The sequence below is a fragment of the Chinchilla lanigera genome, unplaced genomic scaffold (genome assembly GCF_000276665.1).
Source record: "Chinchilla lanigera isolate Chin_1 unplaced genomic scaffold, ChiLan1.0 scaffold00012, whole genome shotgun sequence".
NCBI classification, from domain to species: domain Eukaryota; kingdom Metazoa; phylum Chordata; class Mammalia; order Rodentia; family Chinchillidae; genus Chinchilla; species Chinchilla lanigera.
Genome location: NW_004955413.1, coordinates 10,034,038 through 10,106,126, shown reverse-complemented (window position 1 = coordinate 10,106,126; position 72,089 = coordinate 10,034,038). Strand labels below are relative to the sequence as shown.

Below are 72,089 nucleotides of genomic sequence, written 5' to 3'. Positions count from 1 at the left end.
GGATTTACTATCTTTCTTTTCCATGTGAGTGGGCAGTCCTCAGGGTCATAGCCTTACCTTATTTCATTTCTGTACCATGGCTTCTAGCATAATATCTGTGATACTGCAAGCAGTTAGTCAGTGTGTTGGCTGAGTGGATGGAGAGGTAGATGGTTATAGAAATAATTCTCTTCAGGCCTCAATTTTCTGAGCTGTAAAATAAGGTCTGCCACATAAAGGGTTGAGTCAATGAAATGAAATACTATATGGAAAATTCATTCTGCTCTAGCATCAGAGGAGACCAGGTAGTCTGAGAAAAGCCATCTTTGATAATGGACCAGGGTTGTTAATGGACTCTGTGTTGAGATCCCAGATCATAACAGAGGACTATTTGGTCAAAATGAGTAAAGTTGGACCCTACACTCTTGGATTAAAGGAAATACTGCATGTAAGGACAGATGTCCTTCTAATGACACCACTACTCTGGGCCATTCTGTTTCCGCAGCCTGCATAAGTGCTTTTATCTCAGTTAATTCTAATTAAGATCACTGGCCATCAAAGGCAAAAAACAGGTGGACCAAAGGAAGGGTCAGTGTGAAAGATTTTAAGGTGGCTTTGAACACAGAGACGTCCTAATCCAGGTGGCTGGGACAGAAAGGGGAAAATCATGAGTGAGGTAGCACCTCACTTCTTGACCACTTTGCCTTCCTTCAGTCCTTCCACGGGTCTAGGGGAGGCCTCCTCAGGGCCTGGGGCGCTTAGGGAACTTGCTCTTCCCTGGCTGACTGTGCTAAGGTACAGAGACCTCAAGAGCCAAGTTAGAGTACCACTGTGTACCGTTATCTCCACTAGAGCTGCTAAGCCTCACTCTCTGAGAAGGCTGCTGTGGATCCTGGGGAGCCACAGATCATGGGCTTCAGGGTCTGAGATGAAGGCCGAGGGTGGTGTTCCCGTCTCTTTCACACGCCTGGGAAGAGGAGGCACAGTGAGTCCTGAAGAATCAGTGCACTGGGGACTCCGTGAATGACTCAGTGTGAATTGGATTTGAATTCACTGTCTCTTCCTAGCCCAAGAGCTTCTGCAGGAAATGATCTTTGCCTGCTAGGCAAAACCTATAAATGACAGGAACCACTTCCTCTGGGGACAGTTCCATGCAACTGGAACCTAAAACCTTCCCGGCCGTGCTTTAGATGCCTCTGAATGCCCCTCCACTTTTCTCCCCCAGGGTATCTTTGAACATAGATAATAGTGCTCTGTATCATTCATATTTCTATTTGGTGCACCTTTCATTTGTACAGAAGTCTAGCCACTGGTTTGTTCATTCATTTTTTTCCCTCCATTCTAAGCAACTGTGTGATGATGTAGCCCTGCATGTATTTTACAAAATAATAGAGTAGCATATTTTAGAACAAAGGATTTTGCTGGAAAGAGGAGGGAGGCTCAGAACAGTGGGAAGCCTGTGTCATTTCAATGACTTTGTGCAGTGGCCACTTAGTACGTGCAAGCAGGAGTGCAAAGGCGGTTTTGAAGGTGCTTCTGATAGTCCACTCCGGATTCTGGTAGTGGGCGCTGGGGCTGCATCTCAACGGTTCTTCCGGGGAACGGCCCAGGTGTTTGGGGTGAACAGACCTCACTTCCAGCTCTAGAGGTGGCCTTGGATTAGAACCGCTTACTGTGAGTGATTCAGCACCCACCAAGGAACTGAGGCTTTCAGTCAATCAGCACATGTCAGGCGCTCGAATGTGAGGGTGGGCACAAGAGCCAAGATACTTAAGAAAAAAGTAACGGCTGTGGAACCTCTTTCTCTCTAGAGCTGGAAGAAGCATCAGTCTTTATTCCTGCCAGGGTTCTCTTTCCTCATGCTGCCTTCTGGCCATATTTTATTGGTGCTGTGTTTCTTTTTTTTTTTTTTTTTTCCTCCGGTACCAGGAACCGAACTCGCGACCTTGCGCTTGCCAGGCAGGCGCTTTTGCCGCTGAGCTAAATCCCCAGCCCCGGTGCTGTGTTTCAAGCATAGTGCTCAGCGCTAGGGAGACCAAGCCACCACCATCTTGGCTCTCCCAAGAAAACAGGTAAACATATAAATAGATTGTGTTTGGTTAAGTTACAAGATCCAAGAAGAAAAATAGAGCCAAATAAGAAAACACAGCTACGGGGTATGATATTTTAGACGGTGAAGTAATTTAAGAAATATTCAACAAAGTAAACAGTGTCAGGCATAAGTGACACAGCCTCTAGCTGAGGACACCTGGAAAGGCATTGAAAGAACCAGAAAATTTAAAAAGAGGTTGAATATAAAAGACATTTTGACAAGAAACTCATTACTCAGAGACTGATTAGATTTGAGAGTTAAAAGAGAAGGATGAATCAGAGATTACTTAGAAGCAGTATTTTTGAAACTGTAATTCATATATGTTTAGTGGGTCAAGAAATCAATTTAATGGGTCACAACTACTTTTTGTAAGTGGAATGAAATAGATTAGAGCAAAACAGAGTACCACTCAGAGTAAGAGTAAATACTATTTTATGAAATTTTGTTTCGAATGTGTGTGCGTGTGTCTCTGTGTACATATATATACCAAGTCATGATGTGAAATTGATTCTTATAGTGTATTTTTAAAAACTGGAGCAGCCGGGCACTGTGGCATATTCCTGTAATCCCTGCACTGTGAGAGGCTGACGTAGGAGGATTGAAAGTTTAAGCCCAAATTCAAATTAGCAAGATCCTGTCTCAAATGTTAAAAAAAAGAGGACTAAGCTGTAGTTCAGTGTGAAAGCTCTAAATTCACTCCATATCATCAAAAAAAGGAACATCAATGTCGAAGTTTTAAATCTGCGTCAGTGTAAGACTGTGGTACCGTGAGGTAAAAAAAAAAAAACAAAAGTGGGTGCATGAACAGAGGCCAGAAATTGTGAAGATGAAGACTCTGAGTTTGAGATTAAGGTTTCAGTTGAATAAATAAAAAGTTAAAAGACAGTGGAAAAGGTGAGAAGAGATAAGGGAAATATCGAAGCTAGAAATATGAATTTGGGGTTCATTCGCAGAGAAATTTTATGTGCATTTTATTGTCACAACTAGGTTACCAAAGGGGAAAGTGTTGAAAACAGAAAAAAATATAATGCCAAAGACAAGGCCTTGAACTACAATTGCTTTTGGGACAAAGGAGAGGAAAGAGCGAACCACAGTAAGGTTAAAGAACGAGCAACCAGAGTCAAGGAAAATTGGGAGATTTGAAGGACCAGGAGAAGCTATTGAGAACAGGATTTCAATATTGCTGAGTGAGGCTGAGGCAGGAGGATCCTTGAGAGTTTGAGGCCAGCCTGGGCTACAAAGTGAGCTCAAGGCCAGCCTGAACTGCATAGCGAGACCCTGTCTCAAAAAGACAAAAATAAATAAATAAATAAATAAAGTGATGCTGAGTGTCCTGAGAGTTGTAGATGAGGGTGTGGATTAACAAAAAAGCAACTGACATAGCGACTTGGAGAACATTAACAGTACTTTTGCAGAGCGGTAGAAATATAAGCCAGGGTAATGGGGACATAAAGGTAGTGTGTTCTGTTGTCAGGGGAGGTGCGTGTGTTAGTGTATGATCACTGCCTTCAATTTCCACTCCATCAGATGTCTCTGAGAGCCAGTGTTCCCGGTCAGTGCCATCAAGTCACAGCTGTTTCTTCTTTCTCAGGTGCCTAGGTCATTGTTGGAAGCACCGCAGATTTTTCCTCAAGGTCGTTGTCATGAATAGCGCCAAGTATACCTCAAGGGCTCAAAGCAAACTGACCTCCTCAAAGGAGAAGTTTTAATATTTTCAATGCTAAAGGACCCAATTCTGAGTCTCTGGGAGGGCTCAGGGGGTGGGGGAGCAGCTCTACCCCTATCCTAGGAAAGCCAGGAGAATTCCTCTCTGAGGAGACTATTGCTTTCCTTGTGAAACACGGGGATGGGACCTGCGGTCATGCAAAGGTAAGGTTCAGTGTCCAATCTGGGGAAAGGAATTAGGCCATAAAGAACTCAGGTGTGAGTGCCTCTGTGTGTGTGTGTGTGTGTGTGTGTGTGTGTGTGTGTGTGTGTGGTATCACTGGGATGTGACAGGATCTCATCATGTCACGAAGATTGCAGTCCCAGATGTGAGAGGAAATGGGAGATGAGAAGAATCTATGAGCTAAGGAAAAATGGGTCTCCACCAAGAAACTGACAACTAAGGAGAGACAGGCCATCAGAGACCTTGTCACCTAGTGACCAATGGATTACAGCAGCAACAGTATCTGATATTCAATCTCACTTTGTTTCTTCCCACAACATTAGTTTTCTTCTAATCTCAAGCCTCTGGTCAAGTTTCTGAACTAGTGGAACCCATCACTAACAACTAAAATGTATTGAGAGTCTACAAAGTGCAAGGCATTCTTCTAAATGCTGTTAAGTATTACTGCCTTATTTAATCTTTATAATGATATCACTACCAGCCCCGTTTCACAGAGAATCTGAAGTATAAAAGAGTAAACAAATTGTTTAAAGTCATGCAACTAGTGAGAGCAACAGCCTGAATTTGAAATCAAGAACTTTGACTGCAGAGTTCACCATCTGAGCCATGACTGTTCTCTCCCTCTGTGTTTGCATTAGCTTGAAAATTAAAGGAAGGGTCTGCGATGCGATTTTGGCATGGAGTGGATCAGAAATCTTGACTGACCATGAGGAACTGATGAGTCTACTGGAGGAAATCTGGAAGAATCCTGCAGCATGCCTTGGTAATTATATTAGTAGAATGTAAGCTCTTCCTAGGGATGCCGAGAAGGAATAGGAAAGGACCCCAAGTTCTTGAAGTACTGTGGGGCAGGGACTCTCATTAGAGAATTTCACATGTGGAGAAAACTGAGGAAAGATAATGCCAAAGACAAAGCCTTGGTAGCGTTCAGCCTGGGATAATAAACTCACAGCGCTTTTCACTGGGTTTGGATACTCTAACTGGTCACTGTGTACGCATATTAAGTCTTCCCGCTGTTTTCTGACCCTCTTATCCCTTGAAGGGTAACCCAGGGATTGCTCAGTGACTGCAATTCAGCTGAGATTCATCATTCATTACTTGCAGGTAAGCAAGCTCACTCTGCCACAAGCTTCTCCTTTTCTATCAGTGCTATTTCTAAGCTGCATTTGCAGCCTCCTAAGGTCCTTTACGTACTGGGAAATAATTCTAGTTATCCACAGATAAATAGACCAGAGTGAAATCAATTTTTCTCTGGTAATAAAAAAATTTATGTGACTATTGCTTTTGATCAAGGTAACTGAAAGCAGATGGAGGAATGTGAAGTTTATCTGAGTTCATAGTCCATTCAGCAGAGATGAAAGTTTGCCAGACTAAGACAAATATTAGAGCGGTATGTGGTCATTCTGTGTGTCTTTAGAGGAGGAATGCCAATGAGACTCTTAGGTGTGGAAAGACAAGATAACCGCCCCCCAAACTCAAAAAGAAAATAAGCTGCTTATCAGGCCTGGTGAGTCTATGGTATATGGTCAGCCTTATTAGCATATCTTAATTAGGAATTAGACTGTCATCGGCAGAACACATTCTAAGTTACAAAACTTGGGAGACAAATAATTCATTTAAATTCCGAATGCGCATCTTGTCTCCTGCCTATTCCTTGGAGTGTCTTTGGCCCCTTTTCTTTTCCTGTTTTTTTTTCCTTATTCACACTTCTTTTTCTTCTTCTTTCCTATTCACTATCGTAATTCTTCCTTCTCCATAGTTACTTCTGTGATATATTTCCATGATTATCAAGTTATTATTTCATTTCTATTTCTCCTCTGCTTTATCTGCTCTTCTCCTATCTCTACCTACCATTATTTATTTTCAAGCATCTTTTTCATTGTGTTTTCCTCTTTCCCCTCTTCCTCTCTCTTTTTGTCTGTTTGTTTGTTTGTTTGTTTGTTTTTCTTCCAGTACCAGGAATTGAACTCATGACCTTGCGCTTGCCAGGCAGGTGCTTTGCCGCTGAGCTAAATCCCCAGCCCCTCTTCCTCCCTCTTTTCCTTTCTACCTCCCCATTACTCATTCTCACAAGCTTAACCTCACATAAAAATTAATTATTATAATAGAGAATTCCTCTGATGCTTACAAATTCTATTTGTGCAGTGTATGCCCAGGACTCAGGATCACTTACGATTGGATGCATCTCCCAGCCTGATGCTGTAGCTGCAGGTCCTTTTGTGACCCTCTCCCCTTCACACTCCTAGAGGAATAACATTATCCATTATCTCCTCAGGGCAGGGACAGGGGGTGGGGGAAGGACATTCTGCTGAATACATATTTGGCCACCACTGTGTATATTTTATGGGAGATACTGTGCACTCCCAGAACCCATGACATCAGGATGTCATCAGGATCCATAGCCTCATCTGTTAAATGTGTTCCCACTGCTCTGCAGTTGCTTAGCTCCAACCCTGGTGGGAAACCCTTCCTGTGAACTTGAGGGAGGATCACTCAAGGATCATTATATGTGTGTTGAACTTGGTACATATATAGTTTAGGAATGGGTACAGCAACTACTCCAGACCTGCAAGAGTGGTATGTTTGCAAGAAAATTTAGAATAGAACAGGAAAGTAAATATCATAGCACTGGCTGTTTATCTCACAGACCTGCTTTGCTTGTGACAGGAATACCGTGAGACATGAAGTATTTATTTCCCAGGGTGTGTACAATGGTAGAGGCCATGGTAGTCTACACTGCAGAATCACACAGAGGGGCTTATATTTGCCGGAAAAATGATACTATCTACTGTCTTTTAGGTAGTGTCTGGGGCTGATGGAGTCTTACTTCTCCAGCGTCACAAAAGCATGAAAGAACTGACAAAGGATGAGTCTCAGGGAGCACTTTCTTCTAGTGCTAAGCCTTGTGGATGCCAAGTTCTAGCTCGTGTCCTTAAGCAACCCCTCAGCCTCAGCCCAAGGCTGAGTTTCAAAGTCTCTGACAAATCAATGCCAAAGGAAAAGATGTCCTGGACCGCCACGGAGAAATCGCACCTAATCAGTCTTCAAAGTACCTCATACCCAGGATTGATCTTGGGTTACTCAGAAACCTCAAGGCGTATAAAAACCTGCTGTAAATCCACCAGATTCCAATTACTGTGAAAACTACATGCAGTCATTTAGAATCTGCTGCTCTAAACCAGGCAAGCCCAGCACATGGGCAGGACCCCATGTGACCCTAGATAGCTAGTAATACAGCCCAACAAGATCATAAACTTTTAACATGACTATATGATTTTTAGCAATATTTTTCATGACTCCACTATGCAATGCTGAGGCTAGGGCTGCACAGGTGACAATAGAGTACTGTGCAGGGAGGGACACAGTACAAGGCTAACTCTGTCTCCTGTGGCCAGCACACACAGTCAGTCCATATACCGTCAGTTCACTCCGCACCCACATGCATCAGACTTACATGTACTTATGCAATTTAGTGAGTAAAATGCAGTCATTAACTAATAATAATATTATTTTTGAGATAGGGTCTCACTATAAAGCTCAGTCTGGCCGTAAACGCAAAGCCATCCTCCTGCCTCAGCCTCCTGAATGCTGGGATTACAGGCATGCATCGCTATACCTGGCAATATAATCATATTTCTGCCTACTGGCATATGTGTATGCCTATAAAGACAGGTTTTAATTGTTAGTAAGAAGACGTGCAAGTTTTCTTATTCAGTTATTAAATGTGGGCTTGTGTTCATACAATAATAACTGATACAGGAAGTGATACAGGATATAGGAAGTGATATAGGAAGTAGAGAATGTATCAAATAGTTTTTTGCTCATGATATTGTTATAATCACATATATAACATGGCTAGAAATGGTATAATAAAAAGGAAGCTTTGGAACTGATACACATGAACTATCTTATATTTTTTATTTATGAAAGGTTGGACACAACAAAGTAATCCTTAAGAGACACATCAAAGTGACTCAGGAAGAAGATGGATTCATGTATCCGGTTACTGACTCTCCATGACTGTATTGTAATCATTAGGTATTACGGAGCCCTTGTCTCAGAGTTCATTGAGAGATTGCATCATTGTATCAGTCCTGTTCATCTCAGCTACTTGTAATACACAGCCTCCTTGGGAAACAGTCCAAGGAAATACAAAACTTGACTAAATTTGGGGGAAGAAATAGAGTCACAGGAATACAATCTCCCATGCACTGTTAATTAATACTCTAATACTATCAAACCTTACACTTTGCCTTTGATATTGGTATACTACAGTGCATAAGCTATTATCCCAATACCCTCACCTTCCTTATCTTGATAAAAAGGAGATGAAAATAATGAAATAATAGTGAAATAATAATAACAATCATGTCCATTAGTTCTCTAAGAAGCTAGATAAGGCTCATGGACTTTCTGCCTCCACTTTAGAGTAATTATGCCTCCCAGGTTCCCCAAGGCAGTTCCAGTTTCAAAAATTCTGTCCCAGTATCTCTATCTGGGGCTTCTTATTTCTCAGGCCAGCCTGACGGAGCTCCAGAAAACATGATGTCCGGCTTGGGCCTCAACACTCCTCTACCCAGTCCGCACACACTGACGACCCGCCCTGCACGTGCCATCACTGGAGCAAATAGGACTTCCACGTCCTGCCGAGGTGGAAACCTGAGCAATGGTCTGTGGCCCAGGTAACCGAGAGTGTAGGGCAGGCGGCAGCTCGTGGAAGCCCTCGGCTGTGCGCCGGCTCTGAGAGGCTTGGGGTAAGCTGCCAGGTAAGAGGAGGGGGGAAGCCCGGCAGGTGGAGAGAGCAGCTGGAAGGCTTTGGTGAGGACGTGCGGAGCTGTGAGCCATGCTCCTCATGCCTTGAACACCAGCGCGTCGATGTGGAGAAGGCGGGAGAGGAGCAGAAGCGAGCAACCCTGGGAAGCTGAATTGAATCCAGGCTTTAAGAGGTCTAGGATGCCAGGCTGGGGGGCTGGGACTTTTTCCTTCTTCCCGTTGAATGTTTTTGAGCAGGGTAGTGGACTGAGAAAATACAAACTTCAGAAAAAAATGACTTTTTACTTGAGGTAGGAAAATGTATGGAGGAGAAATCAATTAGAGGCTGATTTTTTTCAGACAAGAGGAGGCAGTGATCCAGAGGCAATGCCGGGGCCCCACTCAAGACTGGGCAGAGAGGTCATAGGAGGGAGCAGATTTCAGGCCCGAATGGATATAGAGACCATAATTTCTATGGTTTAGACTTTACTGTGGACTTGAGACTGGTGTCTCTCCTCTTGAAACTACTTGAAAATGAGCTATAAATAGATCTCTGCTTCAATAACGGTCTCCACAATGGGTCATATCTGAGGTGGCCACCAGGGGGCAGAGGTACTCTAACAACGGCAGTGGAGACCAGAAAAGAAGCAGAACACGTAAGGCAAAGACGCAAATCATTAGAGCAAAACGTGGGTCCAATGAGGCGCCATCGGGTAGTCTAGGGGGAAACTGAGGCCAGAGGTCTGGAATTCTTACAGCTTTAGGAAATGAAATGAGTATGCAAATTGAGCAACAAAATAGAAATCAGTTATTGATTTCCTAATGTATACCACACATGTGTTTTTTTATTGTTTCTAATCTACATATGAACTGTGCACAATAGCAAACATGTACACTCACTTTATAACCAATCAGACCAGGTCTGAGGATTTCATTCACTGAAGCATTTATTGAGCACCTGCTGTATGCCAGGCACTCTTTCAAAGCCCTCTGGATACAGTGAGTGGACAGACATGAAACACAGGTGGCCGGGGGGAGCAGAGGAATCAGAGACCAAAGGAACAGACACATGAAGATGGTCACTCAGACACCAGCAGATGCCAGGAAAGATCAGCTTGGTCCTAGACTGGCAGCATGGAGGAGTCCAATGGGAAAGGGTGGTAAGGGGCCCAGCAGGTTGAACTAGTTGATAATAAGAAGTGTCTCTGGGCACTTGCCGTAGAGAGGCAGCCTGAGTGCTGAGAGTGAACTAACCAAGTGAGAGCCTGGGAAAGAGGATTCCAGGCAGCCAGGGAGGACGGCAGATGCAAAAGCCCCAAGGAGACAATAGTGTTGACATCCCTTGGAAGAGAAAGGCATAAGTGACATGAGCTGGGGGCAGTGATCAGGGCCATTTGGTACCAGATGCATTGGAGAAGCAGTGGGGTTAGATCCTCAAGGGCCCTGAGGGAGATGACAAGGAATCTGGATTGTATTTCAGCTCACCGGAAACTATTCCAACCGGACCAAAGCCTCACATCTGCAGGGCCTAGAACAAGAGTAGAAAGGGAAGTACCGGATGATGCCAGCAAGGCCTTCGGCATCCATATCTTCAGTTCCAGGAGATGTCCCCAAAGACACGCACTCGAAGTCGTGTCGCTAATGCCTAGCTGACCGGGAAGGACTGTGAAGGGTGTGGTTCAGGGCAAGCTTGGCTCCCTACACTATGCCTGGGGCAGAATGTGCTGTTAGAAGTGGAGATGAGATAACAGCCAGGCTTCTCCGGGGAAGAAAGAGTAGGCGGGGGAACCAGCGACAACCAGCGATCAGCGCCGGTATCTGTCATGAACACTGGGATGGCTCTTCAGCTTTCCTGTTGCTGTTTGACAGACTACCCCAGTCTGGTGATGTAAAACACCAATGTACACTTATTATTACTCACAGTTTCTGTGGGCCAGAGGTCCAGAAGTGCTTGGCTAGGTGGCTTCTGCTCTGGGTCTCTCAGGAGGGCCCAGTCAAGATCTTAGCCAGAGATTCTATCACTTGCAGGCTAGAAGGAGCTGCTTCTAGAATAGCTTGCTCAGAGGCTCACAGGGCTGACATGCTGGTGCTGACCATGACAGGGACCTCAGTCATCTCTGAGGGTCTCATGCTGTGGCAGCTGGCTTTCCCCAGAGCAGCGGGCCTTTGTATCCTAAAATCACACTTGGACATTGCTGTGACATTCCACTGGTAGCCCAGGCCAGCCCTCTGAGAGCCACACAAGGACGAGGTCAGAGTGAGGTCGATCTCTGGAACTACTTCCACAGGAAGGAGAAAGGAGTTTCAAGAGAGTATAGCCTAACCACCCTATCTCCTTTTCTCCCTGGTGCTGTAGGAATCCCTTAGCTTCATTCATTCTAAGACTGTACACAAAGGGTTAAATCACTGTCGCACACACACTTATTAAGTGGCAGAACTGAGTCACATCACAAGCTGTGGAAGAGCGCAGAATTCAAAGCGTAAGTTGGTGAAATTTCAGGATGGCAGAAGAAAAGTTAAGTGAAACGGACCCCAGGATCCTAGCCCCAGCTTAGGCAGTTTTCCACCTCATTGTGCCTCAATTTTCTTACATGGATCTCGGGACCAATGCCAGAACCTACTTAGTAGGGTCATTTAAAGGATAAAGTGGATGGGGGCTGCAAACCTCGTAGAATGACACCTGGCCAAGTGAGTGATTTTATGAATAAATCAATGAATCTGTCAATGCATCAACAAATCAGTACTATCAATGGCTCTCCATAGTTTTAAAGTTGAGTGATCCTCTGATCTGACTGATGCTTTGAAACTTTGTCCACATTGGCTTTTGTCTGAAAGTCCCCAGAGGAAGTCTCTGCCAGGATTGCTGTAGGTGACAACCAGCGATCAGCGCCGGTATCTGTCGTGAACACTGGGATGGCTCCTCAGCGTGATTCTCTCTTGCCTCCGGGTGAGCCTCCAGAGAAGCTGTCTTTCCCTTTCCATGCTGCCTGAGCCTTCCGCACATCCAGCTCACACGTAAACGAAGGGCACACCCATGAGGTATTAATAATGCTATTTTGGGTGATGATATAATGGCTTCCAGAATCACCAGGAAGACTTCTGGAACCTCTTCCCTCACTGCGGGCTCCTCCTACCATGAGGAAAGCTATTTTTGACTTGGCCAGGGAGATGACGAGTTATTTCCAAAGGGTGGGAGAGAACAAGTTGGCCGTGACCCTTTGCAGTAGGAAAAAATGTGCACAATGAGAAAAATCATGTACTCTCTTCTCTCTTTGTTCTTGATCATCATCATAGCTCACTCCAGTCAGCCCGTGTGGCATGCTTTTCAGGGAGAGAGAGAGAGAGAGATTGAGAGAGAGGCTGAGAGAGACTGAGACTTACCATCCATAGTAATGAAAAGGCGCAAGATCTTTATTACCGCAGAAAACCTGCTAAGGGGCTAAGAGCCTTGGGAATCTGGCCACGTAACTAAAGGAGGTCAAGATTTAGTTATTCTGCAGCAAAATCACACTGTCACTTAATATCATTTAAATTCCATTTTTAAGACTATTACAGAAATCAGAATGATCTTATGAGACTTTGCATGTAATTTTTAACTGATTTGTGTTCCCTAATTTACTAATAAAAAGGATTATAGCAGCATGACTGTTCTATCTCGCATCTTGTTTTAAAAGTGAAATTGGATATCTTTCATAATGAAATTGAAAGAGTAAATGGATGATTTCCATTCCTCCTCACCCCCCCAAAAAAATCTATTTTTATGAGATGACCTTGATCTACCTCATTTTGTAAATGAGCTCTAACAACCTCGAGAGTATGTTCACCGGGGCACCAGCAGAATAGAGATGTCTTGGCGTAAGAGCTGCGGTGTCCCTGGTGGCTTGCACAGGCAGTTTGCCAGTTTCCAATTTCCAATCCCTGATCTCTGGAGGGCAGCCTTCTTCTTCGCTGCCCAAACAGTGTGAAACCTGCCAAAAGAACACCAAGTCTTTCCCTGACACCTAGTGTCAGAGAGTGAAATGACAGCCCGGGAAGCAGGCACTCCTGAGGAGAAGGGTGCTGACCTCCTCCTTTGTTAATGGGCCTGACCTGCAGCACCCTGAGGTTGCTTCTTGGTCCAGAATTCCCCCCAAGGTCCATCAGAGGAGCAGATGCAACTTCTCTGCTGCACTTAGCTGGGACAGGAGGCACAAACAGGCACCGAAAAGGTGGGAAACCGTTATCAATTTTAAAAAAATAAAAGAAGGAAAACATATTAACAGCAGACATCCATTTACAAAATAGCATAAGAACAATACAAACAAAACAGAGTTACAGACAAAGTTGTAGGAAATTAACCATGGTTGTTGTATTACCCGCTGACATTTTCAAAGTGGCTTCTTAGGAAAACAAATAGAGACATACAAGATTGATCAAACAAGTAATCATTAACTGTTCCTTTCCGTAGGTCAATAGAAGACAGTAGTACAACCATGTTAGCTATCCTGTATATACATACTTACATAATTTCCCCTTCTTTCCCTTCTCATTTTCCACACTCTAGTTGCCTTTACTTTTGAGCATTTTCGTTTTGTTTCACAATGTCTATCATACCTCCAAGTTTTTATTCACTCTTTCAGGTCTTACACTAGTGAGACGATACGATGCTTACACACGCAGGTCCAATTTACTTCATTTATGAGTATGGTCTCTAGTTGTGACCATTTACCTATAAAAGCTTCGAATTTATCTTTCTTTATAGCTGAGTAATATTCCATTATTTAAAAGTACCACAATTTTTTGATCCAGTCCTCAGTGGATGGACATTTGGGTTGCTTCCACAATTTAGCGATTACAAATTGAAGCTTCATTTTTCTTATTGTAAGAGACACCATGCTGATTAGAGACCGGTGGAGCAACTCTGTGTTTGTTTACCTCTTGACTGAGAAGAAATTAGAAATCGTTGCTTATCTCTTGATAAACTGCCTCATCTCTCAGCCTGGGTCCTGTCCAGCGCTGCCTCTCTGCCTCCACGTATGACCTATTAATTCTTAATTTTTCTAGCATATGGAATTTACACAGAAGGCACAATACAGGTCAGCTGATGCCAATGTCAGAAAAAAGGTGGGACTAGCTTCTGGCTTTCATTTCTCAACACTTTCCAGCATTGGGACATAGTGGTGCTCTTGGATTTGGGGGGGTCACTAGGCCCCTCTGACATTTTAGCCCTTTAGATAACTCAGCTTCAGACAGCACCGTTAATGTGCTTGAGGAGCTGTCTTTCCTCTGAAGAACCATTTGCCAGCACCATACCGTCAGCCACGCCGCAGCACGGCTGGCTCTGTACTGCAGTAGAGGTAAAGAAATGAGAATCGTCTGGGAAAGCAGACAAGCCAGTGGAGAGGGGAGACAGGGACAGGCACCTTGCTGAGGATCAGCTCCATCATCATCAAGGGGAGGAGGGGGCTCCTCCAGACAGCCCAGTGAAATCTCTCCTGAAGTGTTGAAATTCTATGATGATCATGCATCTCCTTAGATGACACAGAACTTCCTCAGTAACACAACTGACCCATCAGAGAACAGTCTTCCCTGTCAAGAAAGTCTCTCCCAGGCTACCCTGTGTTGCTCATATTTCAACGTAAGTCCACCCTTTCTTCCCTGGAAGCCAAACTTCCTATACCTTCTGTTCATTTCATTCTTTCAACACACGTTGACTGCGTGGCTATTATGAACCAGGCAGTGAGGCAGCTTCTTGGGAAAGAGTGAAGGAAAACAGAGAACCAGCCCTCAAGGTACTTTCAAGCAAGGGAAGCACATCTGGTGTTAATTAGATGGTGTCTCGGGGCCTCCGGGCTTTACTTTCAGTCGCCTGCACCGTGAACTATTATTTCTTTGTCTTAAAAATCTCTGAGGCCTGGGGGCTGGGGATTTAGCTCAGCGGCAAAGCGCCTGCCTGGCAAGCGCAAGGTCATGAGTTCAGTTCCCGGTACCAGAGAAAAACCAAAAAAAACAAAAAAACAAAAACAAAAAAATCTCTGAGGCCTGTAAGTCTCTCTCTCTCTCTCTCTCTCTCTCTCTCTCTCTCTCTCTCTCTATTTCTGTCCTCTCTATCTCTGTCTCTCCATCTGGTAGGCAAGAACCCCACGCCTGTGCTCCCTCACACCTCACAGGTGGACCTGTACGTTACCCAGCTGGGTTTGCAGTCAAAAGGCAGCCCAGGTGGAAAACAAGAAGCTCCAATTCCCCCATAACTAATGCCCTAGATCAGTAGTGGCAAACCTATGGCACATGTGCTGCCGCAGGCTGTTTGTATTATTGAAATGTCTAAAAGGTTCACCATCACTGCCCTAGATGGTGGGCGCTGTGGTAGGTATATTCCCTCTGCAGTCTTGATTCGTGATCCTTCTGTGGAGTTTTTCCTAGAAGATACCACATGGATGACTCAGATGGGCAACAGAAGTGTCATAAGCGTGTGTGACAGGCTAGCTGCCAGGAGTCATATCCCTTAAGATCTAAGCCATTTTCTGGCCATCAGCTTGATCAGCAACAACACAAGGAGTGTCCTGACAGCAGCCTTATTAGTGCAAATTTCAGGAAACTACAACCATTCTTTTTTAAAGGGGGAGGGGGTATAAAAAAGGAAAAAGTAGGAAAACCAACAAATACTACAGGCTAACAAATGCCAGAAAAACAGCAAAAATATCTTGGAAGACTTTTTGTTGTTTATTATTTTTCAGGGGCGAAATTTCAAGTTAGTCTATGTATATCTATGTAGTCTATGTAGTCTATGTAGTCTATGTATATCTATGTAGTCTATGTAGTATATCTATGTATATCAAGTAGTCTATGTTAGTCTATATCTGATTTAGTGGGGGACACAATGAAGTTGTCTTAAAACATGGGATTGTTATGGACCTCACTGGAAGAAATGGCTTTCTACATTTCTTTTTATTTTTGTTTTTCAAATTTGATGATTCAGGAATACATGTGAGCCAAATGGTGCAGAGAAGGACTCTGCTCTTGAAACTTAGTGTTAGGGGATTTTGAAGGATATGTTTTAAAGCTGAGTTTAGCTTTTTATTTTACTTTCATCCGTTTTGTGATCCAAATGCTGTCCTTTTGACAAAACGACCTATACTAGCTGTCATTAGAAAAGTTAGATAAATTTGATAGAAGAGAAGAAAATTCAGAGACTACCACAGGGAATCCCCCATTAGCTTTTTAATTGACCTGATATATATCCCCACGTGTTTACAGTACGCATGACGAAGATAGAAACTTAGTCCCCCAGGGAGAGGAGAAAGGTAAAAACAACAAAAGTTCAGATAGTGAGATTGGAGAAACAACATCTGTCCCTCTCATCGCAGGCGTCTCATAATTCACGACAGAACAGCAGCAAGTATTGATTTCTGCCCTTCAGCGTCCCGAGCGGCCATTTGTCACTGTTACCGCCCAGAGTTTCGGTGTCAGGAAAGCGCGGCTCATCAGGTTTCTTCAAAACAACCCATAAATATGGAGCAACGAAAGGAGCAGAGAGGTCAAGCAGCTTCATCAGGGCATCATGATGCCTTCCTTGGCCAATGAGATTCTGTTTTGAGAATCTCCTAGGGCCCCGTTTTTCTTTCTCGAGCCAAATAATACATTCGAAAGAGGGGTCTGATAGAAACCCTTTCCTTGTATCTGGCTCCCTCCAACTTTTGCTGCCATCATTGTTTGGCATCATAGAAATTTCTAGGCTGTCTGTGAAGATTTCGTCTGAGAAGTCAACTAAACTTTAAGTGTTAAAACAGGAGCTAAAACCGGGTGTCCATACCCATAACCCCTGCACTCTGGAGGTCACTGCAGGGAAATCACATCAAGCCCAGCCTGGCCAAGGGACTTAGTGATTCGGCAAGAGCCTGTGTCAAATAAAAAAATTTTAAAAATTGTTGGGGATGAAGCTCAGTGTGAAACCCCAAGTTCAATCCCCAGTATACACACACACACACACACACACACACACGCACACACCAGTAGCCAACTCTCCAATTGCTGCACTAAAAGAATCCCAAAGATGTCTGTTTTCACACAGCCTCATGTTCAGCCAAAAATTAAATTGACTTCTCAAGAAATTCACTTAACAAAGTGAATTAGTAGAATCATAAGGCTGAAAAAAGTTTTGAGAGCCGGGCAGCCGTGGTGGCTCACACCTGTAATCCCAGCACTCCGGAGGCTGAGGTAGGAGGATTGTTACAAATTCAAGACCAGCCTAGGCTACAAAATGAGCTCAAGGCCAGCCTGAACTGATAGCAAGACCCTGTCTCAAAAAGACAAAAAAAAAAGAAAAGAAAAGAAAAGAAAAAAGTGTTTTGAGAAATCATCTAGTGAAACCCCAAGCTCTCAAGAAGTTAAATATCTAAAGCTGGAGCAAAAAATAAGTTTCTTCTTCAGCAAAAATTTCAAAGGACTGGTACAGGCTGCCTGGGGTTCCATATGGAAGATTTGGGTGTTGGCTCTAATTTACCAGAAATAGTGTTGAGATTAATTAGTGTTGGGTAAGGGAAAGAGAAAAAAATTGCCTCTGTTCTAAATTTCCCAGACCAAGCATTTTCTCTGCTTTTAGATTCACTCCACAATTTTTCTCCATCATCTATTGTCATGTTATATCTTTTTGTGACACATCCCCTTATAAAAACCTGTCCAAGTCCTACCCCCACCTTGGTTTTCTTTTCTGGAGACAACAAAGCTTTTTATCTTTCATCCTGGGACCTATTTTCCAACCCTTTAGTCATCCTTGTTGCCTGTTCCTACAGTCGCTCAGATTTCTTCACATCCCTTTGAACAGCAGCGACCAGCGCTGAACAGAATGCTGTAACTCAGACTATAACCTGACTAATTCAGAACATGAAAGGGCTATTGCCTCTCATCTTCGGATTTCTTCATACCCCTGGTATCACGCGGACTTCTCCATAGTATCACTGGACTAATCCCCATGCCAGGTCATCCCAGATCCCTCACTGACGAGACTGATGTTCAGAAGTTCAGCATCAAAGCAAGTCTCCCAAAATGCCCAACACAAGTCTCCATTTTGAGATAGGAAAGTTCAGGCAAAAGGAAAATATATTTTTTTAGAAGAACAAAGGACAACTATTTTTAAAACAAAAACAGATATTAAAAACAGTTGAAAGGGGAAATTTAATAAAAGGCCACATTTTTGAAAGGCAAACTTAAGCAAGTCAGATATTTTAAACAAGAAGCTTCAAAGTCCAAGTGTGTCCCTGATCCACACCCTGTCCTCCTGTCACCCTTCCATGCCCCCTCCCACAGGAAGCAACATAAACAGAAAATGGGATGCAATCTGAGGATGTTAAAATTGGCAAGAAGACGGCCCATTTCAAACAGATATAAAGAGAGTCAGTCTCAAGTAAGTTGACCGAGGATGACAAACGTACACAGAGAAGATGAAGCTTAAATGTGCCCAGTTGCTCACTTCGGCAGCACATATACTAAATGTGCTCAATTGGCAGCCTCTTAGGTATTCTCAGAGCCTCCAGGACAACTGTGGGAAGGATCCCTTCAAAATTATCCCAGGACAGAAAAAGGAACCCTTTCCCACTGCTGGTGGGAGGGTAGACTGGTACAACCACTGCAGAAATCAGTGTGGAGATTCCTCAAAAAACTAGAATTAGAGGTCCCGTTCTACCCAGCTATTCCCTTTCTGAGTATTTTTCCAGAAAAATTAAAAACATCATAGCACAGCAATATATGTGTACCCATGTTTATAGCAGCACAATTTGTAATAGCTAAATCTCGGACACAACCCAAATGCCCATCCGCTGAGGAATGGTTAAAAAAGATGTGGTATTTTTATACAATGGAGTACTACTCAGCTATAAAGAAGGACTAACTCAAGGTTTTCATAGGTAAATGGACACAACTAGAGACCATACTCATAAGTGAAATAAATCAGACTCACATGTGTGAACATCGTATTGTCTCTCTAGTGTAAGAAACTGAAAGAGTAAACAAGATTCAAGAAGTACAATAGATACTGTGAAAGGGAAAGAAACTGCTCAAAAGGAAAGAGCAACTGGAATGGGGGAAAGGAGTAAAGAAGTATACACACACACACACACACACACACACATACTCACACACACACTTCACATGTAACTATACTGAGCATCTGTTCATTGCCAAGCATCATGTTGAATGCTGAGGGAAAGGAAATGAAGGGTTTGTTTCCTGCCCTTGTGCAGCTCACAGTCTATAAGGGAAGCACACAGTTAAACCCTCCACTGAAATGTTTTGGGAAGATGGTCTGCTGGAAAATGTGCAAGTATTATGTAAACATGGGCAAAGGTCTTCCCAGCAGGGCAGTCAGGCCACCACGTCAGGGATAATGAAGCATGTGCTGAGTCTGGAGGAATCAGAAGGAAGTAGCTAGATGCCAGAGGAAGGAAGGAGCTTCAGGAAAAAGGAACTAGTGTGTGGGGTAACACTCGGTAAAGCATGGTATATATAGTATGTGTTAGCTCAAGGACAGAGTGAACACGGGGAAAAGGGCAGAGATATAGGATGTTGAATTTTATCCTGAACAGCATGATGGGGCCAGTGAAGGATTAAGAGCAAGGCGATCGTATTTGCATTTTAGGAAAATCATTTTTTGCAACAGAGCGGAAAATGAGTTAGAGCAGTGAATTCTAAGAGCCTATTCAGCTACTTTAAGTAAATACTGCTACAAGTCTAAACTAAGATCACAGCCAAGGGCATGGAAAGAAAAGGAAGGAGTGTGAAGATATTTGGGAGCTGTAATCAAGGCGAGACAGTGGCTACTGAGATGGGAAAAATGAGAGAGACGGAGGAACCCTGAGAGACACAGACACTCAGGTCTCTGGTCTGTGCATCTAAATCATAGATGGCTACTTCCTGAGACTGGGGAGACCAAACAGGGGAGAAGTGCATGAAGAACTTCAGTTCAATTCATTGTTCTAATGAGCCTGGACTCAGAAATTTGATCTGAGTCAACATGCAGATTGGGGATCCGTCGTAAGACAGACATCATTAGTATATGAACTTCAAGTTAGTCACCTATAGAGGAGACAAAGATAAGATGAGCCAGAAGGGGAAGAAAATAAAGGAAAAAAAAAAAAAAGAACAAGAAAGTACAGGCCAAAAGTGTTCATTGAACTTGACAGTCACTATTGACAAACCCTTAGGAGAGTCATCACTTTGGAGGGCTGAAGGAAGACACAGGCGGCTGGGTAAGACCGGAGAGAAAGTGAGGAGGAAAAGAGGGACCCCAAGTCTCAGGCCAGGCAGGAGCAACTTTCTCCTACCTGCACTTTCATGGCTCTGCTCCAACCCTCCCCGGCCACATCCCCACCATGAACAAGAAGTCCTGGTGCTTGGGATTAAAGGAACAGTCTCACCTACAACCTGCCACTCCTTCTAGACTAGATTCTAATTATTCGGAGGTCCAAAGTCCCTTGCCCAAACATTGCTTGCTGTGCTCACTTCTAACCCTCTTCCGTGGGCGAGTCACACAAAGGCAAAGCCATGCCATTACAATGTGTGTGCTCCTAGCCCAAGGGACGGCCAGGAAATAGCCCTTTGCGGGATGGGGAGAGGAAAAGACTAGCCTTGGAGGTGTGCACTGGAACACCCCATATATACACTGAGTCACTTATGACGTTGGTAGAGCAGAGAAGCAAAACATTGGGAAGCCAGGCTGTCAGCCAGAAGCCCAAGCCAACTTTCCCCTGCAAAACCATGTTCTCCCCCAGAATTCCAAGGACCCTATGAATTTTTAATTGGCTCCTGATCCTCATAATGTATTTACACATGGTGTGCAGGCCTCTGCTTGTGCTCTTACCCTGGGCCCCACAAATGTTAGGCAAGGCCTGGTGGAGGCAGAGCTAGTAAACCATACATTCAGGAAGAAATGGCAAGAGATGAAGTATTAGAGAAGGGAGTGGTTTTTTGTTTTCTTTTGCTTTAGATCTGCTAAATTTAGGTGTAGTTTACCCACAAGAGAATGTTTCTACAGGGAAAGTGGTTGGAGATTCAGAGGGAAGGGAAATTTACCTACGGAACATCCCTAAGGCACTAGGACAGCATGGAATTCAAACACTGGTGGTCACATGTGTCAGTTACAGAAAGAAGGGGTAACATTTATCATCCTGAGTTAGGAAGAGCAGTTCTGGGGATTGGGAGGTCTAGGCCAAGGTCAGGGAATGGATGACTAAAATGAACTTGAACCAAGTAAACCATAACTAATAATTCTCTGCATTTACTTTTTATTTCTCTCTCCAGAGGCTCTGACAAATATTATCTACAACAAGAAGTACAGAATTTGAATTATTTAAGGGAATAAATTAGTAGAATGGGTTCTGGTAGGCCACTTAGAAGTGCATTCCATAATTTGGTCTATGGAAAGAGACCTGATTTTATGTTTCTGCCAGAATGGTTTTAACATTTTTAAAAACAAGATGACTATGTGTCAGATTAATTAATGTAATCTATTTCACTCACAAAACCAGCACTATAATTCTCAAACTTGAATGTACAAGGCCTGCTTACCTGAAAAGCATTCACAAAACTGTACCAAAATGCTCAAAACAGGTTTAATTTTGATTCATCTTAAAAATTATAAGTACGTATTTGCTCTATGTTAGCACTTTATAAGACGGAGGAACAGTTATGAAATCAAATTGAAAATACTAAGACTTCAAAAGGCCCCAAAGCTTGTAAATTATAATATGAAAGAGCTGAAATCATTCAGAATTCCATAGTAAGCTGAATTAAGCCACTGATATACTAAGACAAGCAGGAGAATTAAGATTGATTTGGAACCATGAGGTTAAGAGAGTAAGACAAACAGTCTCAGTTTATCACTCAGTTTGCTAAGTTACATGTATATCCATGCAGACAGAGTCAGGCTAAAGAACATGTTCTCCCAAATCTGATTACAAGTGTGAACAGGGCAGAGAAAAGCCACCCTTTGACCTTAGCAAGCCAGGTCTTCTGAGCAGGGGCCTGTGTGCAATTCCACGCCACCCTATAGAAGATTGCCTCCTCTTTCTTTGAAAGTTTTGAGGAGCAAGAGACGGTCCCAGAATTTAACTCCTATCCCATTGAAATTAAGTTTAGTGATTATTAAGTTTCCAAGCTAGAGTCCCAAAGCCCTTTTGTCCTAGGTTATACGAACACTATTTCTAAATTTTCCCTGTGGAACGATACAATCCAAGTTCCAAACAAACGATTTAGAAAAATTATTTCTGCAATCAATCTACTCTTAAACCAGGAAGAGCTCAAAAATCTGCCCTTCCTCATCAACCTCTTTTGTTCAGTTTCTCTTTTAATATAATAAAGTCCAAAATTTGCCATATGTAGATAGTCATTCTTGAGTCAGGGCTCGCTTTGGAGACTTTCACAGATCAACGTTTCACCCGAAGATTGAGTCTGAACCTACCACATGAAGGTCCACATTGACACCGTGAGCTACCCATCCAGTACTCTAGGTCCTGGGGTGATAGAAGCATCCATTATTAGCACCCTAACAACAGCATACAGCCTGGGTTAGAGAGGCTGTAGATGTAGGTAGGGAGGTTGTTGGAATGTTTCTCAGCTGCAGTTATTTGGATGGACCTGAAACAGGTCCATTTGGAATGAAGACGTGGAACAAAGGAGTGGGATTTGGAGCAAAGACATGTTGGCAAGCAAGAGACAGAGCGAGGTCCAATCCACACAATTATATGGATTGCAGCTAATCACTCAAAGGGTGGGATAGGGTTATGAGGGAGGGCTGAGGACCTGAAAATCCTTCTATCCTGCCCCAGGTAGTGATGACCCAACTTCTCTATGTCCCCACAAAACCCCCCTCTGTTCTCTCTAGGAAGGTATGAGACTTAGTCTCAAAGTAGACTTCAAGCTGAAGGGAGATAGGAAACTTGTCTGGTTCACCTTCTATGCCTCCAGCAGTAGGAGCAGGACATAGCACCCAGCAGTTCATTGATATCTGTCTCAGCGGTCACCCTCTGCCTCAGGAGTTGGCCCACATGGCTCCTGCAAAATAAGACCAGGTGGGAAATCTCCTTCTCTTGAGCTCCACTTCCCTACCTGCTGTGTGCTCCAGGAAGTGGATTTTCCTCTAGACTAGAAAAAAAATCTTTACAATGAGTCACTCCTCTCAAAATTCACACCAAAATTTCCAAAGTAGTAAGCCAGTACCTGATTGACCCTTCAAAAAATGTTCCTACTATGATGGTTAATTTCATGTGTCAACATGGCTGGGCCACAGTACCCAGATAAGTAGCCAAGCATTGTTCTGAATATTTCTGTGACAGCATTTCTGTATGAGGTCAACATTTAAATCAGTGGACCTTGAATAAAGTAACATTTCCTTCTAAACCATGTGTGGGCCTCATCCAATCAGTTAAAAACTTGAATAGAATAAAGATTGACTTCCTAGGCAAGAGGGTATGCTGCAGTGGACAGCTCAGGATTGAAAGCCTAAGTCCCTTTCCTGTTGGCCCATCCTGCAGATTTGGGACTTGTCTGCCTTCATAACCATGTGACTTAATTCTTTAGAATAAATCTTTTTCCATACGTACCCACATTCTATTGGTTCTGTTTCCCTGGAGAATCTTAATACACCTCCATTCACCATCCAGTTTTTTAAAAGGGAAAGGGCCAGAGACGAAGTCTCAGGTAGGGCTGGGAGGTTCTTGGAGACCTAATTAAATGCCTCTCTGGGGAAGGGCTGGAGGTATGCTTCCTGATGGGTACTGTGAGAGCTAAGGGAGGAAGGTGGACCTCTTATAATAGAGTCCCTAGAAATAGTTTAGGAAATCACTTTGGACCTCTGAGAAGATGCCAAGAATCAATGCAATTTGATCAATTGATTGAAAATATGTTGAATCTTATTTTTTGGTTCCATTGTGTTATGTCTTATATCCAGATGTCCCCACAAAGCCTCATGCACTCATAGGTAAGGTTTTTTAGGAGGTGACTGGATCATGAGTGTGAAACTGGGTTAGCCTACTGGTGGGTTTATAGCTGCATATGATGTTGGGAGGTGAGGCCTGATGAGAACAGGGGGTCACCGTAGGCATGATCACTGTGGGCATGGCCTCCTCCCTTAATTCATCTCTGCTTCTTGTCCGCTGTGCCATGAACTGTTTCTCCTCTACCATACCTCTCTGCCATGTAGCCTTGCCTTGGAGCCAACCAGCTATAGACTGACCTCTCTACTTACTGTGAGCCAAAATAAGCCTCTCCTCTCCTCCTTTGACTTGATGTCAGGTATTTTGTTCCAGCAATGAGAAAGTAACTAAGACACATGATAAGTTTTTGGCCCATTTCTTGGTGCAGATTTTTCAAGATCAGAGGGGGCTAGACGATGGCCTATCCCACATGAAGGCTATGTTATCATATTGGTGCTAAGTACAGAGTCTACCCTGCTTGTCCACTGTTGACCCCTTAGTGCTCACAGAGCCAAGTAAGCCTGCCTTCCCTCCTAAGGTCCAGACAGGGATACCCCAGTTTATACAGTTATAGGCTCCAGAAAATTTGTGTGATGCATACTTTTGTGAGTCACTTTATATTTTGAAGACATGTTAGAGGAGATGGTTATTTCACGGAAACTTTGTAAGTGTCATTTCTTAATGTCACAAGCCATTCTGACTTAAGATCATAACCTCTTTGTAATATATTAGCTTATGAAATTTCTTTTCCACCTAAGAGATTTAATTAAACTATGTTAATAACATTCAGTTGCCTGAAAGAGTTATTGCAGAAATCCTTATGGTATTATGAGGAAGTAGCTTAATATCCCAAATAAATGTCAAGTTCCCCAAATCAAACTGATAGCCAAATTAATGATGGGTAAATGTCACTATTATATATATTTCCCCATATTTATTAAAAAGAAAACATCTGCACAGTGAAGGGAATCAGAATCTGTTTTTATATCCCTAGAGTTATAAACATTTGTATCAAAATATTTACAATTATAGCATATGAAATAATCTATTAATGAAGAAGCCAAATACAGTACTAGAACAACCCACCAACGTAATGCAAATTACATGAGACATAAATGTCACAGAAAAAAAAGTAAAAGACAAGGGAATACATGGTTCACTCCAGTCATAATTGAACTTTTTAACAAAATGAGAGTATCTCTTTGGATATATCTGATATGTAGGTATGCTTTTGCCCATAATACAGCCTTCTATAATCATGTGCTAATCAAATCATAATTTAAAGGTTCATTACCCCATGGTTTCTTTTCTGGTCAATCTCTCTACTCTCAGCCCAGGTAATATAGCCTTCAACATTCCCTTAACCAGAATAAGCATAAAGAAATATACTTAGTAAATAGTCCCTTTGCATAAATATCAGCAATTATGCCACAACTCCCCAAGAAAAAAAGGTATATAAGAAGTGGATGAGGAAGAAGCTAGAGAAAAAAAAGTAGGCAAGATATCTCAGATTCGTCCTGGAGTAGATATTCTGGAGGCAATAAAGAGAATGCCTTCCACAAAAGACCCCTATAGGCAGAATCTGAGATGGCTTAAAATAGCTGCTCTGGGGTGGAGAGCTGCCTGCAGAACCAGGAATAGCATATACTTCTAAATCCTAAAAGAAAGGCTCCTATGGTCACAGACAGCTCAAATACAGTCTGACCAGGTACCCCAACAGTTCTTGGTACTTTTTTAAAGAAATCATCTGCCCATCACCTATATTTTTATTTATTTCATGGGATCATCTCCCCCTCCAGGAACAAGCACTCTGTTTTTCTTATCACTGAAATGCCTAATACTTCACAATTATATAGCACCTTTCACCCAAGGACCTGTTGATTGGTTTTGGTTTGTGAGTATGTTAGCTTCCTAAATTGTCATGCCCTCACATTAGAAGGGGACAGGGCCTCTGAGAAGTCACCACTCTAGCCAGTGTCAAAGTGGAGGTGACCACTGAGCCTAGAAGCCCTAATCTCCAAACTGGATAATTAAATAAAACTTCCTCAGAAGTTATAAACCAGAGGAAGACTGATAGAATCATGTCACAGGGAGCCCTATCCATCTCTCTTCTGTTTTATACTCATAAGAAATGTTGACTGTATTGAGGGGAATCCAAGAAAGCATAACCCTAACATAGTACTATGGTAAGAGTGCCCCTTGGTTCTACAGTTTGTGTGGTGCTTTCACTACTGAATTGATCTTTAGTGGCTCTAGAGAAACTCCAGAAGAGCTGCCTTGGATTTAAGCTAGAGCCTGACAGGGTCCACAACAAGAGGTCCCTGTGAGGAACAGCTGTGAGGTTTGGCTGGGCTCTGCCCCTCCCCAGTCCTTCTGTGGGGAAAAGTTCTCCGTCTTGGATTAGCTAACCCACTGGTGGACTCAGCCTTATAAATCATCTGTCTGCTTTCCCTTCTATCACAGATGCCACTGAATTCCATGCAGTAAAATATCTGTTCCACAGAGGCATAGTGGTTTCTGGGACAAAGCTCTCTTGTAGGCACTGCAGATAGGAATGTGATGTTTTCACCTTGGGTACGAAGGCAGGGTGGCTTCCGGGCTTAGCATAGTCAGTCCAGAGACAGGATCTGCTCTTGCCAGAACTTGTACCACTATTTGCTATTTGTACTTGGTGCAGTAAGTCTGCGAGACCTCAGCGCGTGACCCAGAATTCACCCTCAGAAGTGGAACCAGTGATGTGGCAGCTAAAGGGGCCCCAGGCTGTGAGTGTAGCTGAGGGCAGCTGGAGACCAAGTCTGGTGGCCACGCAGAGGTTCTCTGGCTGCAACAAGGAAGCATCAGAGCACAAGCTAATGACTTGCTCCCAAGGCAGAGGCTTGGTGGTAGAGAATCTCCCCAGGAATGGTTTGGGTTTGGGCCTCTCCCACTCTTCCTTCTCCCTCCCCGACCCCCTCCCTTTTCTTGGTTTTTGCTACACAATGACTTCCTCTCCCCTCCCAGATTCAACAGCTTCCTCCTCCCCACCCCCCCAGATATCCCCAACACTGCTTCAGCCTCATTTCTTCCTCAGGACCAGGTAGAGAATGCCAATGATGAAGCTGAAGCAGAAGCAGATCCAGGCCAGGATGAAGCAGTAGCCATGGTGGCCACTCGTGCCAAAGGAAATTTCATTGTTATTGGCGTAGCGAGCAGTGTAGATGGACGCTCCGATCAAAATACACAGCCCTGTGGGGAGCAAAGGTATGCCATGTTATTACTGTCATTTTAACATTAATACCAAGAAAAAGTTTTCATGATCTTCAAAAGATCCATGTCCCTCATTGGCAATGGAAAAGTGAACTCTTGTTATTTGTCCTAAAACAGCTACGCTGTTTGTTTGCCCTGGGCCAAACTTCATGATGACATTGATAAATCTGAGATGTCTGGGCTCTCACATCCGTACTGATTTGTGTGGCTGCGGGTGCAAGACAAAACACAGAACATCGTGTCCACCAGCTTGCCTGCCTGGACCCCTGCGTGTGTAGGCAGGCTATTTAGAGATGTAGAGGAACACTCCCCACCCCATCCAACCAAGTGTACTGGCAAAAATAAGAGAAGGCCAAGCATTGCAGTCACTGTGCACACCATGATGGTGCTGGACTCTTTTTCAGGATCCCCATCTTCCTGGCTTCTACAGAGTATGCCCAAGTACACAGTACGTACCAGGAGCATAAGCTTTTAAACAATGAAGCAGATGAGAGTTTTAGTCCAACAGAACAGTGACCAGAGGAGAAAATAGTATAAAGCAGTTTCATGGAGCTAACCTGCTCCAGTAGCCAGGAGCAGAAGAAAAAGGTCCATTTAAATGTCCTCACACACAAGCTAGAGTCCTGCCCCCAACCGCAGATACTCACAGCACACCAGCATGGTGGCCCCCGAGAGGAAGAACCGGTTTCCTTTCTCCATGGTGAAGAGCTGGAACACGAAGACCACGAGGGAGATCACAGAGAAGATGATGGAAAGGATCATGAAGGCTTGCACACTCTTAAGGGCGTCTGTTAATACAGAGCAGAAGAGTGAGGTCATGGGGCTAATGTTTCCCTGACCACACCACTGTCATTAGGGGACTGATGCCTCTATACACACCTTCATGTCCATATGACAGGTCAGAGCAATCACCAGTGCAGTTTTTCCAAAGACCTACAGATGCATTGAAAGCATCAGAAACTACCCACACCTGAAACCAGAAAGAAACAAAAAGTTGATTTAAAATTGATCCTCTGCTTTCAAAAGAAAAGGAGAAAACAACAAATTAGCAAGCATCAAAGCCATATCTTCATCAAGACACTGTATGTAGCCATAAGTACAGCCAGCAGTCTATCTATTGTTGGAAATAAGGTCTAATTAAGGTCACAAAAATTCCACAAAATAGAAGACAGACTGTGTAACCCTGAAAAATGTCACATAGCTTCTTTGGGCTTCACATTTCTCATGGCTTGAAAAATGTAAAAATGGAAGTAATTCTACCATAGTGGTTTAAAATTGTAAGATTCTAAGAAACAAAATCCCTGAATGAGTAAATTGGTTGTAAGTATGTACATTTCATACATTCTGTCAAGACTTGCTTTGTTTAGGGGAAAAACAAGTTAAGAAAATGTGACAACAAAGAAACATAAGCCTTACTGGGAAGGTAATATGGAGTCTGGTATTCAATTGGCCAATTTCATCTACACAGAAGGATCAAACTTTGACTGTCACAACAACCAAAGTAACTTCATAACAAAATAGTGTAACTAAAGCTTTATTATGTGGGCGGTTGGACCACAACGCATGTCCTCAGGCTCACTAGGGGGCCAGCATCCCTTCCCACCCAGCCCAAGAAAAATAATTACACTTCTGGAATAGAAGATAAACAAGGAATTTTGCCTATCCGCACAAAACATGTACATACTAGAAAAGCAGCACTCAGGACATGTAATCAATCACTTGTTCTCCATTTAATAAAAAACTACAAGCCCAGCCCTGTATCTGGAGCTGATAACACACAGATATGCAACACGTCGGCATCCACCCTTCAAAACACTCTCAAGTTTGCCAGACTTGCTATTCTGAGAGGCATCGGGGTTGGCATACAGAATGGATGAATTTCCAAATCTGGAGGACATAGCATGGGCTGAGGCTTTGTCTTATCACAGTTACGTTTAGATTAGCCTTGCTTATAATCATACCCCCTAATGTTTGCAAAGCTCTTCTTTCCAAACTTTAAAATATATTTGTCTTTTACCAAACAGACTCTGGAAGTTTCCTTTGCCCCTATAATGATTACTGGCCTTGGGTTAGCGGTCTTGAGGAGTGGTCTTGTTTTGAAGCACAATAAAAGCAAACTGGGCTCTAAAACAACCACTAGGGGTCAGCGTAGCCCCAGCTTCAGAGAGAGAGAAAAGCCCACTACCTGTATACGATAGTGTGAGGTTGTTTTGTTTAAGTTAATTCCGTGGCTCTGGGTTAATCTTGCAACATTCCATGTTCATGTGCTACTCTCTGCCCCAAACCCTAGCTCATGGGCTTGGTAAAGGAAGGCTCTCATCCTTTCATGTCCATCTACTTTTCTAATGAAGTTTCCCAGAAGGAAGGGAAGGTCTGCTCCACCTTCATGGGAGTCCTCGTGACCCCTGAACAAAGTAGGACTTTACCAAGTGCTCACCTTAGCTACACTCCTACCTGAAAGTCGCCCTTAGCTTCTTGTGTCACCCATCTGTCCCCTAAAGACAGCTTACCCACTGACCTCCATTCTGCCTCTGCTAGGGGAAAGTTTCCCTTTGAGGCTGAGGAAGTCTCCCCCTATCCTCCTGCCCCCAAATGCCATCAGCCCTGGCAGGATCCCTTAGGCAGACACTTGCTTTTGTCCCCTGCTTATGTAACTGTTTAATGTGTCAGTGCATTTCTATTTCTTTCCACAATGAAGCTGGAAGTCCACACAGGGCAGGCACTGTGGCTTAAACTTCTCTTTGTAGCAGTATGGATTAAAGTAATTCCCCAATGAATGAATGAACAGAACAACATGACTCACATTGGAAATGGTGCAAACAAAGAGCATAACAACAGTGGCGATGTGGACCACAAAAATGCCAGCCAGTAGCACCAACATCTTGGCTTTTCTAGTGACTCGTTAGTGAAGAGAGTTCTGCAAAGAAAAAACATAAAAGGGACAAAAGGTTACTGTCAGATTCAATAAGACAATTCAGTGTTCCCGCGCATGTGGGCTCTGGGCTAAAACGGAAGCATTGCAATAAAAATCATCACAATATCATTATAAATTCCTGCAAACACCTTGTTAAGCTAGTTTCCAAGATGCCTAACTGCCGTCCATCTCTGTACATACATCTAAATGTGAAGAGAATTCGAGGTTTTTTCCCCTTCCAGTATATATAGGCTCATTTTTCTGATATTGCCTATTTCCAAAAGAAGAACATTTTGTGACAAGTGTTAATAGTCTACTTTGTTTTTTAGAGGTCAAGAGTAAACTTTGGTTTTTAAAAGGCCTTTGTAATTTTTGGGTCTCTGTGCAACAACATATACATTTCCATTTTCCACTGGGGAAGTATCCATAGTCCCACCAAACTGCCCACCCAGCAGTTTCAGCAGAAGTGATGCTTGTGTAGAATAGCAGCTATTTCTTAGTGCCCAGATACAGAACCAGCTACTAATTTGATCCCAGGTGACAAATAAAGTGGGAGAGATGCAACTTCTATTATTACAGCACTCTTTGGTATTCAATAATTATAACAACCTAATTACAGTTTAATGATCTGGTCACCTCTTGATTGAATATTTCAGACTAGTATTGCCACACCTGAGCCCTTGGTCCCACAAGCCTCATGCATGCACACTGCATCAGTCTGGGGCAGAATTCTATTTCCCACAGCTCAGTATGACAGCTCTGGGGTTTTAGAAGTAGGAAGCTTGAGGTACCACCAGACACGCCTTCTGCTTGTGCATGACATTTACACAAATTCCAGTCCTTCAGGATTCAACACAGAAAACAGGAAGAGGCATAAATCACAGCGTGAGAGGATTGGGATAATACATATTAAGAAAGTGCATGGTTAAACAAAAGCTTTCAGCCATGATCTCATCAGAGAAGAAGGGAGCCCACTGATCATAAAATCCAGTATCTAAAGGAAGTGTAAAGGATGCACAGCGGTGAGGCTATTCTGATTCAGGCCAGCTGCAGGAGTGCTCTGTCATGCCCACGGCAGGGCAGGTTCAGTGGGGCATGAAAAGGAAAGGGCTGGAGGCTACTTACTGCCTAGGCAGGGAGTAGAGAGCAGAGTAGAGGCTCTGCCTCTCCCCAGGAGGAAATGGCAGGGCACACGTGACAACTGCCCCACTTCTCTCTCCCTCCACCTAATGTACTTGACACTTTGTGTGTGCTTAAATCACTCTCACGCCACACCAGATATGAGTTAGAAGGCACGGATGCTATCACCATCCCACACTTCAAGCGTCTTTATCTCCTCTCACTTTTCTCATTAAGCACTCAAAATCCAGCATGATCTACTGTACACAAGGCTGCCTTGCCCTCTGCAGGCAAGGAACAGGAGGCAGACGCTGGAGTCCACCACCCACTGACCCTGACAATCCCTTCCCCATCTGGGCCCTCTCTCCAACCCAGGTTATTTTTTAAGAATATGTCCAATTTAACTGTGAATGGCAAAAAGGATAGAGTTTATCCTGCAGCCTCACAGGAAAGCTTGCAGCTTTCATGCCTGCATTAATAATTTCTCTGCAATTCCTATTCCTTTGTTGCTATACACAGGTTCTTGCACACCTCCACAGTTTTCTACTTGACTTCAGTGTGTGGTGAGCAGAGGTGTCTGGAAAGGTTAAACTAGGATCATGCAGCTTTTGATCTGCCTCAGTTTCCCCATATATAATAAAGTGGAGGCTGCAATGCAAATGGTACTGGGAAGTGTGAGGACAAAGTTGGACTGCATATGTTGAACACCTGGCACAGAATCTGGCACATAATAGGTAATAACACTAGGGTTACCTGGGCTGTGTTCATTATTATTAATGTTATTCATATATGAAGTCCAGTAGCTGCTGCCAACCCAACCCAGTTTTTTAATCACCAGGCTGCCCCAAGTTGAGTGTGAAGAATAAGATACCTGCTATCTAATTCATGAGGCAGCACGTATAAAATCGCTTTGGTCCTCCTCGAAACTGTCATTTTATCTACTCTTACCCTATGAGAGGAGAGATCACTAAGAACATATCCTCAGGAGTGGCCAGGACAAAGTTGGAGAAGCTCTCCTCATCTCATTCTCTTGGTACCGCCAAGATTCATACCTTGATCCCCGCTAATCTCCCCCTCCTGGGCAAAGGAATAGGCTGATTGCTGGAAAGAACAGCTTACATCATGGGTGCTTGTGTTAATCACCTTGGGTTCCTTAAATGATTCTCATAGTCCTTTTGCTTCTAATTTACAAACATCCTCCTCCTAATGGTGAGCAGTGGCCAAGGGGGTGAGAACAGAATATGATCCAGCAAGTGAGGCCACTTAAATGAGTTGCAGAAAACAGGGTGAGTTCGCTCCTGGACAGGTGGTTGGGTTTCAGCAGCACTTTCTCCTGGGCTGCCTTGCGACCCTCTCCAGTCCAATCTGTCTTCCTTTCACCCACACTCAAAGTCTCCATGGGAAGACCCAGCACCCAGCACCTCCACCTTGGCAAGTCCACTGCATCCCAGAGCCTGCAAGATCCCAGCCACTGCTAATCTAAGCCACTGCCTCACCGGATCTTTATTCCCCTTGCAGCTGGAGGAGTGGGTGGAGGAATCAAGCCAAGAATCAACTCTTTCATCTTAGGTTTTTTTTTATGATTGTGTTGTGTCTTTCCAACATAGAAAGGACCACATTGTCTTGGATTAGCAAGTATTTTTATTGTGCAAAGTACACAATTCTCTCCACTTCTGGCTGCTTTGTTAAGCCAAAAAGTAGAGGCTGTTTAGCTGGAACTATTGCATAATACATATAACTTCATCTTTTCACTGCCCCAAATTTGTCAGGTTGTATCAGTATCATCCATGGTCAGCTTAGAGGGGTTTTCATTACATTTTAATGGTGCTCTCCCAACACATTTGGAAACAGAATGAATGAGCTTCTTAAATTTCTGTGCCGGATCATCCCAGTTGCTATCATAGAGATCCACTCCTCACCCCAAGTAGAGAAAACCTCAATGTAGGAGTAGGCAACCCTTGAGGTCTTTAGAGAAAACCATTAGTGGTACCTAACAGGTGAACATCTGGGAATCAACCAAATGGTAGAGCAGGATGGGTGCACATAGCAGATGATCCTACGCTCTTGAAACTTCTATCTATCCATTACTTGCAGCATAGGAAGACTCATTCCCAACCCTACTGTGTATCTTGCTTTATACAAAGGTACTAAACACATTTCTGGGCCTTTACATCATTAGAAATATTGGCTGCTACAGCTTTCTTTCTTAGCAGCATATTTTCCTAAAACAATAACAGACTCCTCCCTCACAGCACTCTAAAATGCTGTGGGTGGCACATCCCTTTCCATGGCTGAGCAGCTAAACCAGGAAGCAAAGGATAACAGGATGGCAACTCTGAATGCAGCGGTGTATCACCTGCTTCCCGCAAAGCATTTGGGCACCAACAGTCCCACGTCTATCACTGGTTGCTGGGGGCTCCTTTGACAGCAGTGTCCTTTGTTGTGCTTTTGCTCTCCAGCATGGGCCACCAGAGCTGGTTAATCCATGGTGTTCTGAAAAGGTAGAACATCCACTGGCCTGTCTGTGTGGGATACCAGAGACATTTCTATACTTGCCACTGTAAGTGAAGAAGGAGTCTCCCTTACCCCATGTGCTTGGCACAGGGTGATCGGGGGCTGGAAGGAAAACAGAAAGCTACAGGAAGCATGAATGTTGACTCTAGGAAGAAGCGGCTGTCCAAGGAATGATAATTAAAGCCACACACAGGTCTCTGGTAGCCCTTTCCTCTTCTTCTTTTGCCCGAAAGAGCAGGACTGCTCATTCCCTTTCCCTGCTGCTTTTCCATTTCTGACCACCGTTTCTCCTTTTCTTCTCCCATCTCCAAGCCCATGTGATAGCAGCAAGCTCTTTAAGCTCCTGTCTCTAAGGCAAGCTCACAATTATTGGCCACTCTGTATTTGGATCAAGATCTTTGCTGATAGTATATTATAGTTAGTGAACGTGACCATGAGGATTTACAGTTCTGGTGACGGGAACTATAAATAACTACTATGGGGAGAAGGGAGAAGAGAAGGGGGTTTGCCAGTCTCTCTAGCTGTATTCATCCCCTTAAATCTTTACTGGGTTCTTGCCTCACCCTCACACCTCCTCCTCACCAAAAAATGAATAAAGGAGACATAGCCTTAGACTGAATTGCACTGTATATCTTTTCCTTCAGGTAACCTAACATTAATAGAGTGCTCGGGAGAAATTAATCAGAGCCACATGTGAGACTTTCTTTTTCTGATGGGGAATTCATTCTGGAGAGACTCTGAGAAACGGACTGTTGAGGAACAAACGGGAAGTAAAAATGTACATAGTTTGGCTGTGCAATTCCTAAGCAAATGTTCAAATCTCTTTCTTGTCATATGCTATGGGGGCTCAGGGGAAGCAATTTCTCCAAGGATGATTGAAGCCGCCATAGTTGGGAGCAATCACAAAGAAGAAAGAAACCCAAACCCCACTTCTCCAGCAAAGGAAGTGGTGGAGATTCTGAGGCTTGAGTCACTGGAGAAGTAGCCTGAGGCTGGGGGTGTAGCACTCAGGGGCTGGGAACTTTTTGAACAGTGGGGGAATCCCCGGCACTCAAATTTCCATGATTCACTTAAGAGTGGGTGAGAGTCTCCAGGCAGAGTGGAGACCTTCTCTACAGGGTGACAAGATGGCACAAGAGGGAGGATGCCTGAGAAGCAAGGAATGACTGGTCAGGTAAAGCCAATTCAAGCACTTCTCCGGCAGCCTAAGGTAGCCTGGGCTTTACTGAGGAGAAAGCAATCATGACTGCCAAATTCCCTGTCTCCCCTCCCGTGACTCCAGTATTACTGCCGGAAACATCTCGGCTACATTGTGAGTCTCTACCACCATTACTTGCCTGGCGTTCATTTCTTATTTTCCACTCCATTGTCAGGGTTGAGCTCAGGTCCCAGCTTGCATCTTGGCATCCTTCCGTGATCCTCTCTCCAAATTCTCTTCCCGGCCATACTCTATACTGCCAGTGGGTTATCTGACTGTGTCGCTCTTCTGCTCAAAAACTCCCCAACACCTCCACTACTACCAGCACCACTCACCAGGAAAGTGGCTCCAAACATCTCAGGCTAGCCCTGGAATCCTAGGAACCTGGTTTATGTCCAGATTAAATCTTTCATTTTATGTCTTTCTTTCTGTAACTACCTATTAATTCTTTTCAACCAAGCTCAAGTCCTACCTCCCCTAAGAAGCCTTCCCAGATAGATAGGTCCAAAGTAGTCTTTTTCTCTCTGTAATCCTGTATCCCTTGCAGAGCACCTTATTAAAGGTATTAATGTCAGACTGCCTGGCAATAGGGTTATTTATGGATATGTGTTTGGCTCCCCTACCTTGAAGATTCTAAGTTCCTGAAGGAAGAGTCTTCTTATCCACGACAGGTACCAAATCAATATCATTCAATGAGAAAACAAGTGAGTTAAGGAAGGCAGTAATCTCTTCTGTATGTCAAAGTGACTGATGGCTTCATAATGCACACAAAATTTAAGAGAGACTATATCCTCCCTTTTTAACATATATGAACTTTAGTCCTTTACTATTTTTAGAAATTGTTTAATACTTTACTGACTACTATGTATTCAGCATGTTATTATATGCAAACTTCCTTTTATATATTTTCATGTAAATGCCGATGTAAACATGACTATTTTGGGGGCACTTTCGGCATTTGAATACACAAGTGCACACATGCATTGTGTCTTACATTTATTCAAGAAGAAATAGATGAATGCAAAGCAAATATCTGAAATTTCTAAGCACTGATTTGTCTGCAGGTTGAACGTCTTCATCTACTTCTTTGAATTAAAGAATCGCTGGACAAAAGGAGGACTTGAAGATTCCTTCCCAATCCATGAAGCTTCTCCATAGACCTGTACCAAAGAATAAGCTAAATCGTGTTTAAACCCCCCCAGTCATGGAGCGCTTACTACCTGCCAAGACCTGCATTAGAAAGGTCCACCTGACACAGTATCACAGTCTGCTTTTTTGACAAACTACCACCCATCTGAGTTCCACCCGTAAGGTTTCTGATCAGACCACCACTTCCTCTTTCTAACATCGTTGTCTGTGCAGCAGATCTGGGCTGTCAGGAAATGCTCAGAAGAGAGAACCTCACTTTAACCCCAACATCTCTTTCAAAATACAGCCCAGTCTTGGGATTACTGCTAGCCCCTCCTCTGTCTTTACAAGGACTGATATTTTTCCAAGAATGCGTTTTCCATCTCTCTCTAGATAACTGCAAATTTTGAAGAAAGCTGTCTTACACCATCTGATCAAAGACCTGGCGCTTCCTCCAAGGAGCAGTCAGTCATATGACCTCCAATGAGTCAGTCCGGACTCTGCAGCCCTCAGCGTGACAGTGACAGTGACACAAAACTCTGCAGCTGTCTCTTCTTCTTAGGGACACCATCTGTGGCAGCAGAAATGCCTCTCTGGCCTCCACGTATAGGCACCATTTTGTTTTTGTTGGTGTGTTTGACACGTTTCTATCTCGCTAAGGATCACGTTGGTTGGCAAATTGGTATCCATGGAACACAAACGCGAAAAAGGAAGCACTCATTTCGGGAGCAGCCGCAGAGGATGCGTCTGGAGGAGGAAAAGGCTGGGAGTAAGGGCAGGCTAAATGCATGAGACCTTGGATGAGCTTTGCTGACTATTGTCCTCATTGTTTTGTGTGAAGTGTACTTTTCCACGCTCAATAATGTTTTTATAAAAGGGCAGAAGAGGGGGGCGTTAATTTCTCCGTGGGAAATGTGGAGAAAAAGGGTCCTAAAGACCACTTCCTTCCTGCCTCTGGATAGCTGATGTTTGGCTGCTCTCTACTCTGTGCACACCACACCAGGGCTGGATGTTTTAAGTATGGGAACATTTTCATAACCAGGAGGAAACATCAGCAAACAAACAGAAGCAGAAACAGGGATCTCAGTGATCCAGGAAAAATAAAACTTTTTTTTTTTTTTATGGTTGTTATTTGGAAGGAAAAAAAGAGAAAGAAAGCAACCAAACAAGCGCTTATTGGAGAACCAGATTCTCGTAAACAATCTGTCTCTAACTGCTGGTGTTGAAAATTTTGCAACAACTCTCCAATCAGTGGCTCTGAGAGAGGCAGAATACTAAGTGATAAAGAGCACAGGTTCTAGGTTCAAATCCTGTCTCTGCCATTTCTTAACTGCCACCTGTATGGTTAGCCTGAGGGCTGAAATGTCCATGCCCGACACAGCAAGGGCAATGTGGTTGCTGGATATTTTTTTTTTCTTCGTATAAAGTTAGAGACGTAAGCCAGTGAACTGGGCTTTAAGCTTCTTTGGTAGAATCAGAGGTGCAAGTTATGCTAAAAGCAAACAAGTAGCACGAATATTGTTTTTGCAGATACTCCCATGGAGAATAACCTCTCTCTCTCCCTTATTTCCGCTTGTGTTCCTTTGTGTGCGTGGGGCAACATCTGCAAAGGCTGAGGCCAGACGTGGGCTGTAAAGCCTGAGCCCAGCCCATGCCCCAGACCACAGCTGGTCAAGTGATGGACTGAATCCCATGAGTGAGGGCGGAAGTTTCAACTGCCTTCTGCTTCTGACAAAGAAGTATTTTGGCAGCCAGAACATCTCAGGGGAGAGGCTGCCAAGATAATAACTAGGATATGGGAAGAAAAATCAAGGTGTGGCCTAGCCCCAGCGGCACTGGCGGCAACATGCATCAACCAGCAAACTGCAGCCTGGAAGGTAGTGAGTGGGGAAGCATGTGCTCAAGCAGAGCTGCCCCGGCACATTGGGTGCATTGCAGGGCTTGTTTCTGTTTTGTTTTGTTTTCTTTCCTTTTTTTTCTTTAGTAGCAATTGATTTTTTTAAAGTTTGGAGGCATTGAGGTCTTTCAGTCCGATCCCCTTGACCAAGAAGGAAATGCAGTCCTTAGAGGTCAAGTACAATCAGAACCAAAGCCACCATCTTGCATTTTCTAGCCAAGGTTCTTCTACTCTAGCATGGTTTTCTCTCCTAGCTTTTGCCTTCAGGCTTAGCGGTTACTGTCACCCTGCTCTTCCCATCACCTTTGTGTTAATCAGAGACAGCACAGCCCCTCAAAACAGTGCCAAGGGTATAAGTAAAATGCTTTTCAAGGCCATTACTTCTTTGCCATATTGCTGAGAAGACCCACCCAGCAGAACCAGTCCTGCCAGACCCCTCCCTGCAAATCCCTAGCACTCGCTTCCAGCACTCAAGCTCAGACTCCACCCTCAGCACTGTTATCTCCTCCCTATCGAATCTTGAGAGCGTCTTTCACCTATGGGAAGCTCTGACTCTCAGCTTTAGAACTCTCACTGAGATCTATGTGAATACACCACTTGCCTAAAACTCATTGGTTCAGGGGAGCAAACCTCTCTCCAGTGACTCTTCTCCAGCCCCGTAGGAAAGCGATTTGAATTATATGAAACAATCAGCTCTGATCCAACCTTCTGAGGAGACAAGAAACAGTGCCTTGGTGTGTAGACATTACCTAGAAACTCGAGCAGCACCAAGCACATATTCACCATACCACCACCACCCCCATCAGATGTGGCCTAAGCAACAAAATATGCTTCATAGGATACAAGGAATAGAATTTTTTTTTTCCAGTGCTGGGAATCGAACTCAAGACCTCACGCTTGCCAGGCAGATGCTGTGCCACTGAGCTGAATCCCCAGCTTAAGTACTGCCCTTCAACTTATGAGCTGGGTGCCCCCAAACAAGAGGTGAAGGTGTTAGAAGTGAAAACATCCTGACCACCCACATCTCCTTGCTCTTTGTCTTCTCCCTCTCTTCCTTTGTCCATTTAGCTTTCTCTCTCCCTTCTAGGCCTTTCTGTTTGCCTCCTCTCCAACACACTAGGGTCTACTCACTCTCCCTCCCTTCCTTCCTCCCAGTTTGTTCTTCCTTGGCCCCTGTCCACACCCATTCGGCCACACCCTCACGCTGAGAATAGGGTGGAGTGTCTTTCCCAGGACCTGCTCAGTTTCTCTCTGAGCCCGATTTCATTCCTGGTGAATTCCTTGCTGTTGTCAATGTCTTAACGGGTTTAGAAAGCCTGCTCTCCCACAAGCTGGCACCTTTGTGTTTCATTTATCAGACCTCTGCCTTCCCTTCCAGGTTCTGCAAGATGCTCATGTGGTCTGAATTTCCACCTTGGGACTCTGGGGTGATGGAACAGAGGAGGCTTCCTTCATCTTCACAGCAATTGGAATCAAGAATCCTCAGTAAAATGCCCACTTCAGTGCAACACATTGCCTCCTTTCACTTTCCTATCAACTTTTATAGATTAAAATGGTGATTAGCATGAACTCAAAGGATTTCTCAACACAGGAGTAGTAGGATGTTAGAATTTCCAACTCTCAAGGGGCCTTGGCCAAGTTCAGTTTCCTCAAGCAAAGAGTGACCTGCCCAGTGTCCCACACTAGAGTCACGACAAGATCACAACCCTCCTGTCTTCCTAGCTAACTGTCTTTTACCTACCCCCAAATGCCTGTCACACTTCCAACCTGGGTCAGAAGTGTTCTCTACTTTAACGTTGTTTAAACAATGAATTTGTGAAACTGGCTTAGGAAATACAAAAACAGCCACAGCTACATAAGGCCAAGAGCACCCACAGCAGAGGAAATTCTGTTTAGGTCCAAATTCACCCTCTCCACATCAGGGAGGAAAATATTGGCCCCAATGCTTTGTTTAAAAGCTGGAAAGAGAAGCAGCAACCACCACAAGTGTTTGTGTTTTTTTCATCTTCATGCATCACTTTCAGTGAAATCTTCTAGTTAAATTAAGGCAAATGGCTTTACCAGTCAGAGCACGAGGGACTGACATGTAGACAGTCATCTTGGGGATGACTTGTTTTGGGGAAATGTGCTGGAAATTCAAGTACACTCATAACTGGATCCATATGTGGACTTCCTTCATTACTGAATAGCAAGGACAACCCAGAAATTCAGGGTCAGCTGGGCAGAACAAAGAACATTCTCTAGAAACTATGATCAGAAAATTCCAGTTCTAGGATAATTAAGGATAGAAGCCCTTCTCAAGTGACCGATGCCCAGATTGCCAGCAATTAAACAGAAGCTGCCTTTGATTGGCAGTCTGATCCTGTAGTTACGATGATACTTGGTAAATGCATAGGTGTAGACCACACGCACTATAGACCAAATTATGGGACAATCCACAAAAGGTCAAGTTATAAGCTTGTGTTTCTGGTTGGACTGATTTAACGATGACCTGGTAGGTAGTAACACTGGGTGTGTCCCTCTGAGTATGTACAGATGACAGTCCCAAAGGTCTCTGAGCTTTTCTGGTAGGCAGCTGTACATAGACATGTGGTAAAGAAGGTACCATATTTGTGTGCTTAGAAAATTAAGTAGCACAGAATTAAATTACATAGATATGATTGTCTAGGTATGTAGTTTCTAAATTTCCAAAATGTTCTTTTTGAGGCTCAGGTGGAAGGAAGAAAGGAAAGGAGTGAGGGAGGGAGGGAGGAAAGAAGGAAGGAAGGAAGGAAGGAAGGAAGGAAGGAAGGAAGGAAGGAAGGAAGGAAGGGAGGAAGGAAGGAAGGGAAGAAGGGATGGAAGGGAGAGAAGGGGAGAGAGAGATAGAGGAGGACTGCAGCTCTTCATGCTGTATTAATTTAATATTAAATAAGAGTTAGATGTCTAAAAGTTAAGGAGCATTGCATGGAGCAGCAACAAAACCAAAATAGATATTTTCTGGATCCTTTCAATGCTGCAGAACTTACAGAGGAAATGATCTTACTCAGTTTAGGAAGCTTTGATGATTAGAGCTGTCCAACAAAGGAGGATGAGTGTGGAGGCACCCTCAGATATCAGAACATTCCCTGAGGGGAAATTTGAGGGCCCTACAATATGACCATTTGTCCAAGATGGTGTTAATACTGAGTTTCTGTATGGTAGGAGAATGAATGTGATCTCTAAGATCCCTCCCAAATTTAGACTTCTATCAATGAAATCAAAGATGTAGTATAACTAATTTGCTTTGTACCCTTTTCTATAATGACTCTTTAGGTATAAACTCCATCAGGCTGTGCAAAATCTACTGAAAAAGAAGCTTTGCCTCCTCTTTAAGCTTCCCTAGGTCTCGGATTGTGCCCCCTCTCCAGTGCTCCCTGTGGGTCCAGCACTAACCTGAACTCCCAAGGGCCACCCAGCACTGCCAAGGTGGCCTCCACAAAGCCCATTCTTGAGCTAGGAACTGGACAGGCTTAATCTGGTCTCCAGAGAAAAGCAGATAGGGATGCACAAACCATCTTGAGTCCTTTCTGGGTCTGTAGAGGGGGGATCCTTCCTCTCCAGTATTGCCTGGTACTTCTGGAGGCAGCCAGTTTCTGAGGATGTGAATTGCTCTAGGCTGATCCCTCATGGCCATCCGCCAACTCCCAAGACAGCTTTGCACCCCTGAACAATGTAAAATCTGGAGACCCTCTGAAAAGGCACCAGACCGGATATCCAGCAGCCTGGACAGCACTCCGCCCCCACCCCATTCTTCAGCATCTGGGTGGACCCGGATCGCCTCTGAAGGTGGGAGGCCATGGGGGAAAAAAGTAACCTCCTATTTCATCATGGTTGTTGAAGACTTACAGCTGAAGTGCAGAAAAACTCTCCCAGCTGAAAGATTCTCCCAGTGCTTAGAGGTACAGCAGAGAGCAGAAATCAGATCAGAGGTTTTTGTTAATTGCCCTTGAACTCTAGGGAAAAAACATGCTGCATATTTTCTCACTTATAAAACTACAGTGTAATGTGAACTGCTCCACAAATAATGCAATTCTTGATGGTTACACCCTCAGGATTGTTGCTGTTTTCCATTTGCTCACTGGTTAGAGGTTGCTTATTAGTTTTATCCTGCACATAACTAAAAGAAAATTTGTATTATCTTCTTGGGATACCATCACTATGGATTTAATAATGGCTTTCCTAACTCACATCCATGTAATCTGGAAATAATAAACATTTGAAGCCCATGTAGGAATTCCCTGCTCCTTAAAAAGTTCCCCACCACTTACTTAATCACTCCCTCAGGGGCAGATTTACAAGGAGTTTTGCCTGTTCTGTGCACAGGCTGATTACATCTAAGTCTTCTCAGAGAAGAGCAAGCTGCATTTCTGAAAGAGAACCCTAACTTCGTCAGACAAGCTGAATCGTGTCATTCTCCTGTCTTGTTTACATGAAGAAAAAAAATAACTAGTGCGAGTGTTGCAATGAGCCACACCTCCATAGACACTTGAGGGAAATGCTAACTTAGTAAAACAAAAACAAACAGAAAAGGTGCCTTTCTTCATTTCCCTTGGCTCGCTTTACGCTTAGCATGAGCATTTGGTTTATATATCCACATTTTGGGAAAGAGTAAAAAGAAAAACATTCCAAAACAGTCGCTGCAGGAAAACGCTACATCCACTTAGAAAATTCTTTTATCACTTCTTAGACAGACCGTCTTTCTACTCAGCCCTGAAATGCAGCCGTTTCTGGGGTGGAAGTTCCCAGCCATTCAACAGGTTCTAATAGGACCCAAGGAAGCCCCTGTGCCCGACCCTCTCCTCCAAGCCTGGGTCTGCTGGTCTCCCTCACTTCCACATCTGGGAAGGAGAAGAGATTAGAATCCACAAGGGGCTCCTAATCCCACTAAATGAACCCCTCCTGGATTTTATTCGAAACACCGTTTGCCTCTCTCTGTTTCCCTGACAATTTCTTTTGGAAAAAACCAATCCCTTTTCCAATCCTGTGAGAAAAAGAAAAAAAAAAAAAATCAAATTTAAACCGAAGTGAATGTATAAATAATAAAAGTAAAAGACAAAACTAAACTGAAAACTATATATCAAAAAAAAAAAAAAAAAAATCAAATTTAAACCGAAGTGAATGTATAAATAATAAAAGTAAAAGACAAAACTAAACTGAAAACTATATATCCATCTATCATCACTCCCCCAGAAAACACCAGCAAACAACCCACAAGCAAAAAGAGATTCAAATCCTAAAGCAATTTGAATCAAAATAAAAAAGCTGAAAACAGTATCTAGCCAATTCAATGTCATTCCGCAGGTACGCAGAGTTCCCTCCACAGAGGCTATCCCATCCAGGTTTATTCCAAAGTCCTTGCTCCTGCCACACCTTCAAATTAAGACCTCAATTGCTACAAAAAAATAATAATAATAATAATTACAGCCCAATCCTGCCAACTTCCCTGTCCTCAAAATTACTTTCTGTGAACTTTCGGGGGAGAAATGGGCTCAGTATCCACTTTTAGCTAAAAGTTTTGAGGACTTTGGAGAAGCCCATAAAAGAAGCAAAGCAAAACCAAGGCTTAGATGAATTCAGAAGAAGGAGAAAGGAGACGCTATGCACAGCTTCCCCCGGGTGGGAGCCGTCCTACCTGGAGGATCCAGCGAGGAGGCAGACACTCTAAGTGGTCCGAGCTGGCAGCTGCCTGGTCCGCTCTTCTGGAGGTATGTGACCGCAGTGAGGGGAGGGACCTGCCTCCCGAGGTTATAAGTTTGCTCCGCTGGTGTGCTGGGGTGTGTGATGGGCGGTTTCTTTTCCCTGTGTTTTAAAGGAGTTTCTATGAATCAGTCTGGCTTAAAAAAAAAAAAAAAAAAAAAGATTTGTTGGTAAGCTACGCCCTGCTAAGTTGGCAGTCAGTCAAAAGTGGCTGGGAGTGAGCCATCAATTCAAAAAAGCCTGTCCTAGGCTCCCTCTGACTCAGATGCACAGACCACAGTGGAAAAAGGAGTGACATTGCTTCAAATGAGTAATAGGAGTCATACAAACAGATCTGTTTACTGAAGTCCATTCCTCCTCCCCAGAAAGGAGACTTGGTTACCATGGACATGAGCAAAATACAGGTTCTAGCAGGGGAGCTGGAGGGGGGGGGGAGGGACAGTCTCCTGTTAATTAAAATTGAACTAATCATCGAACAAGATTCCTATTCTCCCTCCCACAAGGAATGCATCAGCTGCTGCTCATTGTCAGGAATTTATTTCTGACTTCCCTGCCTGACCTTCACACACTGTCCTGCGGGTGGCTGTGGGACGTGGCCCGGAAAGCAGAAGGGGACCCACCTTGTGTGCTTATGACCTGCTTCTAAATGATAGGAACTGATTGACAGCTGACAGTCCCCGGTCTCGAATTATGCTCTCCGAATGAGAGCCCATATGGACTCCACACATCTCAGGAAGAAGTCCCCTAGTTAAGGACTTTGCTCTCTGATCTCCATGTAATAATCATCTGGACCTTGTTCCACAATTGACTTTCTTGAACACAGCAGTGGCATGATCATCCAGCCACCTCCCTGTGCCACTCCTTTCTGTCTGTCCTGGAGCTGGGAGGGGCCAACAAAGGCATCCAGTCCCACAGCCTAAGCCTTCCACCAGGGAGATTCAGAGCCGGCCTGGACGCCTGAGGTTAAGCTCTCACTTACACTCGCTACCTGAGCGACACTGGGCAAATCACAGGCATTCTCTGTGCCTGTTTCCTTGTATATAAGAAGTAAGTAACTGTCTCCAGGAGCTCTGGTGAGAAATTCCTGCGTGGAGCTTACAACAGTACACACGTTAAGCACGTAATGTTAGCTACAATGATTATTTTCCTTAAGAAACTCAGGCCCAGAGGGAGGCCAAGTGACTGTCCAAGCAGGCTCAGTAGGCTGGCAGTAGCAGCTTGGATCCCAGTCTAGCAGCCCCAAGCAGTTCTATTTCTGTTATACTCTGCTGTATCCCAACAACAGATTTCAATGTGAAGTCTGCTCCTATGCTAATATATTCTCTCACCAAGAATGCTGCACAACAGCCTTCACTGGGTCCTGTTCAGAACCGGGTCACAGCAGTGAACAAAATCCCTGACCTCTTGGAATTTAAGTTGTGTAGAAGGATAGAGAATGGACTGGTGGCAATTCATCAAAATGTTGATAAATTTAGGTGGTAAAATTATAGGTACATTTTGTTGCTTCTTGTCACATTTCTGTATTTTTCGAATCCTCTCCAATGTACCTATAGGTACATTCAAAAAGAAGAAAATATTTTCTGAAGCGGATGAAGGAGAAACACCACACAGACACACACACACATAGACACAGACACGCACACACATAGACACACACAGACACATACGCACACAGTGATTTGATGCCATTTCTCCACAATTTCCTAGGAACTGAATTTTATCCCTATGAAAATAACCAAGTCTATGTTTTTTCATTAAAAACTGATGATGTGACAAAGATTGCATCAGTTTCTCAAGTATTTCCTCAGCCCCCCATCAGTCACTTGATGATAAAAGTCTGGGAGATGCCACTCCCAGCAGTGGGTTGATCCCCGAGATTCAGCAGCCCTGCCCTCAGGGAGGGAGGGTGCCTGAAGGTGAGGCCGAATCCTCCCAAACCATGCGGACAGGCACCTTCTCCCTGCCAGATCTGTCTCCTGGGACTTTTCAGACCCTTGGGGTACGTTTGCCCTCTGAGGCCTTATGCCAGTTGCGTTTTTTAAAAACAGAAACCCAGGGAATATTGGAGAGCAGGGTTCTCCCCCCGGGTCCTACCTAAGCCCCTGGTGCCTCTCTGGGTTAGCAAAGGAAAAAAGCAGAAACTCCTGAAAGCACTTGAGTGGAGGAGTTCTCCCGCCTTCTGGATTTCCACAGTGGATTCAAGGAGTGGACAGAGCGAGGGGCGCTGAAAAAGCAGAACCCAGAAAGCAGGAGTTCTAGTTTTTCCTTTCCTACTGCCAGGCTGGGGCAGGAGCAAGTGATCTGCCCGCCTGATTTTCAGCCATAAAGTGAGTACAAATCACTGCCTTCCAAATAGGCCTAATGAATCCCATCTTCCTTCATGCTTTGGAGATATTTGGGCTTGAAGAGAATACTCCAGCTCTTAACAAACACACACACACACACACACACACACACACACACACACACAGGGGCCATATAGAGCCCAATATTTGGTGTAAATATTTTTTAAGATACATGCTATTTAGGAATTTTTAAGTCTCATAGTTGACCCTTGCGATATCACTGGGCTGATTTTATAAAACTGTTATCAAGTCTGAGAAAGAAATCAGATCTGTTCTGGTCAAAGTTAACTTTTATTGCGCCTCTGAATGCGATTAAAACATTAACACCTGACTCTTCTGTGGCTACGAGCGGAGGATTACATGACTTTGGATGGTAGAGGGCTTAAGGGTCTAAAGCACATGGGGCTGGGAAATGGGCTCTCTCTGGCATCTGCATGGTCTTTCATTTCAGAGGAGAAACCTGCGTTTCTGCTCTGCTCCTATTTCCCCCACTTGGAAGGTAGATGAGACACATTCATTTTCCACACGGGCAAAGGCTGGGCAAAGTTTCACTAGAGCTCAGTAAAGCCATAGGTTCCTGGGAAGGAATGTCCCCCCTTCCCCAGTACAGCAGTGTTACTGGTGCTCAGGGTTCCGCCCCCTCCTTTGGAGTAACAGGAATCCACTTCTGGCATGGTGCCTTTTAGGGCAGATTTTCAAGTCTGAACTGGCATAAACACTGTTAATGAATGTATGAAACCAGGGCTTTTAATGACTGATCCAAAAAGTCTCCAAAGGTAGGTCTGGCCCTAGCAACCCACAGAAAAGAAAACTAATAATAGCTTGAAGTTGTTCATGCTCAAACTCAGCCAAAAAGAATCCCAATCTTTGCAGCATGTTCTCCCAGGCTATTATATGTGCAAAGGATGTCAATGTTAATACCAGCACACATTGAAAAGTAAACAGATTGCAAAAAGCAGAAAAAGTTATACAGTTTCTTCCAAAGTCAAATGAACGCTCGTTCCTCGCCACACCTCTGAAATTTGAGAATTAAGCAGAAATTCTCTATCCCCTACTACCCTTTCCTTCCTCTCACTTCTTTCCACCATAGGTCTTTCTTTGTTTTTCTCAAGGGATAATTTCTTCTTACTTTTCTTGTTAATTTTCTTACGTATCACTCAGTAACTCTAATTTTAATGTGGCTTTACAAATGAGAAGTCTCTGAACTATTCGTGTCCCCTCCCCCTTGTCTCTTAGCTGGTCTATGCTGAAACTGCTCTGGAAAGATAATACTGATAAGATTCAGAGGGTGTTCCGAGAACATGGGCTCCTGGCCTGACGCTTCGAGCTAAACAGACAGGAAAGTCTCACTAATGAAGTAGTGCACATCAGTACAGAAGAGAGGTAGCCACGACGATGACATCTGAACTCAGCAGAGAAAAAGCCAAGCCTGCGGTGCCAGACAGTTACCAGATGGAGATTAATTGCTGTGATCAGTTTCTTCAGGAAATTGGGGATGCATATGGATGATCGAAATGGCCAGAAGAAAAGACCTCCTGAGCCATGGCCACAGGGAATACAGCCTCATAGTCAGAGAAGAATAACGAGCACACAAATAAAAAGCAATTATGACCAAAATAAAAAGTGAAAAGATTCTCTCTCCAACGAAGGTCTACTGCAATATTAGAAGGTCGAGCAGGGGACTATTAATTGTATGGGTTTTGCGTTGCACTTTGCCTTTCATGCTCCTAAGAGCATTGTTCCTACTATTTCATGGACCTTGGCAAGTTAAAAACTGATTATTCATAATTAAGGACTGAGCAATAGATCCAATAAGTAGTTGCTGGCTGCATAGCAGGTGCTCAGTTAAAATGTAATACAACTAATCAGTAAAGTATCCAATACCCAAGCATTTAAAAAGAAATCTCATGTTTTCCCTCAAAATTTCTTTCCCTCAAACTCATTCTCATTAGACTACTCCTCCAGCTAATCCTGCACAGCTTTGGGAAAAGTAGTTGGGACACTCCCATCAATCTGTGCAAGGAAAATTGTCATCAAAGGGAGCACAAACCCAAGCAATCCAGCCTCTTGTACTTATCATTATTATTATTGTTACTGTTATTAATGTATATTAATTTTACAAATGAACAGGTTTCACTCCGACATTTCCAAACATACATATGGTATGCTTGGATCATGTTAACTTTCCCTTGTACCTGTATTTCTCTCCCCTTTCCCCGTAGTCCCCTTCTCCACCTTTAATAATCCATCTTTTACTTTTGGCTATCTTTTTTTTTAGTTTCCGCGTATGAGGGAAAACATGCTATGTTGTCTTCCTGTGTCTGGTTTATTTTGTTTACCAAGATGATCTCTGGTTCCATCCATTTTCTTAAGAATGATATTATTTCAGCAGAATAATAATTACATTTTGTATTTATGCTATATTTTCTTTACCCATTCATCTGTTCATAAGTACCTTATAGCCTAGGGATCTTAAAACATATTCCTCATAGGACTGCACGGTCAGCAAAGCACACAAAACCCAGGGACGTGCTAAAAGTGACCTTTGAGACCTAATTAACAGTCGGAGAAGCATGAATTATTTCTCATGGATCAAAAACAAGCACTAAGGAGAAACACTTGGCCTCTTTGGAAAATGAGATATTCTTCCAGGTTCAATTTTAGGATAATGGGTTGAAATGTTAACAAGACCTCATTTGAACCTTTAAGTCATACACACACACATACACACACACAGATGCCAGGTCTAGCCTACCCTTGTAGGATGCTGGGCTAGGAAAACTATCCACACTGGGCAAACTGGCAGAGTCCACGCTGCAGGACCGGAAGCCATTCTGCCCTGGACAGGGCTGGACAAAGGCTGGTGAGCACTGAGCTCCCTCTCTAGACTACATTAACTGCCCCCTGCCCTTTGGTTAACACACTGCATCGTCAGCCAAGTTGCAGTGCTATCAAATGTGATTAATTCAGTTTCATCTTTCCAGTTATAATTTCAGTCTTGTCCATGCCTACACACAGTTATCTTAATGACAGCTAAGAGTTTCTAAATCTCCTCTGCTGCGCATTTATGACTATGGATATGTGGTCCAGTTTTTAATGTATGTATAGGCGATTACATCAATAGAGGATCAAACCAATCATTTCTATTCTTCCCAACTTTTACTGTTGGAGAACTTGCCTTGAAGTTCGGGGACATCCTAATATAACCCTTGTACTAATCACTCTCATTTGAGGGTCCAGGCATCCTGTCTTCCATAGCATCTTTCCTCTGGTTTGTGCACTGCACAGCACTTGCCTCGTGTTGAGAGAGAGCTATAAGCCAACTGGATGTCAAAAACTCACTGTTGCTGCCCTTTGAAGCTCTGAAGCCACACACAGGGACCCATGACAAGAAAGGCGTCCTCTTACTGTTTGATTGCTTATTACAGAAAATGCCACTAGGGAATGGACTCAATCTAAGTGCTTATCAATGGATTTTCAAAATGCAGTATACACACCTCATCCATACTCACAATGGAATACTATTCAGCTTTTTTTTTTTAAGAGTGAAAAAAATCTCATTTTTGGTTCTATCACATATATGTACCAATTTTATTTTTTAATTAATATATTCTTACTACACATAATAGATACATTCATCATGTGGAAATGGTACATATGCATCACATCTGGATCCATTTATGTTTTATTTTGAGACAGGCTCTCACTGAGTCACAAAATGGGGCAGAGCTTGAATTCTGAATTGAATTCTGAACCTCCTGCCTCAGCATCCCAGAGGACTAGGACTATACCACCACGCCCAGTTGTTGCTTCCATTTGTTTTTACCACTATAAATAATATGGTGATGTAACTCCATGTGTATATGTGTACATGTAATGACAAATTTGCCATCTTTATTAAATAATCTGTCCCCCTTTTATTGGACTAGCATATGATACTGATCTCATCACATCATCATGTGTAATCTTAGAAAACAAACTTACACCTTCTGGATTAGTTCCTCCCAAGGGGTTGTTTCTCATGATTTTAAGTGTCCCTTCTGATATGCATGCTTTATGATCACTTCCCCAACTCTAAAATTCATGGGAAACATGTATAAATGGATGCCAGCTAGCTCTTTCCGGTCTCCCTCCCTTCTCTGTTTAGCTCATGAACAATGATTGACAGTTCATATTATTGTCTTTCTGATCTCTCATGCGAGAACATGAACCCAAATGGAAATGCCTAACCTTACACACACTGGGCTGGGTGGTTGCCCGGAATTTGAGTTTTAAATTATCCTTTAGTTCTGGCTAAGTTTCCCTAGACTGTTCCGTTAGTGTTCTCGGTTTGAGCATACGTTTTCCCAAAATTCTAGACTCATGGCATCATTTTATATTCATTGTGTGCCTTAGCTTCATGGCTCCAGATGTGACCCCAGTTCATTCCAGAGGCTGGAGCCCACACAGATCTCAAAGGGGAAGCAGGAGATGGGCAGTGAATGGTCCCCAAGGGAGATGTAGTTCTTAGTGTCCTGCTACAGGGGGGTCCCTGCAGCAACAAGTCTGTGCTGGTGAGGCCTTGCCAAGGAACTTCTAGTCTCAGCTCAGAAACAATAAAATGCAAGGTCCATGTTAGCTGGTAGCAAGGTGACATCAGTGCAGATTCCTCATCACAGGGCTGGTTGACTGATGGGTGGAATGAGGAAGGGGTAGTTCGTTGGGCATTAGCTCTTGTGTTATCAGGTAGCTTGATTTTGTTTTTTGTTTTGGGGAGGTTTTTTGGTACCAGGAATTGAACTCAGGACCTTGTGTTTGCCAGGCAGATGCTATGCCACTGAGCTACATCCCCAGCCCCAGAGAGCTTGTTTCTAACAAGGATCTTGCCAGGTTCTGCACTGCCCATCTCTCCTTCTGGAACTGGATTCCAGGTTCTTCTCCCCTCAAACAAAGGATAGAACAAAAGGAGCAAAAATCAGTGGCAAAGTTTATTCAAGAAAGCAAAAATGAGGAGTGTGAGAGAATTTGGCTCTGCAGATCAAGTAAATGGAAAAGGAGGGTGAGAACAAAGATCAAAGTATTGCTGCATCTGGGAAACACAGCATGGGCTATTGTAGAAAATTATAATAGCAAAGCCTCCATGGTGTCAGTGTGTCCTCTTATGATGTCTAAATCTGGAGAAAACCCAGAAGAATTTCTACATCCAGGTCATGAGAGGTGGTGCTGGGATCCCAAGCCTCAAGCTGACAATAGGCCAGCCTATTGGAAACCTGCTCAGATTCTAAGAAGACCACATGCAGAGCTTTCATAATGATTCTGTGGATGTGTCCAGGATTTTGTAATTAACGGGCCATCCTACTTCCCCAGCCAGTTTTGCCATGCCCTAATCTCCTGTCTTACTTGGACTGTCCTTGGCCTTGAAAGGGACAGCAATTGGAGTTACTCTTTGAATTCAAGTCCAGGTTAGTGTGGGCTCCAGGAAGAAGGCCTACTAAAAATGACAATAATAAAAACAGTAAAAACAACTTACATTCATAAAGCACCCTATAAATACACACTTCTTATATGTCAAATTTTGTTGTTCTAACCTTATTAGCAAGGTAAAACTGACACTCGGAAAAGACTAATTGCTTTATCAAGGCCATGGAATTATTATAGAACAGTACTTTTGTTCTCAAAGTTTTTAACTCTGTGCTGTAACTTTTCTCTTTATTCTATTTTGCTTGCTTCCATGGAAGCCATAAAAGGTCTTCCATACGCACCAGGGAGGATCCAATAGGTAGAAGCCTTCAGGTATGTGAGATAGTTTTGAACTTCTCCAGCTGAATGTCACTCAAATCAGAGCTTCCTAGGTCTTCATAGGGCAGGATTTTTATGACCCCAAGAGAACCCTATTCTCTGAGTAAGAAACTCTCCCCACTCAAATAATCCCCTCACTGGTTTCTGGGTTCCTCATTTCAGGTTTATCTTTGTGGATAAAGGAACTGATTTAAGGAGAGAGTTAAATTCTCATAAAAGATAACAGAAATTGTCTTCAGAGTCTGTATAGGAACAGTAACATTTTGAACTTGGGAAAAGCACCTAAGCTTTCATGTAAAACGGCAGAAATGCAATTGCCAATAAATGACCAGCTGTAGGCAATCCAGCCCTGGAGAATGGAACAGAGAGTCTCAAGTGATAAGGAGATCATCAGCCCCACTTGGGAGGGGACAACTCTTCTCCCTGGGACAGGGCCACCCACCTGTACATATCACAAAAGCCACTGGGTGGTAAATAAGAGACATATCATCTAAATTACAGGAAATCTCCTGAGGGTAGGAGCCCTTCTTTATTCCCTAAAGCATCTCAAGCACCCAGAACAGTGACTGCCACATAGTAGGTGCCCAATAAACAAGTGTTGAATGAATGAAGCAAACACTCATCTCGATTTGAGAAAAGGATATGTTACACTCACAAGTAGCGGAGAGAGTGATTAATAGAACAGAATGTTTCCTCCATAACTAATCCAACATACAACAGTAATAATATCTGGAAGAAAGCAGATCATTCACCACCACAGTCATGAGTAAACTGAAGAGAAATAAGTCCAAGCTCATCTTACAAGTATTGCCACACCTAAGATGAATCGCAACCAAGTGGGAAGGTGGGGAAGGTGTGGCCAAGGGCAGTAATTCAGCATCTGCTACACTCTCAGCCGTGTGTGCACCTAATACTGAATATTTTTTAAAAGGGCATATGAAAAACATGACAGTAAGAAAGGAATCTACCATAGGAGTGAGCAAGGCAGCTAGACTTTTAAGTGTCACAAAACTAAAAGCATCACAGCGAGTATGAGACCACAGAACGAGCTGGGCCAAAGCTAAGACTCAGCTCAACAAATCCCAAACCAACTGGTAACCTTCTCTCTCCTCCTGCACTTCTGCTATATTCTCTCAGCAGAGTTGTCCCAGACACCCAGATGTCCCAGACTGGCCAGATGCTCTTCCTCCATGTCCCCGGATCTCTCTGTGCTTATCCTCCAACGCACTTCTTCCCTCAATTCTCAGCTCCTTCACAACAAGGTCCTATGTCTTACTGCATCTCAGTTCCTAACATAATATCTTGGATACTTTAGGCACTCAATAAATAATTGCTCCCAAATAAATGCATTAATGCTTCCATCATCTGCCTGGTCAAACTAGACTCCTCTCTCTGACACACTGCAAAGTCACCAAATACTATTTAATGTACTTAAAATACCTCGTAGACCTAACCATTCCTGTACACCTTAGCTGTTTTTGCTCAGGTCTTCTATTAAGCTGCCTTTGCTAAGGTCTTCTGCATTATCTGAAGTGTCATGGGTTGTGCTAAACCCTGGTCTCCTCTCCAGCTCAAAAATCCATCCTTCCTACTAGATGTGGCCAACAGCAGTCCACACACATCACCTATGTGGTCCTGAGAGTGCTCTAAAAAAATGAACATTTCGCATTAGTTCCTTATATTTTAAAATCAGAAAACTTCATATTATATTTTGGTCTTCCAAGGTTCCTTAGAAACCAGAATGGGTTGTCCTACCAGAACAGCTGGTAGGAATGGGACTTCATTCCCACATGGCTGTAGTCAACAGAGAGAAGCAGGAGGCTGGGAGCCTGCGAAATTCAGCAATGAAATCTCTCCTTCCCACTTGGCCTGCCCACTTTACAGGTCTTATGGATGTGGCCCTCTGTAAGTCATCATGTCTGTGACTACTACTGTGTCCTGTCTATATCATATCTGTGTCCTGTCTAAATTATATCTATAATTAGATCTATGCAGACTGTGTCCTGTCTATATCTATAATGAAACATGAATCTGATCACATCGGGTCACATGCCTGCTATCTAACTCTACTGGGGAAATAAAATCATGCAAGGCCCATCACACACTGCCTTCATCCACCTTTTATGCCTCTGCCTTGCTCCTTCCATTTACCCACCCTGCACCTTGAGCCAGCTGGGCAGCTTCCCATCCCTGAGGCTTTGCTCAACCTCTATGCCATGGTCAAGAGAATGAGCTTGGAATTAGATGCTTACGGGAAAATCCTTTCCAAGTCTTCATTTGCTCATCTATAAAATGGAGACATTAGTTGATACCTCATGGATTGTCGGGAGGGACAGATAAATAATACTTGCAACATTCTTAAAACAGGGCTCAGGGCACAACAATGACAGAAATGACTTAGAGAATAATGCCGTTGTCATTGTTTCTGCCCTTCCCTCCCTAAAGAAATGCAGTTCTGCCTCCATAGCCAGTTCAAATGTCACCTCTGTGAAACCTGTCAAAGCCCTTCCCCCTGCCCTAAGCAAGATGAGTAATCCCTTCCCCGTGACCTGAGTGTCCCATTCAGACCTCTAGGGTACCTGCCCCTACTGTGTCTTCAGCTTCACCTCCTCCATCTCCAGCCTTCTGTCTGCAACTTGCTCCCCCACAACAAGTTGAGCATCTTTGGACATGGCTAGTAGTTATCTTTTCTTGAATGGGTTGGGTTGGATGCAAAAGCAGAAACAACCAAGAGGATGTTCCCCCAGAGTTCTACTTACTAAATACTGTCACTTGGTGCCACTGCCACCTAAATACATGATCTACAAAAAACAATAAAAAATCAGAGGTTAGGTTTAGAGCACTAAGACCAGGCTGTGACACTTAACTATATGACCTCAGCTACACTGTGAAGGCAATTCCTTGTCCACCTCTCAGGAATATAGGAGGATCTAATGAGGGTAGCGTAGAAGAAAACTTTTACAAACTTCATTCTGGTGCCCGACACAACCTTTGAACCTTATTTAATTACGAGAATTGGAGGGTATAAAAAAAACATTTCTTACATGACCTGGACTACTAACATACAGTTATAAAATGTGGGTGTGAGTAAAAAAGAAAAAAGCCCCCTCTAAAACAAATACCAAAAACTCACTTGGTTTGAATCCCAGTGCTGTCAAGGCTAAAGGACTTTGGACAAGTTCTTTACATTTCTGCGCTTCCACCTCTTCATCCATAAGGTGAAGATAATAAAGCCTATCTTGGAAGGTTGGCAGAAGGGTGAAATTACACAACATTGTCAGGAACCTTGATGAGCACCTGCCACTAAAGATCTCTGGGATGTTTGCAGACTATACCAACATTATAATAAATGGGCATTGGTTTGAAGAAAGAAATACATACATGAGTCAAAATATCACATGGATTATATTAAGACAAAGGCATAATATGTGTTTCCTGATTTGGGGTAGAGAGCAACCAGTAACTGGAAGCTCTCTACCCAAGTCCAGTGCTCTACAGTCCTTTTCATGGGTCCCTCCTGGATCCCTGAATGCTCCTCCTCTCTTGTCTTCCCACTTCAACCTCCTATTTGAACTCTTCTCTACTATTCTCACAGTGGCTTTCTAAAAGTACCATGTCCTTTCTCTATGGAAAGCTGTTCAATAACATTCCCTTTTTCTAAGATATGGGCAGATATCCAACCAGCATGCTAGACCTTTTCATGGCCTGATTTTACGTACCTCTCCCAGTCCCACCTCTTGCCATGCTCTTATCTCCAGCTCCTGGCCTATATCCCAGCCAAACTGATCTCTCTCTCTGTAGAACCCAGCCTGAAACCCCCACGCTTTCAATGTCTCCCCCCTGTGACACCCCTTTCCCCTGGCTTTGTCTGGTCTTCAGCACTCAGGAATCACTTTCCCCAGGGAGGTGCCTTGTGCGCCATGTGGATTTGGTATCCCTCAATGGGGGCTGCCACAGCCTCTGAGCATATCCGTCTTCTCACTTACCACAGGGAAATGCCAATATTCCTTTTTTGTCTACCTGCTTCCATTAGATAGCAGCATCCCTGAAGGCAATGGTGTTTTTCTGTCATTGAACCCTCACCAATTACAAATCATGCCTTCATTGTTGGCCTCTTATATTGAATAAAATATATCTATAAGTAAATGGAAGATTATAAAAATGTACTTATAATACATATTCATGTACTATAAATAAATTGATCTCCCTACCCAATTCCCCAGACATCACTCATCTGCAATGTTCAGGATCTCACCTTTAAAGACATAAATAAGTCAAGACTTAAACAGTGGTGAATAATGAAGCCGTAGGGCACTGTGTTTAAGCATCAACCCTGGTTTTAGACAGAGTTTGAGTTTGAATATTGGCCCTACTAACTACTAGCCATGGGAGCAGGGAATGATACTTAACCTCCCCCAAGGCTTAGTGTCCATGCCTGCAAAACAAATATGAGTACATGCACCACGTAATGTCTATGACAACAAGATGAAATGAAGCCTGCATGGCACAGTGCCTAGCATGTCATTAGTGTTTAATAAAGGATTACATGTTAAGATTAAGTAAATACATTGTTGTTCAATGAACCAGCAAGGACAGTATTTGAGTGCTTATTTATTAAACCTATATAGAAAGACAAGAGAAGCTCAAGTCTCCACATTGATACAGAATCTAGACTGTGCATGGGAGGGACCAGGTAGAGAGCCAGAAAAAAGCACAGCTCCTATGATGAAAGGGAGACCAGAGCTCGATGGTGAGTAGCCAAATGTCCAGGGGCATCAGCACTCAAGAACCAAAGGTGGCATTTGCAGCTGGTCTTTGTCGTCCACCTAGAGAGTTTGATGCCATCACACTCTGTGGACTTTTCATTTGCTCTGAAACACTCAGCATTCTCAGCCTGGTGTTCATTTCCCAACCTGCCTAGCACTTTCTGGTCAACTTGACTCACTACTGTGGGTTCCCTCAGGCTTTATCCCAGCCAGTTCGAAATGCCTGAAATTTCTCATAGTTTCACAGTAGGCTTTCTCAAATTTTTTATTATATCTCTGTTGAGTGTTCACAGTACTTATCATCAAGATCATTAAGAGCCAACAGTCGTGGCACACTCCTGTAAACCTAGCACCCTGGGAGGTTGAGACAGGAGGATCATGTTTGAGCCCAGTCAGTGCACTTTTAGTGACTTAGTGAGATCCTGGTTCAAAACATTTTTTTAAATGCTGGGGATGTAGCTCAGTGCAAAAACCTTGGGTTCAGTCCTCAGTGCCACTGCCACCACCACCAAAACCAAAGCAAAACAACACTAAAGGAGGGAAAGAGCATGGCTAGGGAAGGAAGAAGCGTCATCTTCCCAGCCCTGTCCCGCGAGACACTCTGGGAGCTGATGAACCAGCAGATTCTGGTACCTTGGCAGAAGTTTGATTCATACCAACACCTTGGTCAGCCCACCCTCCTTAAAGTGCTCCATCCTTAAACTGCCATAACACCTCCAGTATCAGGTGGACAAGGGCCATCATTTAACCTCTCTCTGTCCCCACTTAGTCACCTACACTAGGCTGAGAGTTCCGCAATGACTGATGTGAGCTTCCCGCAGACATAGGGTAGGATTTCACAATGACTGGGTGGCCATCCTTTTATTTCGCTAGCTATGTGGTATCAAGATAATAATAATGGGTATGACACGCTGGGAACTTAATATGTGCCTACAATAACCCTGTAAAAGAAAAGGTAATAGTCTCAATTTAGAGAATAAGTAGCTGTCAGGTCACAAGGTAAGCAAGAGGTCAAGCAGGACTTGAAACGGTATCCCTAGGCTGAAAGCAGAGCCACTGCCCTTCCACCCAAGGCCCTCCCCAGTGAGCAGTGCAGAACAAGGACCATCTCTCCCTCTGCTGCTGTCCCGGCCCAGGTGCAGCAATGGAAACTGAGGATGTCTTGGGGAATCTCTGGATACTGATGTATCTTCCCAAATGGGTATAATTAGGCAAAAGAATTGTTTTATAAAGTGTGTAATACGTGGCACTCAGAGGGAATATTCATTGTACTGAACAGCAGAGTTTCCTGGTAATGATATCAATGCTCTCTTTTTTATTCCTTCCTCTAACTAGATAAAAGTTTTGTCAAATTTCAGAGATTTACATTTCATCTCACTCCTGCAAGTTCTTTTAATTTCTTTATTAGTACATGTTTACAATACATAATGATTACCTTCATTGTAGGGAATTGGTACACATATATAACATCTCAATTTTTATTCCCTTCCCCTTCACCCCCTTTTTAAGGAAAATTTTTACCAGCATCAGATTGATTTATTTTATAAGTCCTTATCACATTAATTATTATAAATACAGATTAACAGCCAGATAACAGACCAAAAAAAATATAAAGCACATCAGACAATTGTATAACTCAAGTGGATATATTTGGATACATTGTCTAGTCTGGAGTATAATAACTTTTTCTCTTTCTCTTTTGTTTTATTGTCTGTCTTTTATTTTGCACTTTATTTATATATTGGGTTTTTCATATAAAAGAAATCATGTGATATTTAAGTTTGTGTATCTGATGTTTCTGATTTACCATTTAATATTATGATCTTGAAGTGCATTCATTTTCCTACAAATGACTCATTTATCTTTCTTTATGCCAGACTAGTACTCCATTGTGTCTAAATAATTTTTTTTACCAGTTCATCTGTTGATGAAGGCTCCTTGGAAGGCTCCTTCCAAGATTAGCTATTATAAACTACGCTACTACAAACATGGGTATGCATATATCACTATAATGTGAATGTCTTTAATTCTTTTGGGATGATTCCTAGAAGGAGAATAGCTGGGTCAAATGCAATTTCTGACTGAGTCTCTAAATTTGAGGGGTCTAATTGTTTTAGTTCTGTATGTATTTTAGATATTACTCTTCTGTGTTACAAGTAGTTGGCAAAATTTTTTCCCATTCTATAAGCTGCCCCTTCACTCTGCTGGTGGTGTCCTTTGCTGTACCAAAGCTGTTGAATTTGATTTGATCCCATTTGTTGATTCTTGGTATTACTTCTTGTACAACTAGGTTGTGTTCATAAAAGTTTCTCCTACACCTATATCTTCAAAAGTTTTACCTCTTTTGTCTCCCATCAGATTGTTTCTGCTTTAATATTTAGATCTGTCATCTATTTTGACTTAGTTTAGTGCATGGAGAGAGATATGGGTCTAGGTCCAGCCTTTGGCATGTGGATATCTAGTCTTCCCCGAACCATTTGTTAAAGAGGCTATCTTTCCTCCAGTGAAAGTATCTGGGCCCTTTGTCAAAGATTAGGTACCTGAGCATGTCTGGAGTTGTTTCTACAACATCTACTCTGTTTGACTGATCCACAAATCTGGGTTTTGTTTTTGTTTTTTCCCAATACCATTGCTGTTTTTATCATTATACCTTTGTAGTATAACAAAGCCTGGGATTGTGATGTCCCTTGCATTGCTCTTGTTGTCCAGAATTGCTTTTGCTACCCTAGGTCTCTTCTGGTTCCATAAAAATTTGGGGATTGCTTTCTCTAGTTCTGTGAAAAATGCTGTTGGTATTTTGATTGGGACTGCCTAAATCTGTGTAACTGTTTTGGAAGTACGGCCATTTCGACTATCTTGGTTCTGCTTATTTAGTCACAGGAGATTGCTTTCCGTTTTCTGGTGTCTTTGATCTTCTTTTTCAAAGTACTGTAGTTCTCATTGTACAGATCTTTCACTTCCTTGGTTAGGTTGATTCCTAAGTATTCATGTTTCTTTATGCTTTTGTGAAAGGTATTGTTTATTGGTGTTTATTTTTATTGGTGTTTATTGGTGTAGGAATGTTATCACTTTTTGAGTGTTGATTTTGTATCCTGGTACACTGGTGAATTTGGTTATCAGTCTAGGAGTCTTTTGATAGAGTTTTTGGGATTTTCTATGTAGCGAATCATGTCATCTACAAATAATGATAATTTAATTTCTTCTGTATCTATCCATATGCTTTTATTTCTTTCTCTTACTTAATTGCTCTGGATACAATTACAAGAACTATATTGAGCAGAAGTGATGATACTAGACATCCTTGTCTTGCACCTGATTTTAGAGGGGAAGACTTCAGCTTTTCTCCATTTAATATGATGTTAACAATTGGTTTGTCATAGATGGTATGTTATTGGATTGAGATAAATACCTATTTTCTCCAGGTTTTTTTTTTTCAATCGTGAATTGTTGTTGGATTTTGTCAAATGCATTTTCTGTATCTATTAAAATAATCATGTGATTTTTGTCCTTGCTTCTATTTATGTGATGCATTACATTTATTGATTTGCATATGTTGAACCATCCCTGCATCCCTGGAATAAATCCTTCTTTGTCATGATATATGATGTTTTTGATGATTTGCTGCATTCTGTTTCTTATTGAGAATTTTTGCATCAATGTTCATTAAAGAAATTTATCTATAGTTTTCTTTTTTGCCTGGATCCTTTTCTGGTTTTGGAAGCAGGGTAATGCTTGCTTCCAGGAATGACTTTGGAAGTATTGCTTCCCTTTTGATTTCATAAAAAGTTTGAGGAGTATCAGCATTAGATTTCCTCTAAAATTCTTGTGGAATTCAGCAGTGAATCCATCTCAGTGGGCTTTTCTTAGTTGGTAGGGTTTTTTAAATTATTATTATTTCTTCAGTTTCATCAGCTGATAGTGTATTATTTGGGATTTGTACATCTTCTTGGTTTGACTTTAGTAGTTCATATATATCTAGGAATTTATCCATTTCTTCTGAAGTTCCCATTTTATTAAAGTACAAGTTCTCAAAATAGTCACCAATGATCTTCAGGATTTGGGCAGAATCTGTGTGATTTTGCCATTTTTATTTCTACTTGTATAGGTTTGGGTTTTTTCTTTCCTTATTTTAGTAAGATTGGCTAAGGGTTTGTCTATTTGGGGGGGCGGTAATCAGGAATCGAACTCATGACCTTGCACTTGCCAGGCAGGCACTGTGCTGCTGAGCTATATCCCCAGCCCCAGGGTTTGTCTAGTTTGTTTGTTCTTTCAAAGGACCAACTCTTCAATTCATTGATTCTTTGTATTCTTTTTATCTCAATTTCCTTAATTTCTTCTCTGATATTTATAATTTCCTTTGTTGTACTAGCTTTGGTTTTGGATTGTTCTTGTTTTTCCAGGAACTTGACATGCATCATTAGGTTATTTATTTGAGCTCACTCTGTTTTTCTGAAGTGGAAATTCACTGCTATTAGCTTTCCTCTTAGGACTCCTTTCACTGTGTCCCATAGGTTCTGTTATGTCACATTGGCATTATTGTTTGATTGTAGAAGCTGTTTCATTTCTTCTTTAATTTCATCTGTGACCTATTAATTATTCAAGAGGGTATTGTTTAATTTCCATGTTTGCATAGTTTCCTGTGCAATTGATTTCTAGTTTTATTGCGCCATGATCTGATAATATGCATGGGATAATTTTAATTCTTCTGTATTTACTGCATGCTTTATCGGCTATTTTAGAGAAAGTATCATGCATGGCTGAGAAGAATGTGTATTCCATCATTGGGTAGAATACTCTGTAGATATCTATTAAGTCCATTTGTTTGAAACTGTGGCACAACTTTGATATTTAATTGTTATTTTTTGTCTAGTTCATCTGTCCATTTGTGACAATGGGATATTGAGATTCCTCATTACAATTGTATTGGTGTTTATCTTACTTCTCATGTCCTTTAGCATTTGTTTTATGAAGGTGAGTATGCCACTATTTGGTGTGTATATGTTCTTAATTGCTATCTCTTCTTGTTGAATTGTTTCCTTGAACAACATGTGGTGACCTTTGTTGTCTCTTCCAGTTAGTTTTGACTTGAAATCCACTTTGTCTGAAATTAGGCTAGCTATTCCTGCACTTTTCCAAGGGCCTGTTGCATAGAACATTGTTATCTACCTTTTCACTTTTAATCTGGGAGATTCTTTTTGAATTAAATGTGTTTCTCGTATACTGCCTATTGTTGGGTTTTGTTTCTTGATCCTTTCTGCCAATCTTTGTCTTTTGATTGGGTAACTGAGACCATTCACATTGAGAATTGTTATTGAGTTATTGACTTATTCTTTTCTTTGAATTATTTGCCTGTTGTTGATTTACTTGGTGTTTGTTTGTTTAGTTGATCAGTTCGTTTTGTTTCTTTTTTGTTTAGCTATTCATCCTGCCAGGTATTTGGCTTTTTTTTTTCCTTATTGGCATTGTTGGCTTCACTTTCTCTTTCTAGGAAATCCGTGCAAAAAGTCATTAATTTCTTGAGGTGCCCCTTGTTATGGAAATAATTTATTTCTGCATCAATTTTCAAAAAAAAGTTTCACAGGATACTTAAGTCAGAGTTGAAAGTTGTTATCTTTCAGAGCTTAAAACACTTCAGTCCAAATGTGGTATGAATCTACTGGGTTTACCTTTACGTGTGATTCATTGCCTTTCTCTAACAACCTTTAAGATTTTTGCCCTTGTGATAGACTTCTGGTACTTTGAATATAATGTAGCATGAAGAGGTTCTCTTTTGGTCATGACTATTTAGGGTTTTATATGCCTCACTGTGTGTTTGCTTCTTTCCATATGTTTGAGGAGTTTTCTGCCATTATTTTTGTGAACAGTCTTTTACGCCTTTAGTGCTATCTTTTGGTTTTTCACTTCTGCCAATTATTCTTGGTCCTCTTTGCATCATCTAGAAGGTGCTGGATCCATTTTTCATGTTCTCTTGTTGCTTTTAATGTGCTTTGAGGAACTGGTGTTTGGAGGCATCCTTGTCTTCTAGTCTTGAAATTCTGTTCTCACATTGGTCACTTCTGCTGCACATACTTTCTGTATAACTTTTAATCGCCTGGAATTCTAATCGAAACCTCTTCATGGACTCTAATTCTTTGGTAAACTAGTCATTCATGTTTTGTAGCATTCTGTTTAGCACATCTAACTTTTATGAGTGTCTCCTGAAAGCTACTAAATCATTTGGGTTATTACTTCCATTACCTGTTCAATCATATCTTTCATGATCCCACTGAGTTCCACTTTGATTTGTTTTCTAACCTCCTTTGTTATCCTTTCAAGTACTTTAGGTGCGTGGCTTATGCTATTCTGCCCCTCACTGCCTTGGGAACTAGCTGCAGTGGAGTTCAGAGTTTTGCAAGGCATTTTGTTGCCTTGTTTTTATATGTTTCCATTGTTTTGTATGTTTGTTTTGTACTGAGCTTTGTGGGCACTTAGAGTGGTAAGACTTTGTTGTTAGTATAAAGATCTCTTTAGCTGTTTTCAACAATGTACTTTGGGCATGGCTGACTATAATACTTTGTCTCAGCCCCAAGATTTGACCACCTTTTTTAATTTGGCAGGGGAGCATGTATTGTAATCAGCCCAACAACCAAGTTCTCTAGGAATGTTTTCTAATATTGTTAATGTCACAAAGGTAATCTGAGTGTTGCTCACAGAGAAATAGTGACAATTATGTGACCCTGATAACATCTAGTGAATCAGCTACAGAAGTATTGTCTAACACAATTTGTATATTAATATACCAAGAGCTCATTAAGTACAACCCTTAACCCTAGAGAAGAAATTCACAACTATGGTGTAAATATTAAGACAATGCAAGTACTGACTTACAGCTAACATGTACAAAATGTGACAGCTACATCTCTGCTAATGGAAGAAAAGAATTTAACGTTAATTTTATAATTAACTATCAAAAGACTATAAATCTTTATGATTATACTATTAACAGTATAGGATTTGGGAATGCAAGAGGAAATCTCTGAAATCTTAAACTATATGATATGAGAAAGAAGGGAGAGAAGTAGTGGAAGGTATCTTGCTGAGGAGAAGGATGTTTATAAGCTTAGGCAAAACTAAGAGAAAAAACTGATGAGAAATTATTATGGCTTATGTTAAGATGTCCCCACAAAGCCTGATACAGTCATAGATGGGGTTTTTTTTAGAGGTGGCTAGATCTAGAGTGTGTGATGCTGGAATTGATGTAGTGCAATGCCAAGATCAACGGCACCAGGATTAAGGGTGTGAGTGCTACCCACCCTAAGTAGCCTGGGTAAGATATAAGGGATAGAAGGAGCTGTGGTTGCACTTTGTTGCTTTGCTACCTTCTGTCCACCATAAAATGTTTCTCCTCTGCAATGCTACCCTACCTTAAAGCCAGCCAATTATGGATTTACATCTCTACAAACTGTGAACTAAATAAACCTTTCCTCTCTTAACTTTGGACATCAGGTATTTTGTCTCAGCAATGAGAAACTTAACTAAGACAGAATTTGGTACCAGAAATGGAGTTAATTCTGTGACTATACCTTATCATATGGTTTAAGAGCCTTTGGAACTGACTTGTGAGAAGAGTTTGGAAAGGTTTAGAGATGCTGACTGAAAAAGTAGAGCTGGACCACCTTAGGCTGTACTTGATGAGAGATTCAGACCAGCCTTGGGAGGTTTCAGCTGGCTAGAAGGACTACATTGGCTGTTAGACTCCAGACAATATGTATTATGGCTTGGTAGAAAGTTTATCTGTATTTTGCTTATGTCCAAAGCCTTTGCCTGAGACTGAGATTAAGTGCAGTGGACTAATTAATCTTTTTATTAAGTTTATTGGTACAATTTACATATACATAATGATCGCATTCATCATAGGAAACTTGTGCCTGTACGTGGTATGTCTTAGCTCCTCTTTTTTTTTTCCCATTTCCTCCCTTCCCCTCAACTCTTTTTCCCCTCCTTATTCACAAAGCTTTATTTCCATTTTATCATTTTTTCTCTGATTTTTTTCTTTTCCCTTCTTCCTCCATTCCCCTTTCCTTTTAAGTAATTTCTTCCTATTTCACAATATCTATTCTATATTTTAGTTCTTATTTACTTTCAGTTTCTCACACTAGAGAAATAATGACATACTTACACATGTGTGTCAACTTTATTTCACTTAAGAGAATGGTCTCGAGGTACATCCATTTAGCTATAAATGTCTCAAGTTTATCCTTCTTTATAGCTGAATAGCACTCCATTGTATAAAAAAAAACAAAAAATTTCCAGGCAGTCCAATGTTGAGGTTGTGGCATGGCTACTGTTGGGGGCTTTTAGAAAGATTTATGCTGAAAATCAAGAGCAAAGAGCCCAAGAAAACACCCTAAGTAGCTCAGGTAAGATATAAGAGATAGATCTGTGGTTGCCCGTTGGTGCTTTACTACCTTCTGCCCACCATGAACTGTTTCTTCTCTGCAATGCTACCCTCCTTTAGAGCTGGCCAATTATGGACTAAAACCTCTATGAATTGTGGGCTAAATAAACCTTTCTTCCTTTAACTTTGGATGTCAGGTACTTTGCCTCAGCAACAAGAAAGGTAACTAAGAAATAGAAGATGAAGGAAAAAAGGGAGAAAAAAGAAATTATGTATGAAGTAAAAATAAGAAAGAAAAAATTAAAGGGAGAAAAATTAAAAGGGAGAAGAGGAAAAAATAATGAAAGAAAAATAGATGAGAAGTAAAAGTAAGGACAAAGGAAAATTCCCCAAGGTCCAATGAACTGCTGAAGAAGAAAGGAGGAAAAGAAGATAAAACTAAACTAAACTAAAAACAATGCACACAATCAAACAAAGACGGGACAGAAAGATCTAACTCAAAAAACAAATCTCTTTTTGATTTCAAACATGTGGTTTTCTTCTGAGATCTGCAATTTCAGGCAGCGTCTCAGTCATGATACGTTCTTGCTCACACTGGTAGATGAAGAAGCAGTCAGAGCCCAGAACCATGCTGGATGCAGGAACCAGGAGGCAGTATGATTAGGGAAAGGGCACCAATGCTGTGACTTTCAAATCCAGAATAACTCAGGCTGAGCCTGGCCTCTGGCTGTGGGGGTGAAGCCTCTGCCTTTTAGCTTAAATCCCTCAGAGAGTCTTTTCGCCCAACCAGGGCTGTCTGCTGTGACTGTCTCTCACCACGGGAATGTAATAGTCACTGTAGAAACGTAAAACAGGGAGCCTGTGGGATTGTAATATGGGGAGCCCTGAGTTAAAGATGTCCACTGGCTCCTCTGAGTCCTAGTTCAAACAATAATCCTTTCCCTGGAATGGGGTCTGACCAAGCACTCACTCCAGGGGATACGATGGACATTTGAACTGGAGTCACTCACCAGCTATTGCCTATCAAAAGACTCATGTGGGAGCAGAATGCCAGACTCTCTTGCAGCTCATGGCACCAGCCACTCCACTCCACCACCACATTTCTCCCTGAGGCCCTCTGTAGTCCTCAGCTTTCCTTGTATCGCTCTAGATTCTCTTTTTCCCATGAACCAGGAGCCAGAAACCAGGGAGAAAGTGAAAATTGTCCCTTCTCTTCTCTGCACTGTGTTCTGTCTCTTGAATTTCTCTATAGGTTTTAATTTTCCAATCAGATCCATTCCGGTTTTCAGGGATCTACTTCTCTCCTTGGATACTGAATCTCAAAGAAGCTGAATTTTTGTTGCTTACCACCACCCATATTCTTCTGCCAACTCACTGATCTTCCTCTCTATTTGAATATATTTTCCACTGATACCACATGACTTTTCTTTTGGTCCTCTATACCTACAGATACTGCGTTTGCAGATTCAGCTAGTCATAGATCAAAAACTTTTGGAAAAAAATTTGTATCTGTACTTATTTCCTTTTTTTTCCAGTACAGGGGATTGAACCTAGGCCCTTTGAACTAAACTATATCCCTAGACCTTCTTAATCTTTTATTTTGCTATAAGTCTCACTAAGTTGCTAAGTTGCCCTGGCTGAATTTGAACTCCTCAGTACTCCTTCCTCAGCTTCACACAGTGCTGGGATTACAGGTATGAACCATCACACCTGGCTTCAGTATTACTAAACAATGCAGCACAACAATTATTTATATAGCATTTACATTGTATTAAGTATTATAAGTACTCTAGGTGATAGCTGATACTATATGGGAGGATATGAGTAGGTTGTATGTAAATACATGCCACTCTATACAAACACTTGAGCACATTTGATCTTGGTATTTGATAGAGGTCCTAAAACCAATATCCCTCAGACACTGAGGGATGAACATGCTTGCCTTTCACATTTTTTATTTTTGTCACCTTCTCAGTGAGAACTTTTCTGGTCACCTAAAGTTGCAGCCTTTCCTCAGCACTTCCTTTCCCTCTTTTGCTGTTTTGTTTTTCTCCTTTCTCCTGCACTATTACTGCACATCTTCCTTATCTGTCCTAATCATCACCTGCCTCCCATATTCCAATATGTACTCCCTGAGGTCAGGCATTCATTTACGGTTGTTTCTTCATGGCTGCATTCCCCAGAGCAGTGCCTATAGGTCCTCAGGTACTCAGCACTTATTCGTTGAATAGTCCGTGTTTTTTTCTCCACTTTGCTCCAGCTAAGTAGCTCTCTCTCCTTAACCAAATTATAAAGTCTTTGGTGTGGCCCAGATCTGAAATGTCCCTCAAAGGCTGATGTATTAAAGGCGTGGTCTCCTACTTGTACTATTGGGAGGTGGTAGAAACTTTAAGAGGTAGGACCTAGCAGGAGGTCTTTAGGTGATCAGGGGATATCAAGACCTCGCACCATTCTTCTGGTCTCTTTTGCTCTCCCCAGCCTTGAGATGAGTGGTTTTTCTCCACCACACACTTCCCCATTGATGTGCTGCCTTACCACAGCCCAAAATCAACAGGGCCAGCCAATCAAGGACTGAAACTCCAAAACTGCAAACCCTAATTAACTTCCTCTTTATAAGTTGATTATTACAAATATTTTGTTACAGTAATGCAAATCTGACCAAGAGAGTCCTCAAAGATAATAAGCGTATCTTATATATCTTCTGTATCTATGTCTACAACATTCTGGAGATACCAGGCACATAGAGATTACTAAAACCCACTCACCCAAATGATAAAGCAAAATTGAGGATTATAGGCTCTATGTTGAGGGGTGGAGACTTTTTTGTCAGTGAATTGATCTCTGCTTTGGATATTTTATTCTGCACAGCAGGCAGTAGTAGGACAGAATGCTTTATGATAAAAATTGACTTCTCTTTCATTCCAAAAGGTTAACTGTTGGGCTGGTTTTAGCTCAGCAGTTCCGTCAACTAAGCATACTTAATCACCTGGTCTGGTGGCCTCCAAAAGGTTAACTGTTGGGGGCCCTCACTTAGCTTCTCAAACTATTTTTCTCCTCTGCTCACTTTAAGTCCACTGGGTCCCTCTGTACTTGTCATGGTGACAGCTTCCTACAATGAGTGGAGTGGAGTATATTCTACAAATTCTTGCACTTCTTGGGGCCAGGTAAGGGTGCACCTTCCCCAGGCCACAGTAGGTGTGACTGGCTCAGGCAACAGAAGAAAAGTTTTGCCCCTAGACTTGCCTTCTGAAACCAGGGTGGGCATGCACCATCTGCACAGCACACAGGCTAGGCCAGGGGAAGAGCCCAGGTTTCCATGTCTGCCTCATCAGCAGCGCACACACATGTGTATGTGTGCATGCACGTGTGTGCACGTGTGCGGGGAGCCAGAGCTGTCTGGTTCACTGCCCTCCTGGCTCCTCAGGATTACCCAGTATTGAAATTCTTGTAGAGGGACCACCCTTGACCCTATGAGAATTCTGTAGGTGCAGAGTCAGAGGATTAACACCATCTGCAACCACCCAAATCAGGCCACAAGTTCCAGTGGTTAGACAATGAAACCACCTTTTCTTCTGGTTTTGGTGGTTACTATTTTTAGCTTCGTTGAACCACCAGGAAGAACCTGTGGGGAAGGTAGCCAGAGCAGTAAAGACTAGTTTCCTGGCTCAGGAGCCCACAGCCCTGGGATAGTTTCCTGTTTGCCAGAAGAGAGCTGTATTTGTGTGTTGGAGGAGCGCTGTTATTCCCTTGCAGTTTTATGGTTTTGCAGTACTTTAAGAAAGAGAAAGAAGAAATCAGTTCTGCCCAAGCTCAGACCTCGCAGCAATTATTTTTTTCTGCTGGGGTGGAAAGGGGTGGGGGTGGTAAGCAGGAGGGAGAGCAGAATGGAAAAAAGTCAGCTTTAGGGGAACAGGATGTACTTCAAATTCTCCCTGTCTGTTATCCATTCAAATACTGGCCTCTCCATGAGTGTAGGAGAGCACTGTGACTTCATACATATTTATGGTGTGTGGCAGATTTGTGAGGTACAATTCTAACAATGTCTTTTAAATGAAGCTAAATGAAATGCATTCCCAATCCATGAAAAGGATCTTAAAAGAAATTTTTTTGACAAAATGTTCTATGCGGCCACTATGCCGGGTGAAGAATCTTGTATAATCACAGTTTGTGCAGCAAATGTGAATCTGGAACTAGATCACCCATCCAGAGTGGCCATCCTGGAAGAGAATCCATCCCATGGGCCAGCCCGACTGTTCCCAGATCCCAGAGCCCAGGAAGCGGGATGCAGCTCCAAGATCCTGCCGGTTCTCTGCCCACAGTGTTGCCTAACTTTTTGGAAACTGGCTGCTTTCTAGAACTTTTTGGCTTTTTGATGACCTCCGTCATACAAAAAGAAGCTCACTACCTGCCATAAATCTCTGAGGGCTGGGACTTAGCAAGGGTCAGGTCTTCTGGATTCTGAATACAAAGGCCAAAACCCAACCCCATGATTCTCTCTCCTCTTTTGTCATAATTACATTGCATCCTGAATGTAAAATATATTTTTTCTATCTAAAATATACACCTGATTGAATTTCATTAATCGATGTGTATGTCTATAGCACCACTTCATCAACATCACTGGATTTGGGGTTTTGCATTTATAAAATAAAAATGTTGAATGAAAGGCACTTCCAGCTCAAAAAGTCCAAAATGCAATACAAATACATTGACTGCCATTCTTCCAATCCCATAGCCATTTCTTGGCTGAGCCCAGTTAATTATTTCTCTGCCTTACTTCCGGTTTTAGAATGTTTTTCTCCATTCCAGAGTTATCCACACTGGCTTAGCTTTTAAGCTTCCCAATACTAGACTGTGAGCACTGCTTGCTTATGGATTTCTTTGGTTTCAGTTGCTTTTTGTGCAAAGTGATACCACATGTAGCTTTTCAAAACAACAGCTCCAAGGACATTTCACATGTGGTTCAGGATCTGTGTGTGGCTACATATTGCCCCCCCTCCGTAAACACCCTCTTTCAGCCTCCCCAGCACCTGCTACAACACAGCATGGCCCTATGGTTCTGATTATGTGCTTTATCATTCATCCAAAGATTATTACTCCTTTGCCTTAGTAGTAGCCCAGTAGCCTCCCGCCCTCTTCTTTCTCTTTGTATCTGTTCTTTCTCTCTCTTTCTTTTTAGTGTGAGAACTGAACGCAGGGCCTTCATAATGAGCTACATCTCCTGCCCTCCTGTTTTATTATTTATTTTGAGACAAACTCTTGCAGTGTCACTAAGTTGCCTAGGTTAGGCTTGAACCTACCATCCTCCTGTCTCTGCCTCCCAGAGTGCTCAGATTATAAGCATATTCCACCATGCCAAGCTAACAGCAGCATTTCTATACGATTTCCTCTTCTCTCTGAACCAGTCTTTGTCCACCTTTCCTTCAAAACTGAGCCTGGCCACCCTGCCAATGGCCTGACACCAATTCCCTTTAGTGTTCTTTCATACTCATTCCTTTACCATATTGATGACACGCTCCACGTCATTCTTCAGTGATTTGTTGCATAGTTATTATTGCCACTAAGGCAAAGTACAAGACTATGCTTGTCCTTTCCTCTGTGCTAGTTGTGTTGAAATGGAATGACTCTTGTATCGTCTCCTCTCCTTGGCGTCAAGTGTGGTACTTGGCATATAGATACTTAAAGGATGATTGCTAATAATCAAGGAACCTGACTGACCTCAAATTGCGACTAATTCAGCAGTGACTGTACTTACTCTCTCCCACTCCTATTTTTAGTGCAAACTCCATGTACCCACAATAAGGGCACATACTGAGGGCCAGGTGTGAAGGCTCAGCTCAAGCCCTGGACCAAGACTTCCCAATAGGCCAGGCTGAAGAAAGCTGAGCTGTTCTCAGCTTGCTCTGTTGATGACTTATTCTTCAACTAGTGACCTCTCTTCATCTTATTCTCATCTGTGCAAAATAGGGGGAAGGTGACTAGGCCAGGAAATCATATAATGAAAGACTTTCCACAGTTATCATTTTATTTTTTGTAAATATGATGGCATCTGTACACTTAACCAGTAAAGTAATTTATATACGATGATAAAGATTATGAGATCCTGCCTCATATTTCCTGAGAAGCATTATGTACAACTAAGGAACAGGAGGCTTTCTCACTCCCCTGATGCTACCCTCATCAGAAATGAAAACCAGCCAGGCAGAGATAGAAGAATCACAAAGTCAAGCTCAGCCTGAACAACTTAGTAGTTTAGTAAGACCCTATCTCAAAATTTAAAAAAAAGTTTTTAAAAGACTGGAAATGTAGTTCAGTGTGAAAACCTTGCATTCAACTCCAGTAACACACTCATACTCATACACACATACACACACACACACACACACACACACTGACAAGCAGTTCAAGAAAAGCATTCTGAGAAGCGTGTGACTTTATCTCCCTCATTCATAATTAGTAAAGAATAGTCAAAGAATATACGTATATGAACACACCACCTGGAAACCCACCATTCTGTATAATTAAAATGAACTAATTAAAAAAGAATGAAAAAATACTTTCCTAAAAATTTGTCTTATGGGACTAGCAGTTAAACACTTTCCTCCACTGTCTTTCTGGATTCAGTAGTCTTGCTGCCCTATGAGAAGTTTCCTGTGCAGTCTCCTGAAATGCCATTTTCGTGACAAGACTTCAGAGTTACACTGTGACTCTCAGCTTTAGGGCTTCTTGGAGCGGGCTTACTTGATCCTCTTAGAATTCTTTGCAGAGTTCCAAGGACACAGCAAAAGTACCAATTGTCACTGCTGGTGCCTTGTGCTATTGTTTATACTGTTTTCTGGGAGGGGTGGAATGAAGATATAAGTGTATTCAAGGAGACCACCCAGCTCAGTTTGCGGAGCACTTGTCTGGCATGTGTAAGGCAAGGCATGTGAGCTTCAGGGGAAGGAGGGAAGGAAGAAGGAGGGAAGTAGAGAGAGAGAGGGAGAGAGAGAGAGAGAGAAAGTATGCACTAAACTCTAAAACATGCTTCTACTCTATATTCACATAGGCTTATGCTCTCATGCTCCAGACACTTTCTTCTTCAAGGTGTCAGGAATCGGAGAAGGCATAAGAAAACTTACTAGAGGAGGAATGGTTTACATATTCTTTTAGCAAAAATGCTATCTTATTAGCTGGGCATAGCAGCATATGCTTGTAACCTCTGATTTCTACAACGCTGGAAAGAAAAGAATTACATAATTGAGCACAGCCTGGGCAATTTAGCAACTTAGCAAGAACTTATCTCAAGAAAAAAGAGAATTAAAATGACTGGGAATGTAGATCAGTGAGAAGGCTTTGGGTTCAATCCCTAGTACACACACACACACACACACACACACACACACACACACAAGCTAGTTAAACCTGTACCTCCCTCTTCAAGGTACAGAAAA

The 72,089-nt window shown here is 42.6% G+C and overlaps 1 protein-coding gene across 1 annotated transcript; it reads right to left on the bottom strand.

Moving 5' to 3' along the window:
- Positions 1-24,575: 24,575 nt before the first annotated feature.
- Emp1 (epithelial membrane protein 1) lies at positions 24,576-43,506 on the bottom strand. The gene is made up of 5 exons (XM_005378983.2): positions 43,326-43,506; positions 29,706-29,819; positions 27,782-27,872; positions 27,550-27,690; positions 24,576-26,881 (listed from the first exon to the last, which is right to left on the bottom strand). The coding sequence occupies exons 2-5, from the start codon at positions 29,781-29,783 to the stop codon at positions 26,712-26,714; spliced, it is 480 nt and encodes a 159-aa protein (XP_005379040.1). The 5' UTR covers positions 29,784-29,819; positions 43,326-43,506; the 3' UTR covers positions 24,576-26,711.
- Positions 43,507-72,089: the final 28,583 nt, after the last annotated feature.

What these genes read in the sequence shown, in the direction of transcription:
- Emp1 (XM_005378983.2), bottom strand. Translation starts at nt 29,783, where the DNA reads ATGTTGGTGCTACTGGCTGGCATTTTTGTGGTCCACATCGCCACTGTT. An exon ending in TTGTTTGCACCATTTCCAAT is followed by an intron (nt 27,873 to 29,705) that starts GTGAGTCATGTT and finishes TTCTGGTTTCAG; the next exon opens with GTGTGGGTAGTTTCTGATGC. An exon ending in CCTGTCATATGGACATGAAG is followed by an intron (nt 27,691 to 27,781) that starts GTGTGTATAGAG and finishes CTGTATTAACAG; the next exon opens with ACGCCCTTAAGAGTGTGCAA.